General features: G+C 48.5%; 3 protein-coding genes across 13 annotated transcripts; 2 read left to right on the forward strand and 1 right to left on the reverse strand.

Moving 5' to 3' along the window:
* The first annotated feature begins 372 nt into the window (after positions 1-372).
* On the forward strand, positions 373-14,824 carry TFIP11 (tuftelin interacting protein 11). 4 transcript variants are annotated; one of them, XM_082699876.1, is made up of 13 exons: positions 373-426; positions 2,163-2,380; positions 4,240-4,393; positions 4,725-4,881; positions 6,326-6,453; positions 8,131-8,283; positions 9,830-10,357; positions 10,485-10,591; positions 11,198-11,366; positions 11,689-11,932; positions 12,381-12,523; positions 13,031-13,196; positions 14,402-14,824. In XM_082699876.1, exons 2-13 carry the CDS (start codon positions 2,172-2,174, stop codon positions 14,755-14,757), a joined length of 2,514 nt encoding a protein of 837 aa, XP_082556002.1. In that variant the 5' UTR covers positions 373-426; positions 2,163-2,171; the 3' UTR covers positions 14,758-14,824. The 4 variants fall into 4 exon arrangements, with proteins under 4 accessions (XP_082556002.1, XP_082556003.1, XP_082556000.1 ...); XM_082699877.1 differs by having other exon boundaries at positions 394-478; positions 2,161-2,380; XM_082699874.1 differs by having other exon boundaries at positions 396-481.
* On the reverse strand, positions 12,204-30,726 carry SRRD (SRR1 domain containing). Of its 3 annotated transcripts, none has more exons than XM_082699886.1 (9): positions 30,512-30,726; positions 20,054-20,094; positions 18,416-18,675; positions 18,217-18,315; positions 16,707-16,784; positions 16,383-16,537; positions 15,671-15,716; positions 14,443-15,280; positions 12,204-13,244 (listed from the first exon to the last, which is right to left on the reverse strand). In XM_082699886.1, exons 1-8 carry the CDS (start codon positions 30,670-30,672, stop codon positions 15,035-15,037), a joined length of 1,086 nt encoding a protein of 361 aa, XP_082556012.1. In that variant the 5' UTR covers positions 30,673-30,726; the 3' UTR covers positions 12,204-13,244; positions 14,443-15,034. The 3 variants fall into 3 exon arrangements, with proteins under 3 accessions (XP_082556012.1, XP_082556014.1, XP_082556013.1); XM_082699888.1 differs by lacking the exon at positions 16,707-16,784 and having other exon boundaries at positions 12,204-12,231; positions 12,716-13,244; positions 30,512-30,705; XM_082699887.1 differs by lacking the exon at positions 16,707-16,784 and having other exon boundaries at positions 30,512-30,705.
* On the forward strand, positions 30,712-54,299 carry HPS4 (HPS4 biogenesis of lysosomal organelles complex 3 subunit 2). Of its 6 annotated transcripts, none has more exons than XM_082699878.1 (15): positions 30,712-30,795; positions 32,216-32,745; positions 34,421-34,511; positions 36,122-36,262; positions 38,555-38,656; positions 39,309-39,416; positions 39,852-39,968; positions 41,370-41,464; positions 43,279-43,351; positions 44,461-44,497; positions 45,191-45,287; positions 45,931-46,852; positions 50,188-50,320; positions 50,742-50,850; positions 53,136-54,299. In XM_082699878.1, the coding sequence occupies exons 2-15, from the start codon at positions 32,705-32,707 to the stop codon at positions 53,305-53,307; spliced, it is 2,238 nt and encodes a 745-aa protein (XP_082556004.1). In that variant the 5' UTR covers positions 30,712-30,795; positions 32,216-32,704; the 3' UTR covers positions 53,308-54,299. The 6 variants fall into 6 exon arrangements, with proteins under 6 accessions (XP_082556004.1, XP_082556007.1, XP_082556008.1 ...); XM_082699879.1 differs by having other exon boundaries at positions 30,720-30,791; XM_082699880.1 differs by having other exon boundaries at positions 30,738-31,477.
* The last annotated feature ends 1,208 nt before the right edge of the window (positions 54,300-55,507 follow it).

Raw genomic sequence — 55,507 nt, forward strand, 5'->3', positions numbered from 1 at the left:
TACTAAAGGACCCCAAAGATACAGGGGCCGTCTTGACTTTCATTATTCCCGCTGGCATGCCAGGTCCCGGCCCCACTACAGCCTCACGCTATTCCTCACGACGACCCAGTGAGCTAGTCCTATATCCCCATTTTACAGCTTTTGAATCTCAGGCTGGCAAAATAGACCACGCCTGTTAACGTGGCTCGGCGTCGTCCACACCTAGAGGGCGCAGTAGGGAGGTCGGTCAGGCCAGGAAATATACTTCCACCCGTTCGATGCCCTGAAAATCCCACCTCCTTTCTCGCATCTCCGCCCCGCCCCTCTAGAGCCGAAGGCGCTTGAGCCTTCCGTTGTTGCTGTGGCAACCAGCGCGCCGTTTCCGCTACCTATACGTCATTTCCGGCGCGCCATCCTAGACATATCCGGGTTCCGGCCCCTGGAGCGGTAAGTTACTCTCCCTGAGCCAGTAGCTGTGTTGGGTCTGCGCGACCGGGGGGAGGTGAGTGCGGCCGGGTTGCAGGAAGAGACGGGGTGTGTGCGTGGGTCCGCGGCAGTGGGAGTGAGTGCGAGGGACCCACCAAGCCCCTCCGCGAAGCCTGGCCTCCAGCCCCCCATGCTTTCGCGCTCTGCTGGCGTAGCGTAGGTTCTACGCTAGGGCAAATTGTCCGACTTCCCTGAGCCTCGTTTTTCTTATCTGAACCGTGAGAACGCTAGCACTACCCCCGTTCTAGAGGTGACTTGATGCTTACGTTAGCTTCTCAGCCCGAAGAGTCTGACAAATACTTCGTACTGCTCTGGCCCACGACGTGCGTACTGCTGTGTGCCAAAGGCTCTGTAACTCCTAGCAGCCCTTCGGTTATACGGTGTCCAAGGAGGCAGCGGGATTATTGACTCCGGACCTCCTCTGAGAAAATTTTCGTCCTTTCCACTGTTGGGTGAGGTTGGGACCAGCTGCACCCAACCACTGTGCCAGTGAGTGGAATAAGCAGGGAGAACTTTGTGACAGAACCGATCGGAGGTAGTGAACTCCTTGTCCCTGAAGGCTGCTTGCAGCAAGCAAGGGACAAGTAAGAATCACAGTCGCCCTCACATATTGAAAGTATTGTCGCGTAGTGCACCATGCTTGGCACTTCGTGTGTAATACTTAAACACTCACTGAGTAACGTAGAGCTGGGATTTGAACCCAGGTTGTGATTTTAGCAGTACTTTGTTCCTTCCCTAATCCAGTAATAGTAATGATGATGAATTTAATTCTGGAGCTACAGTCACAGCTACTGTTCCTTGAGCATTTTTGTCCTAAGTGTTTTTTACTTAATTAAAAAAAATTTTATTTGTGAGAGAGAGAACACAAGTTGGGGGAGGAAGGAGCAGAGGGAGAAGAAGAAGCAGACTCCCTGCTGAGCAGCCTGTTGCTGGCTCCATCCCAGGGCCCTGCGATCATGACCCAAGCCGAAGGCAGACGCTTAACCCACTGAACCACCCAGGTGCCCCTGAGCTATGTGTTTTTTAAACAGCATCTCAATTAGGTTGGCTCATAAACATTCTCAGAGGGTAATGATCTAGTTAATCTGCTTAAGAAAGAGACAGCTGAATCTCATTACCCAGCTACCAGGAACTGAATACTCCATGGCAATACATGGATGTCTGTTAAAGTAGTGTTATAATTACTGCTGCCTTCAGGAGGGGTTCATGTTTTGCAAGGAAAACTTTAAATCTTAGGGTCTCATCAAGTAATATATTTCAGAAGGCATATTCTAAAAACAGTCACTCGTGGGACTGCCGAGGGTCCAGATAAAATACAGACAACAAAATCTGGGATCCAGGAAGTTGCCCACCCTCTTTCTGAGGCAATAATAAATAGAATAACGTGCTTAGTTATTTTTAGTTATTTTTATGTGATTTACATACATGTGAATGTGTGTGAAGTTTTAAGACATTGACCAGGACAGAGAAATAGATGCTTAGGAGTCACCTATTGTTGGGACTGGTTGTTTGTCCCACCTGTTTAAATAGTGTTTGTTTTCTAAAATATGTTTTTAATATCTGCTTTATTGAACTGTAACTGATTTTAACGGACTTTAGTTTGGAGGAGTTTCGAAGGGAGCAAGGAGCGGGGACCTACTGCTGCTCCTCCTGGACTTACCACCGACTGTGCATGCCTTTTTTATTCCTTTCTTTAGTGACTGGCCATGTCACTGTCCCACCTGTACCGGGATGGGGAAGGCCATGTGGATGATGATGATGATGAGCGGGAGAATTTTGAGATCACCGACTGGGATCTCCAGAATGAATTTAACCCCAACCGGCAGCGCCACTGGCAGACCAAGGAAGAGGCTACCTATGGAGTGTGGGCAGAGAGAGACTCAGATGAAGAGAGGCCGAGCTTTGGAGGCAAACGGTACTGGCCAGCATGAAGCTGCTTCCCTCTTGCTTTAGGGAAGGTGGGGAAGATGGAGAGGGGTTTGGGCAGATACCCCACTAGATACACTGCTCTCCTAGCCTAACTGAGTCCCACTGCTACAACATTAGCTAGGGGGCCCAGCTTCCTGTTTGGCTGGAGTGCTGCTCTTCTGCTGATTTAACTATCTTTTGGTGTTTAATGAACAGTTATATGTATTAGGTCTTATACTCCCATTCCTTGGCTTCTGGGAGCCCAGACGCTAGAGCATGGAGACAGGCATTCATCGATAGTTCCCCCAGTGGACGTCTGTAATTGACTTAGGACCCAAGGAAGAGAGTTGGACCTGTTCTGGGAGGCAAGGGAAGATTTCTTTAGAGAAGCTGCCCTTGAGCTTATATGGCAGCAGAAGGTAACAAGGGGGTTGGAGAGGCATGAGTCTGCAGAGGCTCTTAAGGGGAGGTAGCAGGTGTCCATAAGAAGACAGAAGGTTCGGCAGGCTGGAGTGGAAAGGGAGAGGGAGCATGGTTTAAGAAGAGGCCCCTGGGCTGTGGTAGAGGGTGGATGATGTGGGTAGCAGTTACGTCTGGAGAAGACATTTTGATGTGCAGAGTTGGCTTGGAGCTCCAGTGGAAGAGGGAGCTCTGTGAGACAGAGACAGGGTCCCTGCAGGGGTGGTGGCAGGGAGATGAGGATTCGGGCAGGTAGTCTTCCTCCTCAGTGTGAGTCGTGTGTGCACTGGCCACAGCTCGCTTGACTGGAGCATGTAGGGAGTTTGGGTTTGTCTCCCAGTCCCATCTGTGGCCTATAGGCTCGAGCCCATGGAGACTATGCCTTTTTCACGAAGGAGGTTGGGGAGAAAGAGTATGGAGATTGGCTTAACCCCTTCTCATCTGGCAAAGAAACCTACAAATGGATGATAAAAGGATCAGAGGTCAAGAATTACGGAACCCTAAGCTAATAAACAGCCAATGTTTGCTGGCCCCTTACTTGTTCTGTGCGCTTTACATGCTTGGTGTCCTTTACCTTGTGAGAAAAGTACCATTATTATAAAAACATTTTACAGATTAAGAAACTGAGGCAAAAGGCACATAGCCAGGCTAGGAGAATCTGGGCCTGACTCCTGAGTTTGGGCTCTTAATCCCTAAGTAACATTGCATCTTTTAGGAAAGAGTCCTCAGTTCTGTTACTGCTGTGGGGTGTTTAAAGACAAGTTGGTCATTGTATAAAGGGAACCAAGGTTTATGACATTTTAAGTACTGTTCTTGGGATGGTTGTGGTTAGCATCACTACTCTCCACTTCAGGGAGTTAATTTTTTAGGTATTTTACTTTAGTTTTCATATACTAATAAAGGTAATGGACTTGAAATTTTTCTAAGAATTTGGCCATTATAATTGTTAATATACTTTCAACTCACACAGTTTCTTTTATTGTGTTTAATGATTTTTATTTATCAGAATTTCTTTCTTGCCTGGTTTTTATACATGAAATAGGGTCCAAAACACATGCTTTTTAAAGTAAGTTAATTTTGAAACACGTAAAAGGAAAGTTGCATTTCCATATCATATTTTGCATTTTTCCCTTTCACTTTCATTGAGACATAATCAATACACTGTTCAGGATGATGTTTTGCGTTTTTAATCAACACTGCACTGACAGGGTAACTCTTCAGCTCTATGGTTGACTTGAACACATGAGGCAACAATGTTCCATGATTATAGGAAGCTAGATCTGGGGCCCTTTTGGTATAAGTGAATGTGCTGCTCTTTTAAAATGGATCCCTGGAGGTCCCCTCTAAGGGGTTGTCAGGCCAGCAGAGTTTGCATGAGGGCCCTGGGGGCCGTGTGTTTACCCACAGGGCCCGTGACTACTCCGCGCCAGTCAACTTCATCAGTGCAGGCCTCAAGAAAGGGGCAGCAGAGGAGGCTGAGCTGGAAGATTCGGAAGATGAAGAGAAGCCTGTTAAGCAGGATGATTTTCCTAAGGATTTTGGACCCAAGAAGTTAAAGACGGTAGCATCTTCATCTTAGGCTTGCAACTTTCATAATTGCTTTGGGAGGTTATGCAGCCCAAGCCCCTCCTACGGGTGGTGGTGGGGTGCTCAGCAGAGGCCGGTTGGGTGGGTTTCTCCTCGTGGTGGTGGGTTCCTCTGAGGTGGGAAGTGGGTAGTGCAGTCTCTGCTTTCCTAACAAATGGTACAGATCTGTTTTTGGTTCATATGACGCTTTTCACGATGCTCTGACTGCCAGACCCTTTCCCCGTCATCCAAGCTTGCTTTTTTAGGTTTTTTCTTCTTTTTCTTTTTCCATCAACTAAACTTTGGGGTTTTTTTTTTCTGCCCAGGGTGGCAATTTTAAACCCAGCCAGAAAGGCTTTGCAGGAGGAACCAAGTCTTTCATGGATTTTGGCAGCTGGGAAAGACACACAAAAGGCATCGGACAGAAGCTTCTTCAGAAAATGGGCTATGTCCCTGGCAGGGGCCTCGGGAAGAATGCACAAGGTAGGGCACCAGCGCCTGGCAGTTCGGCAGGAGGGCGGCCAGGCAGAAGAAAGGGGAGTGATCTGGGGTTGCCTTGCTTTTTCTCTCTTCAGAGTACTTGAACTCTGCAGCTTGTTCCGCCCGCACCAGACAGCTGTGCTCCTCAGCTGTCTGCGTTACCACACTCTAATAAAACACTTGTTCTGCAGGAGAAAGAGGCTTAGGCTTTATAGAAAAACGCTCAGACAGGGCTCAAACTGATAGGCTTCTTTTGGACCTGTCCAGTGTTTGTTAACAAACGAGTTTGTTGCCAGTATTTATAAATAAGATAATTTTACTTAAGATTTCCGATTTTGCCTGGTAGGAGTGGGTCTTAGCTGCCAAGGACAGTGCTCCACCACTCCCTGTTGTCTTCTGTCCCGGCACACTTCCCAGGACAAGTTGTCCTCGGCCCTGGAGACACAGGAGCTGGCCATCCCTGCTCAAGTTATTTGTTTTTCAGGAATAGCAGTGAAACACCGTGTGTGGCTTTTTCAGTCCTAGAGCTCAGAAACCTGGCTGAGCAAATCTGCATTGGAGCCTCCCATCCATGCTCAGCCCGGTCTCCTGTCTCCAGACCTCGTCCACATATTTTTGCTCACACATCCCTGGCTCCTTGATACCGAAGCCACACAGACTGAGCACTTGTTTTCTTCCCATGGAACCTTGCTCTCTCCTTGACTTGCTTCCCATGAATCGTCACCAAGTGGCTGCAAACAGTAGTAGTGCCCATAATGCAAATTCCACCCAGGGTATGCGTTGAACACATTAGGTGTAGCGAAAGTCCGAGAACCTCTGTGGAGCTGGAGATGGTGACCTGGAAAGAGAATGAGGGACTTTCCTAAATTGAGATTGCTCCAGAACTAGGTGGAGGGGCAGGTGGGCAGTCCTCACTGAAACACCATAGTCCTGTCTCTAAATGCTTAGAAGACAGTTATTTCTAAGGCTTCCAGGTGCTGCAGAGCAGCTGAAGTCTGGGAGACCTGAGCTACCGAGTGAAAAGGAGGGGGTCTCACATCACTTCCCTTCATGCAGTCAATAAACTCTGACTGATTCACTCATCTCACCAGAGCCCTCCTCCAAACTATAGAATTTGACATTCCAGAGTTCCCAGTTACATATGAACAGTTCTCTTTTCTCCCAGTATACCAAAACAAGCAAAAGAATCTAAGTGGAAATGAAAAATCTGTATTTAGGGCATAAATAACCTATTGTCAGCAGCTTGTTGTGAGCCGCATACATGCTTAGCTTAGCAATTCCAAATCCCACGGAACCTGAACTTCTTCCAGGGGCAGAGACAGGCCTGCCTTCCTCGGCTGTGTTATTCTGTGCCAGGACTAAGGAAGGGCGGGTCCACCGAGTGGCTTGTCCAAATACAGGAATTGCTGTGATCTGAAGTTGTTTATCTTTTCCTGAAATTTGTCAGGTATCATTAACCCCATCGAAGCCAAGCAGAGAAAGGGAAAAGGTGCTGTGGGAGCTTATGGCTCAGAGCGGACCACTCAGTCCCTGCAAGACTTCCCTGTGGTTGATTCCGAAGAAGAAGCAGAAGAGGTAACCAGAAGTTGGGAGTCACGGGCGGGTGGTGCCTGCCATTTCTGACCGTGGTTGGTTTGTGCATTCGTTCATTCATCCCATCAGCCTTCAGGTATCTTTGGCACACCTCACATCTCTGTGTCGGGCTCTGTGCTGGCAGTGGGCTATACCGCGAGGAGTGGTTTAGAGCCCAGAGCCAGGAAGCAGCTGCAGTGTGGTTAATGAGAGCAGGGTGCGCTGAGACGTGCCAGTGTAGGAAGTAATTGGGGGTGGGGGTGACCTACTTATATAGGGTGGTCAGGGAAGCTCTCCTGGGCAAGGACACCATCTGCGGACGCATGGCAGAAGGCCACAGGTGTGGGGCCAGTCAGAGGAGGCTGAGCACAAAACTCCGAGCCTAATGGCAGAGAGGCCGCAGAGACGGCTATGGCGGGAGCTTTTGTCTCATGTGGCACGGAGCCCGCCGGAAGCTGGGTGTCACTCTGCTCCAGCAACAGTGGGGCCAGCTCTCCTGACCAAGAGGACTTGCCCCTTTGCATTTACGGGGGAAAGCAGGAGTCTGCAGATGCATGTGGTCACTGTTCTTGTCACCGAGCCTCTCCTTCTGCTAATGTGTGATTGAATGGGGGTGACTGCTCCAAGTGGGGGCTTCTGGGCGGCAGGTGCCCCAGGCCCATGGCAGACACGACTAGGTGAGCCAGGTGTGAGGCAGGGAGGAGTGGCGGGGCCTGAGCTGGACAGGCGAGGGCCTGGCTGTCTAAAGGGGTGGCTTCTCTTCAGCTCTAGGCAACTGTTGCTGTAAATGTGGGCTCAGTAGTGCTTGATCTTTGGATTTTCCTGAAATGGAAGTCTAGATTGTTTTTAGGGAAAAAAGTAAGAGTCTTAAACCAGTGTGAGGAAAACAGAATGACAAGCATAAAACCCACTTCTGTGGGCTGGACTCCACTGCCCTCAGACCAAGTTGTCTTCTCTACTGCAGATCTTCCTACAGAAAAATTTTCTTTTCAAAAGGTATCTTCGCCTTACGACTCAGGATCCTGCTTATCTACCTTCATTTTAAATTAGAACCAAGGTTTTGGGGGTGCCCGGGTGGCTCAGTTGTTAAGCATCTGCCTTCAGCTTCCTGGGTCATTGTCCCAGGGTCCTGGGATTGAGTCCTGCATTAGGCTCCCTGTTCATTGGGAAGCCTGCTTCTCCCTCTGCTACTCCTAATGCTTGTTCTTTCTCTTGCTGTCTTTCTCTGTCAAATAAGTAAATAAAATCTTAAAAAAAAAAAAAAAAAAAGCAAGGATTTGTATACTTAAAAAAAAATCCTTTATATTGTTCTCTAAGTTTTACACAAGGTGAATTTAAAACTAATGTAGTGCCAGCCCACAGTAGATGCGCTGTAAGTGGGGCCTTTGTCTGGGTGTTCCTCTTTCTAGTTGGGGTACCTGCTTTCTGAACCCTCTCATTTGTAAGAAAATCTGGGTGTTGGGGAGTCTCAGGAGATGGTTTAGTATCATGCACACACACTGCTTAGCACAGAACCTTGTGTAAATCTAAGAGCACACCTAGCAAATCTCTAACACCCTTCCTTAGTACTGGCACAGAATAACACAGCCGAGGAAGGAAGGCCTATCTGTGAGTGGTCTCTGCAGCCTCACCTGCTATAAAAAGCGGCCTTTGTTGTTTGGCCACCTCCCTCTGCTTTAGGAGTTTCAGAAGGAGCTGAGCCAATGGAGGAAAGACCCCAGCGGAAGCAAGAAGAAGCCCAAATACTCCTACAAGACAGTGGAAGAGTTGAAGGCCAAGGGCAGGATTAGTAAGAAGCTCGCTGCCCCCCAGAAGGAGCTTTCTCAGGTTAAGGTAAGGGAGCCCTTGGTTCTGGTCCAGGATGGGCCCTGGGAAACACAAGTATCCCACACACACGTCCGGTCAGTCACTGAACATTCTCTCAGGTCATGTTGGATCTTCTGTCCACACTTTTCTCTTTTTTCCTCACTGGGCAGTGGTGTGCTCCCATTCCCTGCACTCCCATGCCCAGGGAGAGCTTCTGCATTCCAAGGGTGGGGCACTCCTGATGGTGCACTCATGATACGGGAGACAGACAGTGACCCCTTCCTCCTGAAGTGACAGGCCATGAGCTTAATAACATTTCCATGATTATAAATGCAGTGTGAAGATGGTTTTTTAGTGAGTGTGTTGTTCCAGAGAATGAAGTACTAGATTATTTGGTCCTACCTGTGTGACTGGACCTTTAGCTGTTTTCTGGTTTGGTTTGGAGCTATCCTGTATATAAAGCTTTGGCTGTATTTCAGACATTTACTAAGGATAGATTCTTAGAAGTTGAATCACCAGGTTAAAAATAGGAAGCTTTTTAAGGCTCTCGAATAGTTGAAAGGGTGCACTAACTCAGGCTGTGACTAAAAGTGCCAGCGAGCGTCCTTGGGGGCATACCAGTATTTTCCGTTTTAAAAATTGATTCAATTTTCAGCTGCTGTTACATGCACATAGTCCTGGGTTTTCTGTCACTCCCCTAGGTAGCCAGAGAATAAGGGTGACAGTTGTCTGTTGTAGTCTGGTGTAGGACAGTGTGTGTGTATGTATGAGTGTGAGAGAGAGAAAGAGAGAGGTGTTCTCAGCTGTCGGGGTGTTGTGCATCAGATTCCCGGCAGGGAGGACTGGGAAGCCTCGCAGCTACACAGCTCCTAGCCAGAGATTTGCAGTCGGTATGTACAGACAGGGCCTGGGAAGTTCTGTGTTTATTTTTTTCCCCCTGATTCTAATGCACATGGTTCTTGGCTGACACTTTTACTTCCAGGGCTGATGGATGGCTGTGTCTCAGTACGCTTTATAGTCCACTTTTCCTGTTTTCTTGAAATGCTCCTTTTCTAAGTTGCCTTGTCCAGTCATTGTTTTCTCGTGTTTCATTTTGTTTCTAAATCAAAAAACAACTTCTTACCACAGAGCAGCATGTGGTACCATTTAGGCAATTAGAAAACACAGTAGCAAAAATATTATTTTCCTTCCTTCCAATGGATGACCAGTTTTAACACCTCGATGCATGTCCTTCTAGGTCTCTGCCTAAATAACGCATTTTTCTTATACCATAGCGTGACCGTTTTACCACATTAGCTGTTTCATTACCAGCTTCAGTCAGTGCAGCCTCTCCCTTGCCATAGACCTAGATTTTCTTCTCAGCTGAGTAGTGTGCTCCTGAGGGACATGTCTGGAAGTGCTCATCTCTTGACCCCTCTCTTGACCCTTCTGCAGGGATCCCCCACCCGCCGGCCCTGCCATAGCAGGGCTCGTGCACACCTGCATCCTGCCCTCCCGAGGTGTGCTCTCACAGGGCAGGGATGGCATGTGCTGACCCCCCTCCCTTATCCCCTACCCCGCCGCTGCCTCCCAGGTCATCGACATGACCGGCCGGGAGCAAAAGGTCTACTACAGCTACAGCCAGATTAGCCACAAGCACAACGTCCCTGATGACGGGCTGCCACTGCAGTCCCAGCAGCCTCCACAGCCTGGCAAAGAGGCCAAGACCCCGGGCTTCGCACTGCCTGAGCTGGAGCACAACCTGCAGCTGCTCATCGACCTCACAGAGCAGGAGATCATCCAGAGCGACCGGCAGCTGCAGTACGAGCGGGACATGGTGGTCAACCTGTCACATGAGCTGGAGAAGATGTCGGAGGTCCTAGAGCACGAGGAGCGGGTCATTGCCAACCTCAGCAAGGTCCTCGAGATGGTGGAGGAGTGCGAGCGGCGTCTGCAGCCCGGCTGCAGCGACCCCCTCACCCTAGACGAGTGCGCCCGTGTCTTTGAGACCCTGCAAGACAAGTACTACGAGGAGTACAGGATGTCTGACCGCGTAGACCTGGCCGTGGCCATTGTCTACCCACTCATGAAGGAGTACTTCAAGGAGTGGGACCCGCTGAAGGTGAGTGGCTGGCAAGATTTGCCTCTCTGCTCCTGCCCGCGGTAGGGCGTGGGGGGCTGGCAGGGGCCTGGGCCTAGAGAGGCCACACAGGGCAGGGTGGCTGCTTCACAGCTGCGTCTCTCTCCAGGACTGCACGTACGGCACCGAAGTCATCTCCAAGTGGAAGAGTCTCCTGGAGAATGACCAGCTCTTATCCCATGGTGGGCAGGACCTCTCGGCAGATGCCTTTCACAGGTATTCATGTGGGAACCGGGAGGAAGAGGCCACTGGGAAGGGCAGAGAGTGCATTCATCCACCCTGCGCCTGTGCGCATCATGCACAGGCCGGGCGCCGGGCTTGCCATGGGGTTGAGGTAGACAGCCTCAGCCTGCAGGGAGTGTGACATGCAAATGGAGGATAAAGCAGCAAACAGACAAGGCCAGGGATGATGAACAGAAAGGACACGCCCGTTTGGGGTGGTGGGAATAGTTGGAAGCAGAGGTATCCAAGAGGAGGTGACATTTGAGCTGTGACCCATGAGGTGAGTCATTCAGCTGCGCACACAGCTCCAGCGGGAAGGCAGGCCATCCCTGGAGAGGGGACCCTTGTGACCCCATAGCAGCCCTGCCAGGCAGGCAGGTACTGGCAGGGCGGCCCAGACCCTGTGGATGAGCAGGTGGTGGCTGGGTGAGGGGGACTGAGGCTGGTGCAGGTCTGGCCAGGATGGGGACTGGCCCGGTGATTTACTGTGCTCGTTTCTGTGCCTCTTTCTTTCTTATTCTGGAGAGTTGGTGGTGATGTACTTAGTCTGCTTTGAAACCTGTCTGTGCAGTTAGTCTGCCCGCTGCCTTTCTCCCACAGGCTGATATGGGAAGTCTGGATGCCTTTTGTTCGAAGTATTGTCACCCAGTGGCAACCAAGAAACTGTGACCCGATGGTGGACTTTTTGGACAGCTGGGTGCACATTATTCCCGTGTGGATCTTAGATAACATCCTGGACCAGCTCATCTTCCCCAAGCTGCAGAAAGAGGTAGAGCCCAAGTCATGGGGGACCGCTGGCGTAACCAGGGGCCCTTCACTCCCTCAGTGCCATCAGAAGGCCTGGAATGAACAGAATCTGCTGACACGGTGATTGTCCTGTGGGTAACTCCAGCCCTTTTGTTGGCACGTTACCCCCTACAGATTCCTCTGTTTAAATAGGGAATTCATTTTCTGTTGGTCTAATGCAAGCAGAATTTGTGCCATTTCAGAGCTTCCATGCAATTGCCCTAGTGATAGTGGTTTGGTTGTGCAGAGGCATGTGGGCTGCGTGGTGCAGCTGGAACTGCTGTTTTGTCCCACACCTTCTGTAGGTGGAAAACTGGAACCCGCTGACAGACACTGTGCCCATCCACTCCTGGGTCCACCCGTGGCTGCCCCTCATGCAAGCGCGCCTGGAGCCCCTTTACTCCCCCATCCGCAGCAAACTATCCAGCGCCTTGCAGAAGTGGCACCCCAGCGACTCCTCTGCCAAGCTCATCCTCCAGCCCTGGAAAGACGTCTTCACCCCAGGCTCCTGGGAAGCGTTCATGGTCAAGAACATTGTGCCCAAGCTGGGTGAGGATATGGGGGAGGGGCATTAGGTCCAGTAGCTTTGGTGCCCTGGTTTCTGTGGTCAGCGGTAAGGGATCCATGCTTCTTAAAACAGGGGCTTGGAGCTCAAGGAGAAAGCCGAGGACGCGGTACCGCTCACCACAGGAAGTGCCATTTTGTGCACAGAGGTGGCATATAAATGTACCTGGGATCCTGAAGACAGCAGGTCTAGTCTTGGTCTAGTTTGGGCTTCTCATAACATGCTAGGCATCAGTGTTCTGAGATTTCTGAGGCATTTGATTTTAAATATGTATTTATTGTTTCTGGGTTAGAGACAAAAAGGGTTTTCAAGAACTGGCATGTCAGGAACTTAAAACTGATGGATAAAAGCAAATTTAGGGCAGTGTTTGCTGATAAGGATTTTGCTCTGTGCTTCTGGGACTCTGCCTTAAAGCCTGGGTTGCTTTTGCAGGGATGTGTCTTGGGGAATTGGTCATTAACCCCCACCAGCAGCACATGGATGCGTTTTACTGGGTCATCGACTGGGAAGGCATGATCTCTGTGTCTAGCCTGGTAGGGCTGCTCGAGAAGCACTTCTTCCCCAAGTGGCTTCAGGTATAGCCTGCTCTGCTGTGGTTTTGGGGCAGCTTCCGGGGGGGGGGGGGTGCAGGGGAGTGGAATGGAGGTAGGGAAGATTACACTTAATTTCCTGCCCAGGTCAGACTGCAGGGGCTTGATCCCTGGGTAACTGTCAAAAGCTATCACACAGGACAAAAATAAGCAGTAATCCCAGCAGCCACCACTTACTGAACATATGCCATGAGCCAGATGCGAAGCATTTCATGTGGTTCTTTCCACTCCTCACACCACACCTTTGTGGGGGACCATCACAGCCCTGTCATTTAGGGGCTGAGGTTTGGTGAGTTTACATTCAAGGGAGCTTAGCTGGCAAATGGACTCCAAATTCTTGGAGTCACTTGGAGTCACACTCTGAAAGCTTCTGTTTAGCCCTGGTAAACTCCACACATCTCCTTGTAGGACCACGATCAAAACAAACAGGAAGCTTTGCTCCCATGTGCCACCATTGTGGATGCAGATGTCCGATTTGTTTCTTTTTGGCAGGTGCTGTGCTCTTGGCTCAGTAACAGCCCAAATTATGAGGAGATCACCAAGTGGTACCTGGGTTGGAAGTCCATGTTCTCAGACCAAGTGCTGGCACACCCATCTGTCAAGGACAAATTTAATGAAGCATTGGACATCATGAATAGGGCTGTGTCCTCCAATGTTGGTGAGTGAGGATTCCACTTGAGGGCTCCTGGTTCCAAGCACCGTGTTTCTGAACACTAAATGACACAGAAGCAAGAGTTTTCGGGTGCCTGTGGGCTGTCTGCTCCAACATGGACTCTTCCCCACCAGATCCCTTGCCCATCTCTGCCAGCCCTAGGAGGGGCACAGGGCCCTGACCTGAGTCTCACTGCAGCAAAATTCATACTGGGGGGGAGCCTGCCTCTAGAGCCACCTTCCGGGTTTGCTGGCATGCCTGTGAAGAGCTCAGTATGCTCTTTGAGTGGAATAGCCTGACACCTAGAAGTTGCCTCTCCTCACCTGGCCTATTTTATTTACTTGTGGAACAGTCATAATGCCTACTTCTAGAGGTACTTAAAAACCTAGAGGGATGAAGTGAGCCCTGGTCTGTACAGCACTTTGCAGGTGGTATCTTTGTTGTCTCAGAAGTAGGCAGGTGACTGTCCCCTTCATACCTATCCCAGCTTCTGACCAGGTGAGTCACTGTGCTCTCATCCCAACACAAAGGCCCCCGTGGTACCCAGGCCAACCCTGCTTCACAGACAAGCTCCACAAGGCCAAGAGCTTGTTCAAGGTTACACAGCTACAATGGCCGGTGGGAATGTAATTTCCGTTTTCTGAATCTTTAGTCCTTTGAGCCTGTTACATGAAGAGAAAGTTCACAGAACATATACTCTGCTAATTGAGGCAGATAGACTTCTTAGATCACTCTCATCTGGGCCCCTCAGTGGGTCATCCCGATCCTTTTCATACTCTCCAGAAACTTTCCCTCGGCCACCCTGGCTTCGGGCCACCTCCTAGAGCTGGTCCCATCCATTTCCCTTAGCACTGGACATTGTGGCCCTGTACTATCCTTCAACATCTATTTGAGTTCCCCAAATGCATTCTAAATTCTTCCAGGGCTGGAGCCTCTATGGAGAAGCTAAAAACAGAACTAGGCTAGGCCATGTGTTGTCAAAGTTTTCAGCCCTAGAAGGATCAGTCTTGTGCAGGAATTCATGTTAATCATCTCTCTGGTTGCTACACATTAGCCAGAAACCTTCAGACCAATTTTTGTATACTTGCAGGTTGTTGTCTAAACTTGCTGAAGGTGCTTGCCATCTGCCTTAGTGCTTTGTGTCTCTGAGGCCCAGCTGCCTGTGAGGTTGGAACCCCATTCCTCACCCCTCTCCCCTCTGGCTCTCCCAGGTGCCTACATGCAGCCCGGAGCGCGGGAGAATATAGCCTACCTCACGCACACGGAGCGGAGGAAGGACTTCCAGTACGAGGCCATGCAGGAGCGACGGGAGGCTGAGAACATGGCCCAGCGGGGCATCGGCGTGGCTGCCAGCTCTGTGCCCATGAACTTTAAGGACCTCATTGAGACCAAGGCCGAGGAGCACAACATTGTTTTCATGCCAGTCATCGGGAAGCGACACGAAGGGAAGCAGCTCTACACCTTTGGCCGCATCGTCATCTACATCGACCGGGGAGTGGTGTTTGTCCAGGGTGAGAAGACCTGGGTGCCCACCTCCCTGCAGAGCCTGATCGACATGGCCAAGTAGAGGGGGAAGGCTGGACCTTGCACCCGAGAGGAGACATGGTCATGAATAAACGGGATTTTAAACTGCCTCTGAAATAGTTACTCTCCATCCACGGATATCCCTGGTAAGGTCAGCAAGAAATGACAAAACCTAATGCTAATGCTAAGGCGTGTCAGTCTTTACACTGAGCCCTTCCGTGGCAGGTCCTCTGCTGAGGAGAACCACACTGTGTATTTTCTGGGCTCTCGAGTCTGGCCCGCCACAAAGAAGGGTGCTCCCCACACGGCCACCCTCCCTGTCATCTCTGGGGACAGCTGCCCTGCCAGGACAAGTTCTGGTCAGCAGCTGAGGGAGCTTTTCTCTTGTTCCTGATGATTTCAAGGTCCTCACAGTCCTGGTAGTCTGGTTCTTCCCAGAAAGCCCAAGTGTCTGTGGGGAGTCGTCGTAGCTTCTGTACAGGGAACCAGTGGATGGAGGTATCGTTAAATACGTCCATGTACTGTGAAGTCTCGGGCAGCTCAAGCTCCTCCAGTCCTTTTAAAACCTGAGCAGGAAAATTCAAATGTAAAATACACGAACCTGATGGTCACAGTAAACCCCACACTTCCGGGTGCCATTTATCAGTCACCCCCAGCTTACCCTTTAAAAAAAAAAAACAAGGACTAGAACATGTTGACTTAAGCCTGTCTATGACGGACTGGAAGCTCCAAGGGCGGTGAGTGTGTGGGACTGACACTGAGAGTGAAGGACAGGTCCTTGCTTTCTGGAACACAGAGCTGCTGAGAAAGCTCGTGGAGTACAGTAACTTCACTGTGTCCTCAGTGAGTCCCTCATGAGCTCCGCCCACATGCACAAAGGCAGAATTCACAATTAACAGGGAAATGGTCTGTTTTCACACCCTTTTTCATCCTAGTTCCTTCATTTACATAGATACCTTTGCGATGTAGGCATAATTTTTCTGTAGAATCCTTGCCAGCAATCTGGAAATTAAAAAAAAAAAAAAAAAAAAAAAAAAACAAGCCCAGCATGATTAGGAGATATGGGAATGGTTTTATCTAACTTAAGACATTATAGAAATGCAAAGTAGCTTAAAGATAGCAAACATTTTAAAAAGGAGGGGAACATGGAGTAGGGTCAATAATCCATAGAAAAGGTGAATGCCCCATAACCAACCACCCCTTTTGTGAGGGGAGGAGTGACAGTGGACACCTAAGGCATGTACAGCTGAGAGAGGAAATGGTTTCCACCACTTTTGTTTTTTTTTAAGATTTGATTTATTTGTTGGAGAGAAAGCAAGAAGCACAAGAGCACAAGCACGGGGAGCAGCAGGCAGAAGGAGAAGCAGGCTTCCTGCCGAGGAAGGAGCCCAATGTGGGACTCAATCCCAGGACCCCGGGATCATGACCTGAGCCAAAAGCAGATGCCCAACCGACTAAGCCACCCAGGCATCCCTCCCACTTTTAAAAACACTTCTGCACCTTAAGGGAAGGGAGGAATTCTTAGCAAGCAGACCTCCTTAACTCTGCAGCTTTACTCGGGGTTGGTGTCCCTAACATGCTGGTTTCCCGCGCGCAGGTCTGTCAGGAAAGCCCCCCCAGGAAAGCCCCCGCCACAGCCTGACAGGACTTCTGTGCGCTTGCGCTCACCTCTCCTCGAGTCCTCTGAAGCTGTTCCCAATGATGAGCATCTTGGCAAGGGATTCCACTGACCAGTTACTGCACAAAAGGTTGTTGTACAGGGCTGTGCCGCAGTGGGGCATGTAGAAGATGGTGGGCTCGCCGTAGATGCTCCGTCTTCCTTCCTGCGGGGACGGTACGTGCAGTGTGAGCCCCTCCGCTCTTCCCGGGAGGTTGTGGCAGGGGCACAGGGCATGTCTGTGAAGAGCTGAGCTATCTCACCACAACGTAATCACAGTGCATGGGGTGAGGGACACAGGTCAGCCACCCTTCTGTATGTGTTTCACAACAGACCTGTGTACCAAGCCAGGCCACACGCCTTAGACTGACTTCTACATCCGTGATAGCAGCACCTCTGGAGAAAACCAGGAGCTGCGAGACAAGTCGAAACCATAAGGAAACAAACCCCTTCCTTTGCAAACAGTCAGGTTATCGTGTGGCCTAACAGAAATCGACAGATGAAGTGGGCCTCAAAGTCGGGAAATCGTGAGGTCCAGAAAGAACCTGTGTTTACTGAAGAGATGTGTGTCTCACAAACAGAAAGCTCTGGATCAGCAGAGGGGCTTCTTGGGTCTGTGACAGCAAGGGCAGGAGGGGTGGCAACAGTTACTGTCCCCATGGACTGTGCATGGTCAGCCTCTGGGCCTCCTGGGTCCCTTTATGCAGATGCCTATCACAGTCCCTTCCATATGTCCGCTGGGGGACACAACAGCCCCTCCTGGGGACCGTAGCTCCACAGTCGTACCCATGGCAGGGACACAGGCCCTGCCTGCCCTGGCCTCTCTGCTCTGTACTCTCCTCCCTTCTGTTCAACACAAACAGGCAAGAGCCTGCCTGGGGCCATCCAGCCAACTCCTGGTGGGCCTGCAATCCCAGCGCCAACCCAGGAAACCTTCCTCGAACCCCTCAAGTGGCGCAGAGTGCTTTTCCCTCTCTGTTCTGCTCACCCATATTTGTTTACAGGCCATAAACCTTGAGGGGACCCTGGGCTCCCTGGAGGCTAGGACTACATCTATCCTGGCATCCCCACAAAGTCCATGCCTGGCACAGAGCAGGCACCCAGAAAAGAAGACGGCATGAATGGAGTGGCAGGGTTTCAGGGCCTCACCAACATCAGTGAAGGATTCTCTTGTCTCAGCAGGGCTTGATTTTCGGGCTTTGTAATAAATGAGCCATTTTGGAAGACGGAAAGGGATCAAATGCCTACTCTGTAATCACCCCAGCAACGCAAAGTGGCTTGCAGGGGTGTGTGCCTCACTGGCTTCAGGCCCTGCTGCTGAGGTGATCTTGCTCTGCATCTCACAGTTTCACCTCCGGGGCAGAAGATCTACCCACAGCTCCCAGCCAGATGCTATTGGGTGTGACTGGGCTACCATGCAGAGAGAGATATACTCTCCCCTTCTCTGATCTCCCCTAAGACAGGGTAAATCACAACCAGAAAGCCCTCCTTTGAGGCACTGATACTAGGTACCCCTTTATTTTTTAACACCAACAGTAAGTACCAACTTAGGAAATTACCAGAGGTTCCTGGACATGGGATTCTCACCAGAATTTGGCAAATATAACAGGTTCCAGTCCATGCCATTTGTGCCATTTGGTGTTTTGTGATGGGCACCACCTAGGCCACAATGTGGGTCACTGCCAGGTCCCCTGTGACAGGTGCCGGGAAGGCACATGAGCAGAAGGAAGGAGGGAATGATGGCTAATGCAGAGCAGGTGCCTCCATGGGGCACAGCCTCAGCAGTCACACACACCTGTGGTCAGCAGTCACACAGCTCTCCTGCTCCCCTTCCCCAAGACTCACCTCGTTCTCACTGAGAACAGTCACACCAAGGCTCTTCAGAACTGCAATTTCTAGCTGGCTAAACAGAGGGTCATACACCCAGCAGTGCCTCCTGGGGATCTGCAGAAGGGGATAATGGGTTCTGTCAACCCAAAGATCTGTGTGCAGACCGTGTGCAAGACCAAGGGATGGAGTGATCAACAAGAATCTAAAAATGTACCTGGTACTTTTCCAGGAAGAGAAGCAGAAATGTGAGCTGGTGTCTAGCTATGACGCAGGTGGCAAAGTTTCCAATGCCATAACATACACACTTCCAACAGCAGGTTCCTGGGACTTGGTTCTCCCCTGTGATGAAGCCAGGTGTCAAAGCAGACTCATTTGGCGAGGAGTCAAGATGCAGGTTTCTGAGAGCTTCCGAAAGAGTCCCCTCAGGGACCTTCAGTTGTTCCAGATGTTTTTTAAGACAGTTGTTGATGGTTTCTGAAAGAGCAAGCCCCGGAACACAGTCAGAGGGCGTGCTCTGACCCTGTGAACTAAGTCCATCACCTAAGTCCACAGACCTGGGGAGAAAAGAGCAAGTTGGGAAAGGCTTCATTCAGCTTCTCAGGGAAAAGGCTGTGGGACTCACTCCCCAACATGCCTGGGAGGTAGGGCCAGGCCCACCAGCACCACAGGCTGTCCCGAGTCCCTGTGCACCCCCAAGCCTGCAACCCCAGAGAACTTTCCAGTAAAAAATAGGCTTCATTTATGGGCACGGTTTCCACCCAAAATTCTAATGTGAACTGTGTCTAACTTATTAAGAGGTATCTTAATAAGTTAATAAGTTAGAGGTAAATGCGGGTTATGTTCTGAAATACCTGCTTTTTTAAAATTATAACAACCTAGAAAAAGAGCTCTCAAAATCACACTACAAAAGGCTGGGAATAGGAATATTTAATGTGTAAAAACTTCAAAGAAAAAAAAGGCTGGGGCTTTTGGAGTCTAACAAAAAATATTCTGTTTAAATATTCTCATATAGCAGTGAGTTATCTTGTCTCTCATTTTATTATACTGATACTGAATTTATTTGAACAAATCTGTACACAAAACAACTGTGTTGCCACAGTCAGGTGCCGATTTTCACTTACTAGCAAAACTACCTTAAAAATAGTCCCCTGGCTTGGAAAGGCTGTGGGCAGAACTGGCTCTTTCAGTCCTTGCTGCTGAAAGTCCTGGTGGAAGTTTTTAGGAAAACACTGGACAGCAGATATCAAGCTGGTCACTGCCTGTCACTGAGTAAGTCCACTTCTGGGAGTACGTCCTGAGAGGATCATCCTAAATTTGGTAAGAGTTTTACACAAAAAGGTGCTCATCGAAGAGTTATGCATAAAAACTAAAAAAAAAAAACTAAAGGAAACAAACTAACTGTCCCTCAATAAAAATACTAACGGCTATACATTCCCTCCCCATATTAACATTTACGTGCCCACAGACTGTTTAGGGACAGATATATGTGGCCATGTTGAGGCAAAGAGTGCATGAAGAGTAAATTTCAGCAATGACAGTGGCAGCAGACGCTGATGCCCCCCCGCCCCCAGGCCCAGGCAAGCACTGTCCTAACCACTTAACCAAACAGCCTCATTTAATCCCCAAAATTACACCACAGGATATGCACGCTGTCCCTTCCCTTTCACAGACACAGAAACGGAGGGTCAGGGCTAGTAAGTGCCAAGACACACGGCTGTGAGCAGAAGTCAGAATTAGAACCCAGCTCTGTGAAGAAAAACAGCACCAAATATGGACTGGACTCCTTTCTTTGCCCACATTCAGGCCCTCCTCCCACACCTTCCACCCCCAGCCTCGGCCATCTGGTACCCACCTAGTGCCAGACTCCAGAAATCAGACAGAAGCAGGTCCTTCCTATTAAAAGAAAAAGGCATGGTCATTCCCCAACCTTCCCCAGGCCGCCCCCTCAGGGACCCTTCTCCAGACCACAAGCTGGATGCAGGGATGGAGTGCTCTCCCACACAGCGCTTCCAGAGCACCCAGCGTGGCCCTAGAGTGGCCGGAGGAGGATCCACAGTGAGCATGTCCAGAGCAGACCAGTAGACCGGTGTTCAGAGAGGACAGAAGGCTTGCCAGAGGACATCCCGATTCCCAAGGACCCCTCTGCGTCTCTTCTGTATCCTCCTTGGTCCACGCCATGGCTGAGCACAGACACCAAGCTCCATACAGTTGCTAGATGCACAGAGTGCACCTCTCTGAGCTTTGGTTTCCTGGCCTCTAGAATGTGGGAAAGAATCGCCCTATCGAGCAGGCTTGCAGAAGGGAGCAAATGGGTCAACACAGAGCATTGGGCTTTGCACAAAGTGGGGACTCAAATAGGTCTTTGTTATTATAAATAATAATTATAAATAATTCCAAGGTGAAAGTGAAAGGAGACATGAATCCAGTGTCTGGGCTTTCTTTATTTAAGTCAACTGGCTTATGCAAACCTTAAGCAGAACACAGTCAACAGTGATGTGATCTGAAACAAACTCCATGAACTGATCGAAAGACATACAGTGGCTGAAAACACAATACCCATCCATGTGCTGTCCACAAAAGACTCACTTTAGACATAAGGACAACATAGACCAAAAGTGAAGGGACAGAAAAGATGTTCTGTGCAAGTGGGAATCAAGACAGAGCTGGAAGAGCTATAATCAGACAAAACAGAATTCAGCGCTGTTTAAAAACATACCAACATTTGTGAGACGCAGCAAAAGTGGTTCTAAGAGGGAAGTTTACAGTGATACAGGCCTGCCTCAAGAAGCAAGAGAGGGCGCCTGGGTGGCTCAGTGGGTTAAGCCGCTGCCTGAGGCTCAGGTCACGATCTCAGGGTCCTGGGATCGAGTCCCGCATCAGGCTCTCTGCTCAGCAGGGAGCCTGCTTCCCTCTCTCTCTCTCTCTGCCTGCCTCTCCATCTACTTGTGATTTCTCTGTCAAATATATAAATAAATCTTTAAAAAAAAAAAAAAAGAAGAAGCAAGAGAAGTCACAAATGCATGCCTCATTGTGACACCTTGTAATCTAGAAAAAGAACAAACTAAGCCCAAAGTAAAAGGAGGGAAATAACAAAGATCAGAACACAAATAAATGAAAGAGGGACAAAAAAAGAGAAACGATCAGGGTGCCTGTGTGGCTGGCTCAGTTGGTTAAGTGCCTAAGTGCTGTTCTGTTCTTGGCTCAGGTCATGATCTCAGGGACTTGAGACAGAGCCCAGTGTCAGACTCTGCACTCAGTGTGAAGTTAGCTAGGGATTCCCGCTGTGTGCATGTGCTTGCTCTCTCTCAAATAAATAAATGTAAACACCACCAAAACACACACACACACACACACACACACACACACACACACACACAAATTGAAAAAGCCTTAGCTACACGCACCAAGGAAAAAAAAAGAGGTGACTTAAAATCAGAAATGATGGAGGAGATGTTATGACACCTCAAAAATACAAAGGCACAAAGAACTGCTGTGAACAGCACACAGCAACAATTTGGACAAACTCAATCAGAAATATATTTATTTTTATGCTTCAAGTTTTTATTTAAATTCTAGTTAGTTGGGGTGCCTGGGTGGCTCAGGTGGTTGAGCGTCTAACACTTGGTTTCGGCTCAGGGTCATGAGACTGAGCCCTGAGTCAGGGTCCAAGCTCAGCATGGAGTCTGCTTGAAACTCTCCTCCTCTCCCTCTGCCCCTCCTGCTCGTACTGTCTCTCTCTCTCTCTTTCTCATATGAATGAATGAATGAATGAATGAATGACTGGATCCTAGCCAGTTTACATACGCAGTATAGTATTAGTTTCAGGAATAGAATTTAGTGATTCAACACTTACATAAAGCACCCAGTGCTCATCATATCAGCAATTTAAAACCTCCCAAAAAACCAAGTTCCAAGACCAGATGCTTTTTTTTTTTTAAGATTTTATTTATTTGACAGATCACAAGTAGGCAGAGTGACAGGAAGAAGGGGGTGGGGTAAAGCAGACTCCCTGCTGAGCAAAGAGCCCAATGTGGGGCTTGATCCCAAAGACCCTGAGATCATGACCTGAGCTGAAGGCAGAGGCTTAACCCACTGAGTCACCCAGGCACCCAAGACGCGATGCTTTTAATGGTGAATTCTACCATTCAGGGAACAAATCATATCAATCCTTCTAAAACTTTTCCAAAAAAGAGAAGTGAAATCTCCCAAACTCATTTGCTGAAGCCAACATTACCCTGATACCAAAACCAGACAATGACACCCCAAGAAAAGAAAATTATAGGCCAATATCCCTGACGAACATAGATGCAAAAATATTCAACAAAATACTAACAAACCAAATTCACAAATATGCTGAAAGGATCATACACCATGATCAAGTGGGATTTATTTCAGAAATGCAAAGATGGTTCACATGGGCACATCAATCAAGGTGATACACCATGTTAACAAAATGAAGAACAGCAGCGCCTGGATGCCTCAGTTGGTTGGGCGCCTGCCTTGGACTCGGGTCATGTCATGATCCTGGGGTCCTGAATTGGGCCCTGCGTCAGGCTCCCTGCTCAGTAGGGGGCCTGTTTCTCCCTCTCCAGCTGTCCCTCCCCCTAACTTATGCTGGCTCTCTCTCTCGAATAAATAAAATCTTTTTTAAAAAGTTAAAAAAAGAAATGAAGAATAAAAATCATGTGATCATCTTGAGAGATGCAGAGAAAGATTTTGACAAAATTTAATATCCTTTTATGATAAAATTTCTTAACAGAGTTGGTATAGCGGGAACATACCTCAACATAATAAAGGCCATATATGACAAGCCCAGAGGTAACATCACATCCAATAGTGAAAAGTTTAAACTATTACTATTTCCTCTAAGAGCCTCTAAGATTAGGAATTTTCCTGATCCTTCCTCGCCACTTTTATTCAACACAGGATTAGAAATCCTAGGCAGAGCAATTATGCAAGAAAAATAAATAAAAGAAAGAAGTAAAATGGTCACTATTTACAGATGACAAGTATATAAGGAAAACCTTAAAGACTCCACTGAAAAACTGTTGACACCAATAAATGGATTCAGTAAAGGTACAGGATACAATATCAATATACAAAAATGTGTTGAGTTTCCATATGCTAATAATGAACACCAGAAAAAGAAATTAGGAAGATGATCCCACTTGAAGTTGCACCAAAAATAATAAAATACCCAGGAATAAACTTCAAGTAGGTGAAAGCCTATATACTATAAGACGTTAAGGAAAGAAACTGAAGGCAACATATGTAAATGGAAAAACACTCCTTGTTCATGGATTAGAAAAATAGTGTTAAAGTGCCTAAACTTCCCCAAGCCATCTACAGATTCAATGTAATTTCTATCAAAATTCTAACTGCATTTTCACAGAAATAGAACAAAGGATCCAAAAATTTACATGACGCCACAAAAGACTCCAAATAGCCAGAGCAATCTAGAGAAAGAAGATACACACTAAAGGCACCATACTTGCTGATTTCAGTCTATTACAAAGCTAGAGTAATCAAAACAATCTAATATTGGCACAGAAACAGACGTGCGGCTTACCAGAACAGGAGAGAGAGTCCAGAAGCAAACACACACATCTATGGCTCACTACCTTACGACAAGGAGCCAAGAATATACAAGGGGGAAAGAAGAGTCTCTTTCACCAGCGGTGCTGGGAAAAACCAAACAGCCACATGCAAAAGAATGAAACTGCACCACTATCTTACGCCACACACAAAAATTAACTCAAAATGGATTCAAGACCTGAGTATAAGACCTGAAACCATAAAACTCTGAGCAGAAAACACAGGGAAAAGCTACTTGACAAAGGTCTTGGCAGTGATTTTTTTAACCTGATACCCAAGGTAAAAACAGCAGCAACAACAAAAAACATGTGGGACTACACCAAACTAAAAAGCTTCTGACCAGCAAGGAAACCATCCACAAAATAAAAAAGCAACCTATTGTATGGGAAAACATTTGCAAATCATGTATCTGATAAGGGGTTAAAATAAGCCAAAATAGAAAGAACTCAGGCAACTCAATAGCAAAAAACAAATAAACAAAAAAAAAAACCCCACAAGCAATCTAATTTTAAAATGGGCAGATCCAAATAGACATTTTTCTAAAGAAGACATACAGATGGTCAACGCGAACATGAAAAGATGCTCAACACCATTAATCATCAGGGAAATGCAAATAAAAGCCACAATTAGACACCACTTCACACGTGTTAGAATGGCCATTAACAAAAAGACAAGAAATACAAGCTTTGGTGAAGATGTGGAGAAGAGAAAAACCCTTGTTCACTGTTAGTGGGAGTATAAGTTGGTGCAGCTGATGAGGGAGCATGGGGCTGGCTGAAGATGAAGCAAAAGCTGGCGCCTTGCACCCCCCTCTCCATCAGCTCCTCCTAAGTCATTTGTGTAGCATCCCTCAGGCAGCCCTGACTGCCATGAACAATAAGCAAATAGTTAACTTGCAGAGCTCACAGTACTGCCAGACAGGAGTCTCCCTTGGCTTACAAATGTCCTAAATCTCACTAACAAAGATGATTGATAGCAGGATTGTGACACCCCACCAAAAAGTCTCCCAACTATCTTAATGTTAATGGCTGGTCTAAAGACAACATTGATCCAGCTGCAAGGGCAAGGCCTCCAGTAGGCCTGGGACATCCTGGCACCTTGTAGGCCCTCTTTAGCATATGAAAAATCCACTGATTTTTTTCCCTTCCCCTCACCTTCCCCCAACCGCAGGGTACATAACCTGCCATCCCTCACAACCCCAGGCAGCCACAGCTCTTCCTGCCCACGGGTCCTGTCCCGGTGCTTTAATAAACCACCATTTTGCACCAAAGATGTCTCAAGAATTCTTTCTTGGTCATCGGCTCCGGACCTCAGCCCATCGAACCTCACCTAGGTTCTAGAGCTTCATCACAGCGACTGTGAAAAACAGTATAGAAGATCCTCAAAAAAATTAAAAATAGAACTACCATAGGATCCAGCAATTCCCCTTCAGAGTACCTGAAGGAAATGAAAACACGAACTCAAGAAGATATATTCACCCCTGTGTACACTGCAGGATTATTTACAACAGTGAAAATAAAGAAACAACCTAAATGCCACCAGCAGATGAATGGATAACGAAACTGTGGTTGATACACACAGTGGAATCCTACTCAGCCATAATAAAGGCTGAAATCTTTCCAATTGCAATGGTGGATCTTGAAGGCATTATGCTGAGTAAATCAGGCCAGACAGAAAGACAAACACTAGAAATAACTTACATGTGGAACCTTAAACCAAACCAAACAAAAAACTGAGCTCACAGAACAGATGGATAACTGCCAAAGGTAGGCGGTTGGAAGTGGGAGAAACGGCTGAAGGGGTCAAAAGGAAAAAGAAAATAAGCACAATTACAGCATCTTTTTTTTTTTTTTTTTTAAATTAAGTAAGTTGTACCCCCAATGTGGGTCAAACTCAGAACCCTGAGATCAAGAGTCACATGCTCCACTAACGGAGCCAGCCAGGAGCCCGGAATTACAGCATCTTCTGAAGCTCAGTGTTTTAAGAAAGGCTAAAGTAACATAATCTACAATATTCTGAGGGTTATGTATATATTTGGTAAACATAAAAAAGAGAGAATGCAGACTTCAGAGTCACACACTCAGGTCTGTATCTGGTTCTAATATTTACTATGATGTTAAGCAAGTGACTTTTTAAAAATTTTATTTACTTATTTGAGAGAGGGAGCAAGAGAGAGTGATCACAAGCAGGGGGAGGGATAATGGGAGAGGGAGAAGCAGACTCTCCGCTGAGCAGGGAGCCCAACAAGGGGCTCGATCCCAGGACTCTGGGATTACGACTTGAGCCAAAGGGAGATGCTTAACTGACTGGGCCGCGTAGGCGTCCCTACTTAACCTCTTTTGTGCCTGTGTTTCCCAAACTCTGAGGATAATATGAATATTTACTCTTAGAATAGCTTTTATTTTTAAACTTTTTAAAAAGTTTTTTAAATAGTTTTTTAAAATAGTTTTTAAATTAAATGAGATAGAGGTCACTTAATGAGACTCTTAATGATAAGAGAACAAACGGTAGATGGAGGGAAGCTGAGCAGGGAATGGACTAGATGGGTGATGGGGATAAGGAAAGCACAGGTTATGATGAGCACTAGGTGTTTAAATGTGATGAATCACTCAATTCTCCTGAAACCAATATTGCCCTGTATGTTAACTAGAATTTAAACAAAAATTTGAAAAGAAAAGAAAATCCGAAAGGACAATACAGTTAAAACAAAGTCTGTATTTACTCAAAAAAACAAACAAACAACAACAACAACAACAACAAAAACCCCATGTATTAAGTGGACCACACAGTTCAAACCCATGCTGGCCAAGGGTCAACTGGAATACTGGAAATCCTAGCGAGACCAATCACACAAGAAAAATAAATAAATAAAAGACATCCAAATTGAAAGGAAGAAGTAAAGGTCACTATTTTCAGATGACATGATATTACAGGTAGAAAACCCTAAAGACAACACCAAAAAGCTATTAAAATAAATGAATTCAGTAAAGTTGCAGGATAAAAAGTACATAAAAATCTGTTGCATTTTTATACACTGATAAGAAACTATCAGAAAAATAAATTTAGGGGCGCCTGGGTGGCTCAGTGGGTTAAGCCACTGCCTTCGGCTCGGGTCATGATCTCAGGGTCCTGGGATCGAGTCCCGCATCCGGCTCTCTGCTCAGCAGGGCGCCTGCTTCCCTCTCTCTCTCTCTGCCTGCCTCTCCGACTACTTGTGATTTCTCTCTGTCAAATAAATAAATAAAATCTTTTAAAAAAATAAATAAATAAATAAATAAATAAATTTTAAAAAAAATCACATTCACAACTGCATCAAAAAACCCAAGATACTTAGAGATAAATTTAACCAAGGAGATGAAAGCCTATATACTGAAAACTACAACACATTAAGGAAAGAAACTGAAGATAACAAAAGTAAATGGAAAGACATGCTCATGGATTAGAATAATTCATAATGTTAAACTGTCTATACGACCCAAAGCCATCTAGAGATTCAATGCAATTTCTATCAAAATTCCAATGACCAAAAAAAAAAAAAAAATTTCCAATGACATTTTTCACTAACGTAAGACAGAGAATCTTTAAAGTTTGTATGGAACCACAAAAGACTGAATAGCCAAAGCAATCTTAAGAAAGAACAAAGCTGGAGGCATCATGCTCCCAGATTTCAAACTCTGTTACAAACCAGAACAGAAGAGAGAGCTCAGAAGTAAACCCACACATCTATGGTCCAGCATCTTATAACAAAGGAGCCAAGAATATACAAAGGGAAAAGAACAATCTCTTTAATAAACATTGCTGGGATAACCGGGCAGCCACATGCGAAAGAACAAAACCGCACCACGTGTCTTACATTATACACAAAAATTATCTCAAAATGGATTAAAGACTTGAATATAAGACCTGAAACTATAAAGCTCTTAGCATAAAACATAAGGGAAAAGCTGCTTGACATGGGTCCTGGTAATGATTTTTTGGGATCACATTCCAAAAGCCAAAGCAAAGAAAAAACAAAAATAAATAAGAGAAACTACATCAAACCAAAAATCTCCTGCCCAGCAAGGAAAATCACCAAAAAAAGAAACAGGCAACCTACCGGCTCTAAGAAAAGATTTGTAAAGCATGTATCTTATAAAAGATTAATATCCAATATATATAAAGAAGTCATACAATTCAATTAATAACAAAAAACAATATGATTAAAAAGTGGAAAGATTACCCAAATGGACATTATCCAGGGAAGACATACAGAGAACCAACAGGTACGTGAAACGATGTTCAACATCATTAATCATCAGGGAAATGCAAATCAAAACAACAATGAGATATCGCCTCACACTGGTTAGAAGGGTTAGTATCAAAAAGAGGAGAAATCGCAGATGTTAGCAAGGGAACCCTGGTGCAGGGTTGGTGGGAATGCAAGTAGGTGCAATCACGGTGGAAAACAATATGCAGCCTCCTTAAAAAATTAAAAATAGAACTACCCTACAAACTAGCAATTTCTCTTCTGGCCATTTATCCAAAGAAAACAAAAACACATATCTGAAAAGATATACGAACCCCCATGTTCATTGCAGCATTATTTATAATAGCTAAGATATGAGGACAACCTACATGTCTATGGAGGGAATGAATCGATAAAGAAGATGTGAGGGGAACCTGGGTGGCTCAGTGGGTTCAAGCCTCTGCCTTTGGCTCGGGTCATGGTCTCAGGGTCCTGGGATGGACCCCCGAATCGGGCTCTCTGCTCAGCGGGGAGCCTGCTTCCCTTCCTCTCTCTCTGCCTGCCTCTCTGCCTACTTGTGATCTCTCTCTGCCAAATAAATAAATAAAATTTTTTTAAAAAGAGAGAAATGCAAATCTTTCCATTTGCAACAACATGGATGGACCCTGAGGTCATGATGCTAAGTGAAATAAGTCAAAGACAAATAGTGTGTGACATCACTTTTATATGGCATCTTAAAAAAACTGAGCTTAAAGATACAGGGGGACGGGTATGAAATAGGTGACAGGGATCCAAAGGTACAAACATACAGGGATTAAGTAAGTAAGTCACAGGATGTAATGTATAACATGGCGATTATAGTTAATAACACTGTATTGCAAACTCAAAAGTTGCTAAGAGAGTAATCTTAAAAGTTATCATAAGAAAAAAGTTTTGCAAAACAAAACTATATTTAAACTGATAAGCCATACGCCATTGTTCAGGGGACTCAGAAAGTACACAGTACTGCAAAAATCTGTGCGGGAGACTGCCCTCACGTTCCTCACAGAGGCTAAGGAAGAGCTTTGAAAACTGGTGAGCGCATGCACAGAACAGCATGTAAGGTGCTGGGCTCCTCTCTACTTACAGCACTGGACACTGCATCACACTTAGGGGTACAGGAAGCAGGGAGTTTACTGGGGATACTGAAGAAGCTGAGGAAGAATAACAATGCAGTATGTGTGGAAAATGCCTTACAGGTTTTCCAAATTTGTGGGCATGTTCCATTACACAGATATCTTTTAAGTTCCTACAAAGTCACTGTGCTTTCTACTCAGGCTCAGTCGGTTGGGCAGCCAACTTCTTTAATTCATTGTTAACCTCGAGTCATCCCTGTCTCTTGACCTTAATTCTGGGGGAGAGGAGAACATAAAATTGGTCTAATTTCTCTCCGTTGGGATGGTCCTTCAGCTGTTGATCTGAATAACTAACAAATACTGTTAATTACTGCATCCTTAAAGGACTGCAAATGAATAAAGACAACAATAATAACAAAAATAGGTAACATTCATTCCTCTGTGTTAGGCACTGTTCTAAGCCATAAGGTGTGAAATGCCAATTAAATATTACCCCCACCTTAAAAGACCACCAGAGACGTCATCTCAAGGACATTTGCAAACCAAGGGAGACTCCTGTCTTGCAGGATTGTGATCTCAGCAAGTTAACTATTTATCGTTTTATGGCAGTCAGGGGTGCCTGAGGAATGCTACACATATGGAGGGGAGCGGGTGAAGGGGGCAGTGCAAGGCGCTAGCCTTTGCTTTGTCCTCTGCCAGCCTCCTGCTCCTTCAGGTGCACAGCAAAGCATGGAGGAATGAGGGACTGGGATATGCCCTAATGATGAAGAGCATTGTAGCACCGGTTCTGGAGTCCCAGAGACAAGGACTTGAAATCTGGTTCCAAACATTATCTGTGTCTCTAAGACTCAGCCCTTTCAGGATCCTAGCTGGCCCAGATACTCAAACTAGTAAAGTGTGTAAAATGCTTACGCCAGTGGCAGGCACAGCAGCTCCTCAATTAACTAATGATGATAATCAAGAGGATGGTAATCATGTTGGTGTTCCTCCCCAGCGCTAGCAATAATAATAACCAACTAGTATAATATTAATCCCAAACGCTGGTACTACGCTTACCCCGCACCAGGCACCGTGGTTTATGCATTTACTTTCCAAATGGGTTACATTAATTCACTAAATCGTCAAAACAAGCCTATATATGTACTGTTTCCAGGTTCGTCTCTCAGATGAAAAAACTGAGGCAGAGCGATTACATATCTTGCCCAAGGTCTCGGAGATGAGGGCAATAAATGGAACAACAACCTTTATTACAATTCAGTCTGTAATAAGCTGCTCCCTCCGTTAAATCCGCACAATAACCCTAAGGGTTTGAGGTTCTGCCCACTTTACAGATGCCGAGACTGAGGCTCGGTCCCAGGGCCCAGCCCGCACTCACCCGGCCTCCCGGATGCGACGCAGCACAACTCCGCAGTCCACCTCAGGCTGGGCCTCCAGGTCCCGCAGGGCCACCTCCCTGCCCCGCGGTCGCCGCTCCGCAGAGCGTCTTTTCCTTCGCGGAGCCGCAGCCTGCCAGGGTTCCAACGCCGCGGACGCCATGACCCTCTGACGTCACGGGCGCGCCCCTGGACGTCATCCACACGCGCCAGCGCTGGGAAAATCTAGGGGACGGTATACGCTGGAGGCGCATAATCCTGAGGCCTCCCCACCGCGCGCCCGTAGGTAGGGTGGGGAAAGCAGCTGGCGCGGGGCTGCCGCCCACACTGCGGGTTCGATCGCGGAGCCCGGGGCTGCCGGGCTACAGGGCTGGGTTGGGTGGATGGCCGGCGAGGGGATACCAAGGGGCGGGACCCTGGCCGAGAGCGCCTCTTGGCGGCTCCTCCGCGCTGCGATTGGGCCCCGATTGACCCTTGCGCCTTTGTCCACAAATGCCTAGGCTACCCCCGGAGCTGAGGCCAGACACTTCAGGTGCCTTTAGCCCGTTCCCCATCGCAGTGGTTACCGTCCATTTTCCTGGCCGGCTGACTCACTGAGACCACTTCATACACCGCCACCTTCCTGCCTCCAAGCCGTTTCTGGTCACTTTTTGGCTCCCTCGGGTACTTAACTGCAACCCCTGGCTGCCGGAGCCTTCTCTGGTCATATCCCAGCACTTGCCCTACCCTAGGGACATTACTGGCCTTTTCTGGATCTTTCAGAGATAAGAGCCTGGACCTTGGCGGTATAGGGCACAGTCCTCTGGGAAGGAGGGATAGGGGGTTTCAGGCTGCTGTCTCCAAGATACCTAAAGTTGAGAAAAGAGAGATTTCACAATCCTCAAAGAGTCAGTGGGGGCCTCTCTAGGTACTTCTCTCTAGGAAAGGAGCTTTAAAAAGCTACTGTATTCCCAGCAGGATGACAGAAGGTGAGCATGCATTTGACACCCTGTCTCTGGGACGTCAAGCTGGACAAAATCGTATTAGAAATACAGTTTTGGAGGGACCAAGGAGTTCTCTTGTGGAAAAATTAAACCCTGTTTTGTTTTCCTGGAGTGTTAATCCAGATCAGCATGGGGGGGTTACTGGGAAGCCAGTTTTTGATTGGTGGAGGGATAAAGTTAACACTATGAGCTGCCTCTGGCTCTGATGGGAATAAGCCAGAGACCAGGCAATTTTTGAAGAGTGCAAGAAATAAGTATTCCAGTAAATGATGCCAGGATCCCTTCTAACGGTGAAATCCCATGATACTTAATCGTCTGTTCTCTTGGAATTTGAAAGTCACTTGTTAAACTCCTGTTTTGTTTTGAAAACTTGCCCAGCTGTGGAATTCATGTTCAGATCACTTTTGAGCTGTCAAGGTGACAGTTCCTTAATTTGGGTTCCATTATTACTGCAACAACTGCCTTATTTGTATAGCTATTCTTGGCACACAGAGCTTTTTCACACTAGCTCTTTAATTTTATCTTCTCTGAGGCAGAATCTTCTGTTCAAAGAGACTGAGCAACTTGTTTTGAAGTCCCACAGCACTCTTTTCTTTGTTCTGAAAGACAATTTTTCTACTTTCTAGAAGACTCCTTGTGAAGTATACCATTTGCCTAACCCTGCTGGGTCACATGCTCTCTCATGGGTTTCTGAAATAATCTATTCCTTGTGGTTTATTTTAGGACCAAGGCACTGATGTTTGATCGGGAAGCTTTACAACATTGAAAAGACTCTTCAGAATGGCTTTGAACTAGACAAGCTAGAAATCCCTTCAGAACACCACCTCAGTATGCATCTTCCCCAGCAGGCTTTCCTGGCCAGGAACTTTTTGTAGAGGTTGTGCTGCAGAGCGCCAGAATGCTGGTGCCCATGGGACCAGCTTAGTGGATTTGACTTTTCTGATAGAATTCTCTTGCTGTATTATATACTCTCTCCCAGAGTTCTAAGAAGTGTGGAGGTATTCATGGCACCAAAGAGCCTGTGGGGAAGGAAGTAGCACTTTCATGCTGAATGAAAACCAAGCAGGTGATATTTGTGGCAGAAAACATTTAAACCTTTCACGTCTGCATTTCCTGGATCGGGGACACGGAGGAACAGTCGCTGCTGGGGCGCAAGAAGCGATCCCAGACAAGAAAACCCAAATAAATAGAATGAGGGCGACAGGCAAGTAAATGGCCACCACTACCTCGACAGAGCCGACATCAGCCTCCTGGTGAGTAGAAAGGCCTGTGTGGCTGACTTCCTGCCAGGCTGCTGGACCCATGTTTTGGATTAACTGAAAATCCCCAGCCAGGCTGTCTTGATTTCGTTAAGGGGGGTGGAGGGTGGGGAAAGGCATTTTTTTCTCCGAGCAGGCGGATGCAGCATGTGAGCATTTCTCTCCAGAGCTGCCGGGTTGTGACCTTGCAGTGCTGGAGCAAGTCGAGCATGGCTGGTAGACCGGAAAAGATGGCCATGGCTGGTTAATGCAGCAGCTTTGTTGGCGGTGTGGGCGCTATAGGCTTCATCGGTAAGAGATAAGAAATGGCTACAGTGTGGAGCCTCACCACTTAGAAGAGGTTTGGCCAGTCCGCCTCTTACATAATGTCTTCCTGAAACTTAGTTCCCTTCTCAACCCCAGCTGGGTTAAGTGTCTCTTGTCAGTTGCTTCAGTAAACATCGTTGAGGAATGAAAGCCAAAGGCATGGTTTAAATAGAATGAGCAGGACTCGGTGAGGGTTGGTTATATGTGTGGAAGGCACAAAGAGGGAGTCATTCAAAATGACATCCCGGTTTTCTTTTGTGTGCCTGAGCGAGGATACTTTCACCCAGAGAATGTAAGAAGCAGGTAAACGGGGCCCAGCCGTGGAGTTTCTGAATGGAGTTTGACTCATTTTTGAGGCTTTTTGATCTGGACTTGTCCTGCACTAGAAACTGAGTTCTTACTGGTCATCCAGAAGAGAAGGTGGGAGCCAGGCAGGGTGGTAGGGGGAGGGTGTAGATCCAGGGAGAAGAAGGAGGGTGACAGAGTGGTCACAGCTCCTCCTTCTTAACGCTCTAGCCTAATGGGTGTGAGAGGTGAAACCCAGGCCTGGCCTTTAGGGAGTCTGCTTTGTGGTCTTAAAACAAGTTAATTGTGGCTTCGCTGTAGAGTAGATTCTAAGAGTCCTTTGTGAAGAATGGAGGGTTATAGAAATTGAGAAGAGAGATGCCTTTGCATGGAGGAAATCAGAAGTTTGATGAAGGGTCGTGTCAAGAGTTCCTCTTAACATAGTTGTTAGGGTTTTGCCAGGCAGAGAGGGGTTCAGGGCTCTGCTGTGAACTCTCATGAGCCCCATTTTCCCATCATAGACTCCCTATCCTACATTGAAACTGTATGTTTACTGTCTTCCTTTGACCACCACAGCCCCAGGTCTGGCAGAGGGAGAGCACACTGTCGGGCCTCATTTACTGTTTGTTAAATGAATGCATGAATTTCTGGCCCAAGGGATATTTCCGGAGGTCATTGTGCCTACCAGCTGTGTAGGCAGGCAGCAAAGACACCCCTGTTTTATTATCAGAGCCTTTAGAGACAGCATACCAAACCCTGGTTGTATGGTTAAGGATCTGTGTCCCAAACAAGAGGGGGCCCTGGGTGATCTGTCTCCTCCATCTACTCTTAAGTCTTTTTGGCCAAACGGCCTGACAGCTGGATAGAGGCATATTTTTAGTTTGATTGGATGGCCCTTGTGAAATGTTTTTTCTTATCTGTTTGTAGCTGCTGGGTTCTTTCTCCTCTGGGGCCACCAGAAGGGTTCTCACATACTGAGTAATGAGCCCATCTTGCGCTGGGAAAGAGGAAACTGTGTTTTAAAATGCCTTGATCCCTGGATGAAAGGAAACATGGCTCTGTTCTGTTCTCTTGCCAGGTGGAATTATTTCTTCCTATATGATGGTTCAAAGGTAAAGGAAGAAGGAGATCCGACAAGAGCTGGCATTTGTTATTTCTACCCCCCTCAGGTAAGCACCCCAGCGGGTTACTCCCTGGGGAGGTGGTGGGGGGGTCCTACTGCCTCAGAGTGGAGGCTTTGCAAAAGTATAGCGTTGACAGTGGGACAGTGTTCTTCACATCACCCAGGCTTTGACATTTCTACTCTCTTATCCTTAGTTGTACTATTTCTTGCTGTTCTGGTCTTGAAAGTCCCAGACAGCCATCCCTTCCATCCTCTCTAGCTCTCTACTCCTGTCCTGATTTTCTCTCTGCCTCCCCTTGCTCCCAGGTTTTGATCAGCTCCTTGGAAATGCTTTTTAAAATTTTAAAACTTTTTAAATTAATGTTTTTTTGAAGCACTTTTTTAAAGAAGAGATTTATTTATTGGAGAGAGAGAGAGTGTGTATGTGTGCTGGGGGAAGGGCAGAGAGCAAGAGAGAGACTCTCAAGCAGACTCTCTGGTGAGTTTAGAGCCCAGGTCAGGACTCTGTCCCACAATCCTGAGATCCTGACCTGAACTGAAACCAAGAGTCAGATGCTCAGCTGACTTCAGCCACCCAATAATAAATAAAACTGTTTTATAATAAACCCCTAAAACAATTTTATTCAAATGTCTGCAAAAGGAGAGAGGAGAGTATCATGAATCCTCATGAACCCATTAATTAGTAACAATAATTCCTTAATATCATGTGATACTATCTGTATTCAAATTTTGCCTTCCTGTCTTAGAGATTACCTAATCAGATCTTGCTCCTTCCATTCCTCCCACCCTCCCTCCTTACCTCTCCCTCTCCACTTGCTAGTCGGGATCCAAACAAATTCTACACATTCCATTTGCTTCTTTTCTTCAGTTTCTTTTGTCACATACCACTTCTCACCCTCCCCTCAGCCCCTTTCCCCACCACCCCTCTGAATTACCAAAGTCTGTGCCTTTGTGCTGCAGAATGTCAGAAGGCCCCACACTCTGGATGGGCCTGATCACTTCCTCAAGGCAGTGTCATTTCAGATCTTCCCCTGTAGTTCCTTTACACTAGTAGTATGATCTAGAGCCTTGATTAAGTTCAAGTCCGGTTCTTTTAAGGAAGACTTCTTCCTCGGGGCGTGTACATTTTCTGTTGCACTATGATATGCGGCTGTCCCGCAGGGTGGTAAGGCTCAGAGTGATCAGGAGGTCTAGGTATTTGCTCACATGACTTCCCTCCCAGTTGGGTAGTTGGAGTAAATCTAGGCCACTCTACAGGGCATTTGAATAGGGACCAACGGCTCCTGCTTGTACAGAACCACACAGGGGCCTCTAGTCCTAGGAACAAAAACCTAGATCTGCACAGACCTCATGTGCACGCGGCTGTGGACATTCCGTGGCAGTTCGTCCTTCTGAGCAGGGGGCTGCACATTCTGTCCTGTATGACAAGGGCCCAAAAGTGAATATTGAGGCCTTGCCGGACATGGAAGGTCTTCTTTGTTGTTGCTGCTGCCCTTATATACAAAATCAACACTTAGCTCCCTGGCCATCTCAGGCAGTAGACCAGATCTGGCCTGCCGGCTGCATTCTGCTGTGGCCTCAGCCCCTGCTCAAAGGGATGCCTTGTGAGTTCGACAGTTTGGGCTCGCCTCCCTGGACTTTGCCTCTTCCCCACAGACCCTGCTTGACCAGCAGGAGTTGCTCTGTGGACAGATTGCGGGTGTCGTGCGCTGTGTCTCGGACATCTCCTCTGCCCCGACCCTCGTCCGTCTGCGGAAGCTGAAATTTGCCATAAAGGTGGACGGAGAGTACCTTTGGGTAAGTTGATCGGACAGAACCTGTGCTGCCAGGGTCACCTCTACTGTGAGTCATCTATCTTAGTCATGAGTGCTGTGTTGCCAAGGTGTTCTGGAGCCTGGGACAACCCCCCCCCCCCAACCCCGCCGCACCCCTAGGGGCCACATGCTGTACTCTCCACACTTCCTTGGTCCCTCTCTGCAGGTGCCACCATAACCGATTGCTCTCCAGAACATTCCTAACCTGTCCTCGTTGCACATGGCTGCTTTCTCGTTGCTTTTGAGAGATTTCAGCCAGCCTGAGGAAATTCTCTCTGCTCTGTGATGCAGGTCAACTTTTCAACCTCTGTCTTTTCTCTGTATTCTCCACGCTTACAGGGCATTGACCCAGAAACTTGCAGACATTGATATATAGATGTTAGGTTTCAAAGAACCATTAAAAAACCATTTCTTGACATCTGATGGTACCATATACACTAGGCTCCTCTTGTCCCATGCCTACGCTTATTTAAAACTGATTTGGGAGGGGAAAGAATGCTTAAGTGTGAGGTGGCATATTCAGCTTTGTGGGTATGCCTGCTAACATTTTATGATGACCATTTTTTCTCGAATCAAACCGTTAAAGGAATTTTACAGTCAACACTCACATAGACTTCTTAAGTTCTGCAATTATCATTTTATTACATATACTACTTATTATAGTCACTTTATCACATTTCCCCATCCAGCCCTTCATCTTCAGCGCTCGCCAAAATTACGCACACTAGTATACACCCCCTCCCCACCCCCAGTACCGCATGGCGCATAACATTAATTAGAGTTCAGTAGTGGTTTGTGCTTTTTTTTTTTTTCTCTTGGGGTAAGAGTTACATACACTGAAACACAAATCTTGAGCATACCATTTAATGCATATGGACAAATGACACTCCATGAGACACAGAGCCCCATCGAGATGCCAAATATTAGCATCACTCTGGGCAGCTCCCTGATGTCCCATTAATTCTCACCCTTGAGACCCAGGCAGCCATCATTCTGATTTTTTCCCACGCGCAGATGAGTTTTGCCTGTTTTAGAAGTCACAGTATGTGTAGTGTTCCTCTCCGCAGGCTTCTGTCGTGCGTGTGACCTCATGGGGCATGTATCAGCAGGTTGTTCCTTTTCATTGTTCAGCAGCACCGTCTGAATGTCCATAGTCTGGATCTAGCAGTCTACTGACTTACCTATTTCTGGGTCCATGAACCGTGTCTAGTTAGGAGCAGTTAAGAATAAGGCCCCTAGGAACATTCCTAGATGAGTCTTGTTGTGGATATGACTTTTCATTTCTTGTGGGTAAATAGCTAGGTATAGATTTGCGAGGTTACAGGGTGGGTGTATATTCATTTTATAAGAAACTGCCAGACCTTTTCCCAAAGTGGTTGTACCATTTTGCACTCCTACCAACCATGTGTGAGAATTTTAGTTCTTCCACGTCCTTGTCAACACATGCTGTCCGTCTGTTCAGTTGGAGCCATTCTGCTGGGTGTGTAGTGATACCGCTTTGTGGTTTGCATTTACATTTCCCTGATGACTAAGGATATTAATGGCCACTGGTCCCTCTTCTAGAAGTGTCTGTCCCAAGGTTTTCTGCCCATTTTTAAAATTAGGTTTTCTTTCTTTACTTAGTCTTGTGAGTTCTTTCTATATCCCGGATGTCAACTATTTCTCAGATATATATTTTAATGTTTTTAATATATTTTAATTTTTTTAAACGATTTTGTTTATTCATTTGAGAGAGACAGAGACCGAGAGAGCACGAGCAGTGGGAGAGGCAGAGGGAGAGGGAGAAGCAGACTCCCTGCTGAGCTGGGAGCCCAACATGGGGCTTGATCCCAGGACCTGGACAGCATGATCTGAGCCAAAGGCAAATGCTAAACCATCTAAGCCACCCAGGTGCCCTTGTCAGATATATATTTTAAAGGTATTTTCTCCCAGTTTGTGGCATGCCTGTTTTCTTAATGATGGCTTTTGATGAACAGAATGTCTTAATTTTTTTCTAAGTTTGCTTATTTATTTACTTAAGTAATCTCTACACACTACATGGGACTCAAACTTATGACATGGAGATCAAGAGTCGCGTTCACCCCCAGAATTTTTTATTTTTAATGAAGTCTAACTTGCCAGTTTTATCCCTTACGGTTACTGCCCTCTGTATCCTGTCTGAAACCATTCCCTACCCTGTTGGAGAAGACGTTCTCCCATTTTTTGGGCAAGCTTTATAGTTTTAGCTTTTAAACTTAGGTCTTGGATTAAAATTTATGCTTGATTTGAAATAAAGGTCAAAGATCCTCTTTTTCCCTACGGATATCCAGTGGTTCCAGTGCCATGGTTGAGAAAACTCTCCCGCTTGGATTCCTTTGGCTCCTTTGCTGATGATCAGGTGACCATTGCAGTAGCGGGTCTGTTTCTGGACTCCCTTCTTTTCTGTCGATCTCTTGGAAGATCCTGTATAAGTCCTCACTGTCTTGAAACCAGATCGTCTAAGTCCCCCATCTTTGTGCTCTTCCAAGACAACTTTGGATATTTTAGGTCCTTTGTAAGTCTCTCTTGTAGAATCAGTGTGTCAGTTTCTGAGGAAACGCTGGCAGATTATGGTCAGAGTTACATTCAGTCCACAGATTAATCAGAGGAGAGGTGAGCCCTGACCACGTGCCAGTCGTAAACCCTTGGATTACATCAGTGAACAAAACAGAGATCTTGGTCCTGGTGGAACTTCCATTCCGAGGGAATTTATTTATTTGTTTTCTGCCAGGGTTTCTTTGTTGCTTTAAGTTTCTGGCGATTCCCTCAGGAAAGATTCCTAGAGGTGGAATCACGGAGTCAAAGAGAGCAGACTTTATTCAGGCTCTTAAAACATACAGCCAGATTCCTTGCAGACCAAGCACATGTTTTTCTTCTGTGGAACTCAGCCCCACAGAAGCGTTCCAAGGCTCTAGAATGGTGTGATGATTCAGCCAGTTCCCTTCTCGAAGCTTCCAGGCTTGGACTCAAAGCAAAGGGAAATGCCCATCTTCTGATTTCCCTCTTTCCAGGTCCTGGGCTGTGCTGTGGAGCTCCCTGACATTAGCTGCAAACAGTTTCTGGATCAGGTCATTGGAGTCTTCAGCTTTTACAATGGACCTGTATCTCTGGCTTACAAGGTATGGAGATAGTGGTGAGGAGTCTTCAGCAAACCCCATGTTGCCAGAACACAGCACGATTCCATGAGCTGTTGGAATGCTTGGTGTAAATACAGCATGTCCAGCAACAAGATTAAGGGGCCTTAAGGCCCCTCTCAGATTCCTTTGTTCCCCAGTGGTGTAGGTCACGTCCATTGCAAATGTCTATTCCCATGTCCTCCTCCCTGGGACTGTTGGAAAAGCAGGTTACCACTGGCCCCAGCCCGTGCACTTGGTCTGTGGTGGCTGAGTTCTCGGGGGGCGGGGGGTGGTCTCGTGTACATAGGAGGTTTAAAGTAGGCCCTGTCGTTTGGCCAGTGTCCTGGGTGAGGACCGAGTTTTTTAGGCATATGGAGCCTGGCCGAGGGGTGTGTCTCACGGGATCTCAGAGACTAACACAGGCGGTTCCCATTTTAGAACCACTCTCAGGAAGACCTACGCACCGAATGGGACACCTTCATTGAACAGATTCTGAGGAACACCAGCGATCTGCACAAGATATTCTGTTCCCTCTGGAACCTGGACCGGACTCAGGTAACACTCTCATCCTTCGTACATATTCCATGTAGAGGAGTAGAGCCCGCTTGCCTGTCCCACAGACTGCTGTCACAGAGCCCACAACTGTTTACATGGTGCTTAACATGGCATGAAGTCAGTAGTCCATAGAGGGTAGTGTTATTTCGCTAGTGTCCCAGGAGTGTGGAACTTGGGCATCTGAAGGTCCCTGTCTCTCTTGATAAGGATATTCCACGATTGCCTTGTATTCTCAACATCAAAAAAGCCCGGTAGTAACATTTTAAAAACAAGGTCTCTCTGTGTACACGGGAGAGTACTTGGGAGCGTTTTGTTGCAGAGCCGTTCCATAGGCCACTGGCATTCAGTGATGCGTAGGCTGCTTGTGTGTCTGGTCTGACCCCCCACACTCCCTGTTGCTCAGTGGCCTTGATCTTGGTGAACAGCACATCGTCGTTGTCAAGGGCCAAAGAGAGATGCCAGGCTGTGCCCCTTAAGAACCGACTGCCTGTGCCCCCAGCGCCCCAGGAGGTGCATGGGTCACGTCTCACTGCAGTAGCTAAGAGGGTCTTTTCAACAGGGATGTGGCGTCGTGACTCTGCCTTCACAGAGCCCGACTCCGGCTAGAAATGGGGGCGGGTTTTCCTGGCTCTGTTGGAGAAGTGTTCGAAGTGGGCCCCAGAGCGTCACAGAATGGCTGGCTGGGACTGGGCACTGTCTCGAGGATGTGAGAGAGGAGCGTCAGCTCCAAAGCTGGCTCCATTGGCACGGAGCTCCGACGGGGATGGTGCAAGTTCTGGCTGCTGCAGCAAATAGGAAGGAGGCTGCCGGCAACTCTTGACCAGGTCCAGATCCTTCTCTGGTATTTTTAGGAACTTGTAGGTAACAGACTCCTTACAAGGATCTTGGTACAGAGGAGTCTCTCTGAGTGAGAGACTGTGATGTTTTCATTTGCTGGTAAGGGACAGAGTCATGAGATCACACGAAGTGTGCTCTATCGCTGTGGGATTTGGGCTTCAGACGGAGGAGAGCGGCGGACAGGGGGAGGGTTGTGTTTGAGGGATAGGCTCTCCTGTCCTCTGCCTCCTGGTCTCAGCATCGAGTCAGGGTCTCCTGAGCAGAGACCTACCTTTCTCCCTATGAGTGGCCATGTGCCCTGTTTGCTGCACCTTCATGCATCGGCAGAAGCCGCCCCGTTCCAAGAACTTGGCATTTTGCATCTTCCACAGCTCTGGGCAGAAAGAAGTGGAATGCAGGCCCAAGACGTGACACAGATCTTACCACATGTCACCTTCTGCTTTTCCCCCATTTTGGCTTAGGACCTGCGCCTCTGTTCCATAGAGGCCCCCTCACCCCCACACCTTTCTGCCTTGGCTCATGACAAGTATGCTCACTCGGGGCTGTGCTTCTCCCCTCGCACAGGTGGAACCCCTGTTGTTGCTGAAGGCAGCGCTCATCCTGCAGACCTGCCAGCGCTCACCTCACATTCTCGCCGGCTGCGTCCTCTATAAGGGACTGTGAGTGATGCCAGAGCCCTCTCCTGCACTCCATGCCCCTGCTGCAGGACTCTCCCAGCCACCTCCAGGTCACAGCACTGGGTGGGAAAGGGAAGCTCTGTCTCTGGCCAGTTCCAAGACGGCTGTTTTGGCAAACAGCAGGTCGTTTCGATTTGACCTAGGGGACATACGTGTGTTTTAGCAGAGCCGGGAAATGGACAGTTGTGTCCAGAAGAGGGTTAGGAATATAAAAGGCAGCTGTAGAGAGACCCACGGAAGTCTCAGCACAGGGTACCCCTGGGTGGCCAGCGGCCAGCACTGTAGGCAAAGGGGGTGTGGACGCCTGCCATGCGTGCCCCCCTTCCGCTGCACTTGCTGCAGCCAGCCTTGCCTAGCAGCAGAACGGCCGTACCTGCTTCTGCTCAGGCTCCTGCCGGCTGGGTCTGTCTCTTGCTTGCCTCTGAGCTCTCAGCCCACCTCTTTGTGTAGTTGGAGGGCATTGGAAAAGCCCCTCCATTCATTGTTCAAGGCGGTGCTCCTCATGGGGTCTGCTCACTGCTTGTGTCCAGAGCTTTCTGACAACTAGATGAATGTGTGATTGGAGAAGTTCCAGGGGCCTGATGGGCTGGGTTTCCAGTCCTGGCCTCGCTTTCCCGGCCATGTGACCCTGGGCAGGTTGCTTGCTGAGTTTTCTCTACCAGAAAAGAATGAAATGAGAGAGCAGACCTAGAAGGACCTAGCCCAGGTCCTGCTTCCCAGTGGCCCTTGGCACAGTGCACCATCATTCCTTTCCCCTTTGCTCATGATGATGGTTCTGAACCTGCTGGTGGCGCCTCCAGGCTCACTGGTGGCATGGCTTCAAGCATATTTTCCTCATGTCACATTCCTTACATAGTGTTTTGTTTTTTTTTTAAGATTTTATTTATTTATTTAACAGAGATCACAAGTAGGCAAGAAGGAAGCAGGCTTCTTGCTGAGCAGAGAGCCCGACACGGGGCTCCATACCAGGACCCTGGGATTATAACCTGAGCCAAAGGCAGATGCTTTAACCCACTAAGCCACCCAGGCACCCCTCCTCCTTACATACACCTAACATATGAACAGAGCCTCCTTGTGGGAAAAAAAAAAAAAGAATCAAGACAGAAACACACAGAGCACAGTTCCCAAGTTTCTCTGAGCGCAGAGCCCCTGTCAGTAGGTGGATGAGCATCCTTTGCTTTTCCCGGTGTTTCCAGCACATCAGCGGACATTGCTTCTGTTTATTTTTGCCGCATCCATAAATGGGATCCTAGGGCTCCTCAGTGTGTCGCACAAAAATTTCTCCATCAGCCCATGCTGATCTGCTTCATTCTTAGAATCACCACACACCTTTGGTGTTACAGCTGTGCCATGATTTCCTCAACTACTCTCTAGTTGATGGACATTTGGCAATTTCCCCATTTTTGTAGTAATTTTGCCATTTTTTCTGTAGTCAGTATTCTTCATCTTAGTACAAGGTAGGTCAGAGGATTTGGACATTTTGAAGTTCAGTAGGAATGGCCAGAGTACCCTTCATCAAGGGCTTTGCCAGTTGAAACTCCCCAAGATCTTTTTTTTTTTTTAAATATTATATTTATTTATTTGAGAGGGAGAACTGAGCAGGGAACGTGACATGGGGTTCAGTCCCAGGACTCTGCGGTCATGACCTGAACTGGAGGCAGATGCTCAACAGCCCGAGCCACCCAGGTGCCTTCCCCTACCCCACAAGATCCTCACCGGTTAGGGTGTTAGAATCTTTCCAATCCAGAGTCCTGTGATATATTTTGTCTCATGGCGTGTTTGTTCCTATGACCTAGGATTGTTAGCACCCAGCTCCCACCCTCCCTCATGGCCAAGGTCCTGATTCAGCCAGCTGCGTCTCGGCACCAGGTATTGGAAAGACCCCTTCCCCTGCTGGGATGCTTTGTCCACAGTGTCTGTTTTTAAGCCAAAAAAATAGAATTTTATATAATGTGATCTCAGAGTATTTTAAAAAATGCATAAGCATAAAGGAAAATAGGCCTAAGGTTAACAGTATTAGCTTGTGGGTGAAGGGATTATATGTGATTTGGGGGGGAGAGGAGGGAATTATATAGAGTAAAATTATATAACTTAAAATACGAGTTTTTTAAAAAGCCACTAAAAAAAGAAAGGAAGCTGCATCGTTTCATAGGCGTGAAAGCCATGATGGCTAGAGCAGTCTTTAGTTTTTGTTTTGTTCTTCTGGGTTATTTTGGAACCTCTGGTTGAATTGTCTGGGAAGCTCTTTTGAGAAAATTCGTAATTGGGGAGAAAATTAGGATGGTCACCTTGACAGTGAAGCCGAATAAGCCCAAGAGCTCTCGCATAGCCTTTGGTTTATGTCAGATCCTTTATCGCAAGGGTCATGGGGCATTTATGCATCTTGGTACAAGGCAGGTCAGAGGATTTGGACATTTTGAAGTTCAGTAGAAATGACCAGAGTACCCTTCATCAAGGGCTTTGCCAGTTGAAACTCCCCAAGATCTTTTTTTTTTTTTTTTTTCATATTCTATTTGTTTATTTGAGAGGGAGAACATGACATGACATGGGGTTCACATAAATCTGTCGCGGTGGAATGTGCGTGCGTTCCACGCCAGAGCTGGGGCAGGTGCGGGGATATGGTGACAGATGCGTTCTCTGGAGGCGTAAAAGGGTAACAGGAATCCTCACTTTCCTTCCCAGAGAAGGGAAACAGCAATCAGAGCATGAAGCCTGATGCGCATTGGGCGGGGCGGGGTGTGTGTGTGTGTGGCTGCTGCCTGTGCAGGACGCAGGTTCTTACCTGACCCCGGCCGTGGTGGTGAGCAAGCAGCTTGAGGCAGCTTCTGTTCCATCTGCTTGGCTGCTGGCATGCGGTGGGGGCCAGCACGCTGGGCCTGGCTGCGTTTCACGAACAGATGGCATAGCGCAGTCCTGATGATCGGGTCGGGAGGAGAAAGCGGTCCCCAGTGCCAACTTCTGTGTGTGTTTATTTGCAGAGAAGACCTGCAGGAGGGGGTGGCCCACAGGAACAGGGTGAGTGGCAAGGTGTCTCACTGCATCTTGAGAACGGGGTCTTCTGTGCTGCCTGTCCCCTACACAAGTCACAGGAGAGGCCACGCAGTCCCATGGGTTAGCTCATCTGTTCATAGATTAGGAGAACAGACGAGAACCTTAAGAACGAAGTTAGCCATCCGAGAATCCTGATCGTAAGGCTTATGATTTTAGGCGTACCTTTTAAATCCCTGTTTTCAGATGCTCTGTCATTCATTGTTATGATCCTGGTTAGGAGGGACTAAGATAAATGGCAGCGGCCACAAAGACCTTCTGCGGGATATGGAGGTGTCCCCAAGAGGGTTATTTTGTTTTATTTTGAAGCCCAAGTTAGGGCAGATCCCTGTTGTCAGTTGGAAGTGCTTTCTTACAGCTTTGATCTGGTTTTTGTTTTTTGTTTTTTGTTTTAGTTTTTTTTAAGTGCTGCTAGATTTTCTTCCCCCCAAAGTCACCTTTCTCCGCAGCAAGAAGTAAAGCTGCCCATGAGGGGTCCTTCCTCGCTGGGCAAAAAAACTGTAGCTGCAGTTTTGTGTATTTTGTTCTGGGCTGAGGAGTGTGTCAGAGCGCTGCTCTCAGTTGGCGTTGGGTTGGCTACATCCCCCCAAGAGCAGTGACTCCCCTTCCATCTTCCCTGGCCCAGAGCTGAGCCCTGTCTGTGTTGCTTCGTGATTCTAGGAGCAGCGCTCCCCCCGAATGTCCAGATCTTGCCTGTGTTCCTGACCAAAGAGGAGGCCACCAGTCTCCATGAATTCCCAAGGGAGCAGTCAGCCAGGTACCAGAGTGGCCGGGGTTCCTCGTGGACCGTAATGGAGGGACTCCCTCCCATGGGTGTGTCCACACAAGACCCCAGACAGCCCAGCCTTCCATATGCCATCTTCTCCGCGCTCCGCCATGAAAGGGGCATCTGGGACTTGAGCACATAGATAACAGGTGGCTGGCATCATGACAATGGGTGTGGGTTTCAGGTTCCAGATCAGTCGCACATCAGTTCTGTGACCTTGGGCAAGTCCGTTCCCCGCCAGAGCCGTAGGGTTTTCATCTGTAAAAGAGACCCCGTGATAAACCTACTTCATGGGCTCAGTGTCACAATTGGAAATAGTATACATACAGCCTCCAGTCCAGGGCCTAACTCAGAGCGGACTTGCACATGGGGGAGGCCTTCTCTCACACTGTGGGCCCTGCTGTTTCCAGCAGGTGATCTGGTAGCACCTTGTGAAGCTCTGAGGGCCAGACGGTGCCTTCCTTTTACTCCTGTGGTTTAACCACCAAGGCGTCTTCGGCTCTGTGGCCTCGGGCACCCACTTGTCACCAGTGGCCCTGCTTTTTATGGAAGCAGTGCTTTAGTATTCTCCGGGGAAGGGCACCTGCCTTGTGTTTGGCTGGGTGCCCCTCCTTCATGTCTGCCTTGTTGCCAGCCCTACTGCAGCACCAGCCAGACTCCAGGAGCGCCCAGCCCGGCAGCCTCCGTGCCCTCAGAGCACCGTTGCCCCGACAGACAAGACCACTGGCCACGTGGAAGCCATGGCCTGGATGTTGGCAGCCACTCCTGAGTCTGCGTGTCCTGATGGAGCCTGGCCAGATGGCAGTGGGGAGAACGGGCACTTGCCTGGCCATGATCTGGAGGAGGTCAGGTCTGCAAACCTGCACAGCCCTGCCAGGGACGAGGGTCCCGGTCTTGGCTGCTCCCTGGCAAAGGAATTTCATCTTACCTGCGGGGAGGAGGAACCAGACTTGTCTGCCATCCACATTCCAGAAGCTCAGGAAACAGGAGCATCCTCGAGTTATTTTGCCTTCCCAAGTATGTGTGCCCCAGATGGTGGTGGTCCTTGCTTTGAGGAATTTGTTAGCGTCTCTGGTGACCGGGAACCCGAGCCACCTGACGCCCTGCCTGTGGTCATGGCCTTCAGCAGCCTCCTCTCTCCATCCACTCCTGAGATGCTCAGCCAGAATGGAGCCCTGAAACAGCACGATGACCTCCCAGAGGACAGCAGCCAAGCCCCCTTTCTCAGGGAAGACCACTTGTCCAGAAGGACGAGCAGGCCTCGGTCTTGGCCTTGCTCAGACTTGAGGCAGAGAGGAACCATGCTGCCCATGAGGGAACAGGGCCTGGAATGTGTTGGGGTTCACGACAACTGCTCAGCACCCAGCAGCTCAGACTTGGCAGAGTCTCAGGATGACAGCGGTTCCCCTGCAGACAGAAGGGACCCCAGGTCAACCCCAGCATCCTGTATGGGCCTTGTGCCAATGACGCTCTACACCCACAGTGTTAACGGGCTGGTGCTGTCCCTGCTGGCCGAGGAGCCGCTGCTGGGCGACGATGTCGCCATCGAGGAGGTGGTAAGTGTGTGCAGACCTGCCTCCCGGGAGTGGGGACAGGCGTGCAGGGGCCCCTCTTGTAGCACTGCATAGGGCTGTAAGACCTCGTGGGTCATCCCCACCTGCTGTACACGGTGTGGATGACGGTGTTGCCTACACTCCGGGTTTGGCAGGGGTGAGTGAGTCCAGCGTAGAGCACAGTGCTGGGGATAGAGGCGTCCCACAAGCTCAGTCCCCTAACCCTTCCCCACTTCCGTTTTCCCGGAGTGCAGGGTGGGATGCTGGGTTGGGGTGCTGGCCGGCCCTGCCCTTCAGGTGCAGTGCGTGCACGATCATACAGGTAAAGATGGGGAGCACAGCCAGGGTCATGCCGCCACCCCTGCCACCAACACTGGTGGTCTCCCCTCCCAGCCTGGGCAGCTGTAGGTCCTGTGTCAGCTGGAGTCTGGGTGGGGACTATTCCAGAAGGCTGTGCTTTCCCCCCACTGAACCAAGGGGATCTAAAGCTCCTTCCTCGCGGTCCTGAGACATCTAAAATGCTAACGGGCTCCAGAAGGCTCGTCCTTTTTTTTTTTTTTTTTTTTAAGATTTATTTATTTATTTGACAGAGAAAGAGATCACAAGCAGGCAGAGAGGCAGGCAGAGAGAGAGGGGGAAGCAGGCTCCCTGTTGGCAGAGAGCCCCATACGGGGCTCAATCCCAGGACCCTGAAATCATGACCTGAGCCCAAGGCAGAGGCTTAACCCACTGAGCCACCCAGGCGCCATCCAGAAGGCTCCTCTTAAATCATTCCAGCCTCTTCCACCCAGAGCAGTGAACTGACCTTCTTGGAGCCCACACTGGCACTAAGCTCCAGTTGCTATAGTAACAGCCTCGCCTGGTTAGCCTGGAAGTGGGAGCAGGAAGAACAGCAAGTTGAAACAGCTGCAGGGCAGATAGTGTCCTGGGGCTTGCCTTGTTTCTCTTCGTAAATCTGTATTATTCTAAGGCGGTCTTATTAGCATGCAGGGCTTGGTAAGCGAGCCAGTCCCTTTGGAGCACGGAGGAGGGAAGGCAGCTTCCTCTGTGCTGAGCCTGCTCCTCTCCAGGCCTGCTTGTTTATCTTCCCTTTCCATAGCCCGCACGGCACCCGGTGGTGGTTGGGTTGTTTCCTGCACCCTCTTCCACCGCAGCTGGGAGGGACTGACCCTCCCCCTTCCGCCAGCACCCCAGGGTCCCTGAGTGCTGTGCTGGGTCTGTCGTCTCCCTGACGATACCTTGGTACCCGTGTCCTCTTCTGCTTGGTGCCAAGCTGCGGACAGGTTATTCTGAAGGCCCAGCATTTGGATGCCATGAAGTTGGATATGCTATCTTTATGTCCCCCCCCCCCGCCCTCTCTCTCCCCAAAAAGAAAAAAATAGCATAGACTCCTCCTGAGGAAGGAAGAAAATTAAAATGTAGTCTGAATTCAGTGGCTTCTAAGGCCTTGATATCTGCTATTTCAGCCAAGACTGAAAGCAGCACAGGGGGAGGCACTATAACTCCTGTTTTACCAGGAAGAAGATAAAGCAGAGGGTCCAGAATCCTGGCTTGTTCCCCGTCTTCCTGCCCCTGCCCGTCTGCTCCCCCACTGATCCAGACCCCTGGAGTGACCGGCCTTGGTTTGTCCCATAGGGCCCCTCTGTGTCAGGACAGTGGCCTCCATGGGCTTTCATACAAAGGAGGGTCTGGTGTGAGGTGGGCCCCAGAAAAGGGATGCGGTGTAATGAAGAAGAAAAACTCTTTTCTAAAAAGAGTGGGGAGTAACTAGCTTTGATCAGCTTGCTGGTTTGAGAGCTGCCTTTATGGATCAGGCCTGAAGGCTGTCTGTTTTATAATTGGGAGAGCTCTTTTATTGCCTTTTTGTCCTGGAACTGCATACAAATGCTTGACCTGATTTCCCTCCAGACTTTGGCTGCTGTCGAGAAAAGCAGGTCCGCTGCAGAATGGTAAACCACAGTTCTGATAGGACAGTAAGGCCCCCCCGCACCCCACTTTGAAAGGATTCCTTGATCATTTTACACACCATCAACCCATCTTTTTTAGTGAATGAACTGCCACCCCTTTTATGTTTGCTGAGGGTTGGGGCAGGGAGCTGGGTGGAAAGGGGTTGGGGGAGAGAGGGGAGCAGCTGGGAGAGGTTACCCAAGTATGCTCACACCAGGGGGCAGCATAGAGCCACTGATTCTTCCCTGCTCAAAACCCAAGATAATCTCACTGACCTTCAAATCCAGGGATCAGATCAATTATTCACTGCTACAGTAGGACTTTTGAGCGCTTGGTATACAGCAGATGAGGCCTGAGGTTAGTGCCAGGGCATCAGTGTAAAATTCTTCATGAAAATGTACCTCTCCCCCGTGAAACTAGCACTTTGGGTGAAGGTATGTCACTGTATCACTTCTGCACGCTATGGCACACGCTGACATTCAAGCCACTTGCTTTACCGCTGACTAGAAGCTGAAGAAGCCAGGAATTAGCCCCAGCTTCGTGTCTCCTGGGGCTGTTGTGAGGATCACATGTGTGCTAGTCTGTCTCAGGGCTTGGCAGACTTGTAATGTAAAGGAACACTTGGCGCATGTTTTTCCACTCTGTACAATTACCCGGCTCCACTGCTGTAGATAATATGTAGACAGACATCGTGGCTGTGTTCCAGGCACACGGTACCTATGGATACTGAAATCGGAACTTCGCTTTCTTCTTTCTCAGCTTTTCTGTTCACCTCTGTTTTATGATTTTTTTACAGTTTATTTATTTTTAAAAGATTTTATTTGTTTCTTTGACAGAAAGAGACACAGTGAGTAAAGGAACACAGGCAGAGGGAGTGAGAGAGGGAGAAGCAGGCTTCTCGCCAAGCTGGGAACCTAACACAGGGCTGGATCCCAAGACCCCTCAATCACGACCTGAGCCAAAAGCAGACACTTAACCAACTGAGCCACCCAGGCACCCCTGACTTTTCTACAATTTAAGAAAGCATTAGAACATAAAAGTGGGAGGGGCACCTGGGTGGCTCAGTCAGTTATGTGTCTGACTCAGGGGGTGATCTCAGAGTTGTAAGATCATGTCTTGTGTGGGGCTCTGCACTGGATGTGGAGCCTGCTTAAGATTCTCTCTCCTGCCCTTCCACTCCCCATGTTCACATGCTCTCTCCTCTCTCAAGTAAATCTTTAAAAAAAAAAAAAAAGAAGAAGAATATAGGGCAGAAATTAGTACTTCTCCAAAAACAGGTAGAAATACCAGTCAGGGTCCTTTCTGCTGATCACATGGCCATGCAGGTTTTCTCTGGGTTGTTATTACTGAGGCCCCGGCCCACTGAGGTTAACCCGGCCGTTCCTTTGCAGTACCACAGTAGCTTGGCGTCCCTGAACGGGCTGGAGGTCCACCTGAAGGAGACACTTCCCAAAGATGTGGCTGCCTCCCCCAGCAGGATGTACAACTTCACGCATTATGACTGCATCCAGAATGTGCTGACCAGTAAGGAGAGGCGCACGGGGCCTGGGATGGGGGTGAGGACTCGGGGCCAGTGCCCCCGGGGTTGCTGCTATGCCCAGAGTCGTGGCCTGCCCATAGGATGCTGCTCTCTCGCTTGGGAGCCAGCTCCCACTGAGTTTAGAATTCGCCTGGCAAACATTTCCTTACCCATTTTGTCTTTTTGGTTGTTTCTCCAACATTTTGAGAGAAGCACACACATGTTCAAATATCTGTGAGAAGGTCTGCCTCAAAATGTTGGTGTTCATGGGCAGAAACCGGTGTTGCTCATTCTCCGGGACATCGTGCAGTCTGTCACATGATGGCAGCTGAAGGGCCCCGAGTCCCCCCTGCACTGCTCTCCCAATGTATAGGGCTGGCAGGGGAGGAGTCTGCCATCCACAACTTCTGTGTCCTCTTCCGGAAGCAAACCTGCCACAGGCGGCCACCTCCCAGGACCGCCGCTTCCTCCGGGCCGTCAGCCTCATGCACTCAGACTTTGCCCAGCTGCCCGCGCTGTACGAGATGACTGTTAGGTGAGTTTCCCCCCACCCCGGTCACTCCTGAAGTCCTGCACCCAGAGCAGCCTTTCCAGGAGTCTGGGCCACAGTCTTATTCATAACGAAATGAAGAACATTCATCCAGTCCCCTGCCCACCATCACCTCCTTTCACGGGACCTCTGTCTCTTGCGAAAGCGATGCCCGAGTGCCATTGCTGCCCACTAATATGGTCACGTGCTCACAGAAGCAGTCAGACTGGCACGAATCTAGGAAGTAAAAGGCTTGCTTCCCCTCACCTGTCACACCCAAAAGACCGGTTAGTCTGGTGTCTCTTGCTCCAGGTTTTGTTGTTGTTGTGGGGTTTTCTTTTTTGCTTAGAAAAAAGAGATTGTATTTTCGTTATTTTAATCTTTTTTTTCTAAAAAGTAGGATCACACTAATGTACTGTTTTATAAGTTCCTTTTTAAACTTTATTATATATCCTAAGCATCTCTCTATCAGTAGGTACAGAGCTATAAATTAGTATCATTTGGTATTTAACCAACTGAATTCTACTTTTTCTCCCTATATGCTTCTCTTATGAGACCACAGGAGAGAATCAGGCAAGTGAGAGGGTCAAGAGGGAAGGGTGTGCTCTGTGTTTGTTATTCCACTCAGTCCTTGGGATAATTTGGACGGGTGCATGTTTTTGTTCTCATGATACAGAGGAGGATATTGAGGCACAAACAGGATAAATGGCTTGTCCCAGTGTCACAGTCTGATTAAAGGACAGAGCCAGGATTTGAACCTGAGTCTCTCTGACTCTAATGTACACATTCTGTTCACACATTTCCAGCTCAAGGGCGTGGGGGAGGGCAGTCGAAATGGAGGGGTGTGGGCTCTGGACTCCCACAGACATACCCTGGGGCCTCAGCCATCACAGTGATGCTGTGCCAATGCCCTGCACATGGGGTTTCGGGCATCTCTGTGGCCCAGCACCATCTCTGGCCAATACTTCAGTGTATCTTTCCATAAAAATGTGCTGTCTCCAGCTTTAAGTCTGAGCTGCCCCAGGCTGGCAACCTAGATGAACGTGTCCTGTCACAGGTATGGGAACCAGTTGTGCTGGGGTGTGGGGGGTTCTGTTTTGAGAGGATGGAAATAAGTGAAATGTCAGCCTGAGATCTGTCAACCTCCTCGCAGCCCTGTGGTACTCCACCTTCCTTGGAGAAGAGAGGGTTTTAGTGTTGGGATCATGGCTTTTTTTAATAGTAATAGAAGCAGCGGCCACAGTTTCTTAATCCCTTACCACGTGCTAAGCAATTTATATCTATTTGACTCATCTTGTCTCTTAAAAAATCTCAGGGATGGGATTCACTATTGTTCTATCCATTTTACAGATGTGGGACTTAGCGCTGGGACTGAAAGGATGAGTCACTTACCAGGGGCACACAGCTCGGGAGCCACATGGCTGGGATCAGCTCCTTGGTGTGTGGGACTCTAGCTCGTGGTTGTAACCACGTGGAGCCCCCTCTCCGTGGCTGTTGTGACATGCTTCTGACTCTTTCTGCTGGTCCAGGGAGTGGCACAAAACACCTGGGCCAGGGAGGCCCTTCTGGTCCCTTGGGCTCCCAGGGAGAAGCTAGAGGAGGATGGGACTCTCCTTCCTCCTCGCCTGGAAGCAGAGATCCCAGTGAGGGGGGCCCTTGTGGTTCCTGACTCTACCCTCTCTTAGTAGATTTGGGGAAACAGGCCCAGTGGAGCAGTAGTCCGAGGCCATCAGGATCAAGGAACCAGCTGGTTGCCTGGCCCTGGAGTAACTTCTTCCCTCATGGGTCCTCCTTTGCACAGGACCTTTATCCCTCCTTCTGTTTCTGCAATAGGTTTCCTGTCACTTTATGTCATATCCCACTCCTCTGCCCATATTCCCTTCACTCGTCCAGCCGCCCTCCGTGGACAGTCTGTGCTTGGCAGCCTGGTGGCATCACCCAGCCCCATGCTATCAGGGCCCTGTCTGTCCCATGGGGTCACCCCTCTGCTGCGTGATGCTGTATGAGGCTGTCTTGTCAGCACAACGTGCACCCATCCGTGCACCCATGCCGCTGCCATGCCCTCTTCGGGCTCTGTGGCCAGGGCCACCACACATAGTCGCAGCATCCCGGGAGTGGGAAGGAAAGAGAGATGGTGACAGGCACGGATGCTGGACCTCAAGTGCAGATATCAAAGCCCGAATGGTGGCATTTGGAGTTGGGGGGCCCCCGCAGCGCCCTTCGAGGTCCCTGGGGACAAAGGCCTGCACAGGTGGCACAGGGACGGTCATCTGTGCCCTCTCTCCCCGCAGGAATGCCTCCACTGCGGTGTACGCGTGTTGTAGCCCGGCCCAGGAGACCTACTTCCAGCAGCTGGCTGCGGCGGCACGGAGCTCCGGCTTCCCCAGCCCGCAGGACGGCGCCTTCAGCCTCCCGGGCAAAGCCAAGCAGAAGCTGCTGAAGCACGGGGTGAACCTGCTGTGAGCCAGGCTGGAGGGCAGGAGTGGCTCCCCCACCCGCAGGGGGAGCGCTGCCTTCTTCAACAGAAGACGTCCCTTGGTTTTCTCTGTCTCAGTAGAGTCCCCTTTGCAGACACCGTAATGACACTTGAGTGTCTGTGAACTCATTTGGGAGCCCAGGGTTTCAGTGAGTAGTACTCAGAGTCAGCAGGTCCAGAGCTCACAGTAAAGGGCCTTATGACACTGGCCACAGCCTACCAAAGAGGGCTGGGGCCTGATGCTCACTCTGCGTCTGAGGCTCCCGGCATTTCTCACTACTGCTCCCATCAAGGCCTTAACTAGTACCACGAACGTTCAGGTGGCTGTTTCCTCCAGAACCCCATTGTCCTGAGTCCCGTGGACATCGTGAGGTGGGCTACACGGGGAGATAGAAGTGGTTTGCAAGTGGACAGAGACTCCCACACCTCAGGCGGGGGTTCCTCAGAGCGCCCCTCCCGGGAGTTCTGGACACTCGATGCAGGGAGGCGGGCAGCAATGCCAAAACCACCTTGTTTGCCTTCTTCTGGAACTCTGTGCAAAACCAGGAGCCCAGTCTTCGGAACACCCATGGTGGGAGCCCATCTTGATACCATGCAAAGGAGCCTGGCGTTTTTAGGTAACTAAGCCCTGGGGTGCCGAGACGGGGTGCTGGGTGCTCCTTTGGTGCGAGGAGGGCCGTGCAAGTGAGTGTCCTCAGCAAGGAGTTTCCACAATGTCTGGGGCAAAAGCAAAGCTTTGTGAAAGGGAGCGGCACGCACGGGTGTTCTTGCCCATGTCCGAGGCAGATGGTGTGTGCTAACGTGTTTGAGTAGGAAGTACTTACTGGAGGCTTAACTGTTCCCTGGGAGTACCTGAGATCCCACTGGAAAACTGTAATGTTAATAATTTCCTAACGGTGAACCAGTGTCTCTTGTTGACGACAGTGTCTTTTTCTTGAAACAAGTTGCCAGTGGTTAAAAATAAAACAGCCAAAACTGCTGTTGGGTTGAGTAATGCTAACATCTCCAGTGACAAAGTTAAGATAAAGGTTAACATATTTTATGAGTGTGTGTATGTGTGTGTGTGTGTGTGTGTGTGTTTGGTACAGACATCTTTCTCGGTGCCGTGCCAGTGTGGGCAGGTGAGGGGGGATACACTTCAGACTGGTACATGGGTGTGTCCGCAAGGAAGACAGGTTGCGGCCACTGACCCGGCTTCAGCGTGGCTGGCCCAGCACACCACGCCTAGTTAATTTTCCTCCCCTGGGGTCCCTCCCGCACTGGCTGGCCTAAGTTAAGGGTCATCTTCCCAGATGGAGGAGAGCACACCCCAAGCTAGGGTAAATGTTTACTCCTACTGCTCTGCTAAATTCTCCCAAGAAAAAATTCAGCGCAGGCCTCTGTGTTACCCCTTCAGGGAACCTTCCCACGACGGACTGACACAAAACATGGCCCTTTTCTGTTGTGGGGTTATTTTTAAGCAGCCAAACTCTTCCTTTTGCTAACCGGGGCTCCAGAATTCTGAAGTTCCCAGATTTGAGCTCAGGGATATTACAACCTGTCCTGTGTTGAAATGGGGACAGAATTTGGAGCCCAGAACCCATTTTCATCTGCCTGCTCCCAGCTTAGCTAATGGCCTGAGTTCAAGGACTTTTCCCAACCTGATCCATTTCAGGAGAAAATCACTGGGCTGTCACTGGGGCCTTTTTTAGATGTCATGCCATCTGCAGACCTTAATCTTCCTGGGTGTGCTTTTGGAACCCTCTTTCCCCATCTACTTTCTCAGAGCTGCCATTGAGCCTAAAAACACTCAACACAAAATGCTTTAATTTCTGAGAATCCATGTTCTAGGCAGACACATGCTTCCTCTTTAGATCTGACCCCAAAGTTAAGTCTTAAAAAATCACTCTAGAGCCAGAGATCAGACAGCATTCACAGCAGAATGTGAAGACCCACACGCAATGGTTAGTTCAAAATCATGAGCACAAATTCTTTACAACAAATTAGGGACCTACCTTCTCCCTTGAGCAGGGCCTATACTTAATGATTTGCTTCTAACAAACAACGTGGTAAAAACAACAGTATGACTACTGGGAGCAAGTTACACAACACGTGGCAGCTTCCATCTCTCTCTTGGTTCGTCTCCTTTGGGGGAATCTGACATTCAGGTAGCCTGTGGAGAGGCCCTCGTGGTGAGGGTCTCCCGCC

This window comes from Mustela nivalis (genome assembly GCF_964662115.1).
Source record: "Mustela nivalis genome assembly, chromosome: 14".
Lineage (NCBI taxonomy): Eukaryota > Metazoa > Chordata > Mammalia > Carnivora > Mustelidae > Mustela > Mustela nivalis.

Excerpts from the sequence above, each read along its gene's own strand:
- TFIP11 (XM_082699876.1), top strand. The coding sequence starts at position 2,172 with ATGTCACTGTCCCACCTGTACCGGGATGGGGAAGGCCATGTGGATGAT. Across the intron at positions 4,882-6,325 it reads CCTCGGGAAGAATGCACAAG|GTATCATTAACCCCATCGAA; the intron begins GTAGGGCACCAG and ends GAAATTTGTCAG. Across the intron at positions 8,284-9,829 it reads AGGAGCTTTCTCAGGTTAAG|GTCATCGACATGACCGGCCG; the intron begins GTAAGGGAGCCC and ends GCTGCCTCCCAG.
- SRRD (XM_082699886.1), bottom strand. The coding sequence starts at position 30,672 with ATGGCGTCCGCGGCGTTGGAACCCTGGCAGGCTGCGGCTCCGCGAAGG. Across the intron at positions 18,676-20,053 it reads TTTCTGGAGTCTGGCACTAG|AAACCATCAACAACTGTCTT; the intron begins GTGGGTACCAGA and ends TTGCTCTTTCAG. Across the intron at positions 18,316-18,415 it reads TCTTCCTGGAAAAGTACCAG|ATCCCCAGGAGGCACTGCTG; the intron begins GTACATTTTTAG and ends CCCCTTCTGCAG.
- HPS4 (XM_082699878.1), top strand. The coding sequence starts at position 32,705 with ATGGCCACCACTACCTCGACAGAGCCGACATCAGCCTCCTG. Across the intron at positions 44,498-45,190 it reads GGGTGGCCCACAGGAACAGG|GAGCAGCGCTCCCCCCGAAT; the intron begins GTGAGTGGCAAG and ends TCGTGATTCTAG. Across the intron at positions 50,851-53,135 it reads CTGTACGAGATGACTGTTAG|GAATGCCTCCACTGCGGTGT; the intron begins GTGAGTTTCCCC and ends CTCTCCCCGCAG.